Source organism: Nannobrachium achirus (assembly GCF_963921795.1).
Source record: "Nannobrachium achirus genome assembly, chromosome: 12".
Taxonomy (NCBI): Eukaryota; Metazoa; Chordata; class Actinopteri; order Myctophiformes; family Myctophidae; genus Nannobrachium; species Nannobrachium achirus.
Genome location: NC_137832.1, coordinates 18249671 through 18321759, shown reverse-complemented (window position 1 = coordinate 18321759; position 72089 = coordinate 18249671). Strand labels below are relative to the sequence as shown.

The 72089-nt window shown below is 41.9% G+C and overlaps 1 protein-coding gene across 2 annotated transcripts; it reads left to right on the top strand.

Moving 5' to 3' along the window:
- Positions 1 to 37994: 37994 nt before the first annotated feature.
- Positions 37995 to 68953, top strand: specc1la (sperm antigen with calponin homology and coiled-coil domains 1-like a). 2 transcript variants are annotated; one of them, XM_080738183.1, is made up of 16 exons: positions 37995 to 38145; positions 46612 to 46777; positions 48316 to 48451; positions 48878 to 50529; positions 51347 to 51554; positions 52849 to 52922; positions 53678 to 53853; positions 54610 to 54794; positions 55607 to 55731; positions 58306 to 58396; positions 61188 to 61277; positions 63164 to 63338; positions 63659 to 63761; positions 66387 to 66503; positions 66993 to 67052; positions 68268 to 68953. In XM_080738183.1, exons 2-16 carry the CDS (start codon positions 46649 to 46651, stop codon positions 68355 to 68357), a joined length of 3411 nt encoding a protein of 1136 aa, XP_080594309.1. In that variant the 5' UTR covers positions 37995 to 38145; positions 46612 to 46648; the 3' UTR covers positions 68358 to 68953. The 2 variants fall into 2 exon arrangements, with proteins under 2 accessions (XP_080594309.1, XP_080594310.1); XM_080738184.1 differs by lacking the exons at positions 37995 to 38145; positions 46612 to 46777; positions 48316 to 48451 and having other exon boundaries at positions 48947 to 50529; positions 55655 to 55731.
- The last annotated feature ends 3136 nt before the right edge of the window (positions 68954 to 72089 follow it).

The window sequence follows — 72089 nt, the reverse complement described above, 5'->3', positions numbered from 1 at the left end:
CAAACCACAACAGTGTACTCAAACCAAAATATGGTTGAAAATGACCCACAACTGTTGCAAACAGGCCTCTGTGTAAATTAACGACAAACAAGCCCCTGTGTGTGTGTGTGTGTGTGTGTGTGTGTGTGTGTGTGTGTGTGTGTGTGTCGTTAACAAGAGCAAACTTACTTACCTGAGTTCAGTTGGTCAAGCTGAAGACTAGGGATCCAAAAAGAAGTGTTATCAAATGTTTGAAAATATCAAATTAAAAGTTGAAATGACCGGTGAAACAACAGCAACAGATGGACGACAGGCGTCGATGTAAACAAGCAGTCAGCAGTAGTTCGTCAGTAACGTCTCTGGTGGAGCCGCTAAGATGCACGTCTGTTCTCAATGAAGTCCAGATGAGCACTGACGTTCTAACGTTATCATCCGAAGAACACCTGTTTGAAACAGGAAGGATGCTCGAGCGCTGTCCCTATTGGTCCGCTGCCGAGCGCAGCGGACCAATAGGAACGCTGCGCGACGCTGAGGCATTTTCATTTGTAAACAACTCATCCTCGCGAGAAAGCCTGGTATCGCGAGGTTATATCCAAACGTGCAAGAGCGTACTTATTATTATTGTTATTATTTGTTCACAAAATGTCCTAGTAGATCTATACTATTTTCCAAAAACGTAACAATTATAATTAATAATTAATAATGTATTTTTGTAGGATTCTGCGCCAATCATTTGCTTCTTCCAGAGTAGTGACCACCGGTCAACAGTAGAGGGCGCTAGAAGCTTGAATGGTGAATGCTTTGTATAAGGTATTTTCCCCCCTTCATAACAACAGGTAGGTCGCGAATAACTTTTGGCGGATAAGTTTGATAATATATAGGAATGGTCCTAGAATATTGGGCTTCTAGTCAGAAATGCATAAAAATGCATTATGTTGAGATGGTTATGTTAGTTTTATTAGGGTTAAGAGAGGATTTGTTTAAGCCAGGTCTTGTGTACTATGGGAAAAGAGCACCTTATGTCCACAGAACAGTCAGTCAGCCTCTGTGACTGGACTCGCAATGGACATAAGGTTGCCTACTGGAAAATAACCATGAATGTAAGCAATCTATGACTTTCTGAAGAAACTTTCAGTGAATTAATTGAGTTTGGAAGTCGTTTTTGCGTGCCATGCACATATTACACACAATCACCACCATCAAGAACAGGGACGTGTGTGTTTAGTAGCCTAGTGTTTGTGTCGCATCATGTTTCCATCATGTGTAGGCTACATCACCTGACAACATTTTTAGGTAAAAACACGTAGGACTGCAATGTTTTTTTATGCACGTGTATTTATCACTGTGCGAGGAAGTTGAATTTATTGTTATTTGTTCACCTCTCTCTCTCATCTGCAGTGCTGCAGAGTATTTTAGATGTATACTAGACATCTGTTGGATCAAACAAGATCAACAGCAGTAAGCTGGTCTTCAAAAGGAGGTAGACTATTATTTACTGTATAGTGTAGCCTATAGAAACCCTTTTACTGTTTTCCTTGGAGTAGCCTAATTCTAATTTAAGGATTTCTCCTACACATTTGGAAGCAGGACAAGCAGAACAAAAAATTACATCACATTTCAAATGGCTATAGTGGATTCACAACACAGCATATATGCAGCCATCATTCACATTCTTATATAGAGGCGACACAGGCTGATCTGATGACCTCTCTCTTTTGTACACACATACCCTCTCTAATTCTTGTTCTCAGGCAGAAACCTTGTATTCAACGTGCTATGTTTTCATAAATGAATGCCCTACTTCAGTGGTTCTCAATCTTTTTTGGCTGGAGTAATCCCTTATACTGATTTCTGAAGCCATGTACCCCCTTCCCCTGACTACTGCAAAATTGACATCAAAAGTCCAGTTCCGATGCCAATATGTTCAAAATAAAACAGCATAATGGCAAATAAATGGCAAATAAATACTGCTTTCTATTAAATAACTGTTACTACTAGTAAAGGTATTGATGTTATTTGGTTTAGAAATGTACAGATGAGCAGGTTCACACAAACTCTGTCAATGTTTTATCATTAACCATAATAGTAAAGTACTAATTCCCATTTTCTAGTTTTTCTGACGTACTCCCTGCGGGGGTCCAACCTATGTTCCCCAGGTTCTATGTTCCCCAGGTTCTATGTTCCCCACCTAACAGCATTAGTTTAGTGAGGTTAGGGTTAGGTGGTAAGAAAGTGGGGAACATAGAACCTGGGGAACATAGAACCTGGGGAACATAGGTACGGTCCCGCCCTGCGTACCCCTAGGGGTACACGTACCCCCATTTGAGAAACACTGCCCTACTTCATCATACAAGTGTTGCACAAAAGTAGTGAAAATAGCCTATCTACAAACTCACAATAAGGCACATTGTGAGCTTGTAGATAGGCTACTTTCTCTGTATTTTATATATATTTTTAAAGGTAATCAACAGACTGATTGCTCACTGCATTGTTCCCTGTCTCCCCCCACAGCCTTCCAGGGATGCACAGCGGCTGATGACAAGGCTGCAGCAGTGGAGGGTTTTCTGCACTACCTGTATGGTGCCATGGTCCGTGATGCCATCTGGCAGTATACTAGCAAGGACCAGTTGCAAGATGTCCAGATGCCTATCGAACGCAGCATTATGAACCACATCTTCAAACTGGCCTTTTACCCCAACCAGGATGGGGATATTCTCAGAGGTAAGTCTAGACCAGCAGTGCCATGCTGATTCAGTCTGTCTCAATTAACAGTGATTCAGTTCCCTCTGCAACTCTTCCTGGCAGAAATGTGTAAAGGTAGCCACTTAAACCCACTAGACCAGGGGTAGGCAACCTTAGGCACAACAATGGCACAGGGGAGGGTGATCACTGGCACACTGGCAGAAGTGTGAGAGAGAGGGTTTTTATTTTAAAATCACATGTTTTTTTTTATGTGGTCAATTAAATTAAGTCACATAATTTGCACAAATTACATCCTGCACATAATTCTACATTCACTAAAACCCTGAACTCTCGAGATAGATGGGTTATTGCTTGAGTCTATAATGATCATTATAACAATTTCCTGACACTCAAAATGTGTCTGAATTTTTGATGGCGTGTCATTAAACATGTTGACATGGCACACTGACTATCTAGAAAATAAAAACATGGCACTTCATTTCAAAAAGATTGCTGACCCCTGCTCTAGACTTCCCTACATGGGCCGCTTTCTTCCATCTACACCAACTTTCTTTGCCTAAAATAGCACATATAAGTTCTCAACTTGTTGCATTGCAGCTCACTGTGAGCTTGTAGATCTGCCATTTTTAGTAATGTTCCCCCCAGAATAGGTGTGTTCAAGTGGTTTAGGCCATGGCTACACAGAGCTGGATATTTCTGAAGCTAGACATTTTTTGTGCTGTTGGGGCTGCAGCCACATTAAGCTGGATATTTCGGCCACAAAGCTGGATATTCTCTGGATCTGTGTAGACACGGTACCCGGATATCTCTTAAGACTTAACTGTGTGTGTGCTTGTCCCCCAGTGGAGGTCTGGGGACTCAGATTATTTTAGACCTAGATATCTTTCTCGTGTGGACCTAGATATTTTTCTATCTGGATATCTGAAAAACCGGGATATATGAAAAATCCAGCTCCGTATAGCCATGGCCTAAATAGCAGGAGCTGTGTCCTGCATTATGTGCGAGAAAAAAAAATATTTTCAATACAGCTGCTTTTCTGTTTGAATGAATGGCTGTCAAGGGTTAGATATTAAAAATAGGATCTAAGAGTTGCACATTTACACATTTTATAGCTACACCTCTTTTAAGTTGAAATGTGAGAAAGATATTTTTTCCACGTTCATTAGAGGTATTGCCATTCTTTATTTTTGCATTAAATGTGTACTGATAATTCGATATATTATCACTGTAATAACTATTGAGTTTATTATATTATATTGTTGCTGTCGGGTGGAAGCATTTTAACTCCAGAATACTTACTTTTTAGGAAAGGAAAGAACCTGTGTTACAATGGATCCGGTGTACTTATTATTTAGTGTAGCGATGTTTTAAACTTGGAGATGTCAGTTAACAAGTATGCATGTCTTTTTTTAATGTCTTCAGACACACATGGAAAACCCCAGTGGTGACAGAGGAGAAGATCATCCATACTGTACGCCCCCAGAGAGCACACAGCCCTACAGATGATATGTCCCACTCCCAGAGACCTTACTAATTTCCTTCACAGGTCTTACCACGTACAGTACACTAATTAACCATTAAAACTGGTAAAGCATCTATGGGTGGAAACCTCATGTCCAAAACTTTTCAGGATTATAATTCTAAAGTAGCAGATCTAAAAGCTTGCAATCTGCTAATTTTATGGAAAACAAAACATAATATGGAGGTAAGGTTTCTGCCTAACAACGATACATAGCAACATAGGTTTTTTCTGAAAACCGTTTTATTAGGCTTTTGTAGAATCAACCTCACGTCTTAATAGAGTACTGACGTCACTGGTTCATCTCCTGGGTCACGGAAGTTCATTTTCTATGAGAATAACATTGGGTCATCTTAGAATCGTCTCATATAAGAATTGTGGTCCCATCGTTATTGTCAGGGAGGTGGCCCCACAAAACACCCACCAAACTGTGAAAAGATGATGACTCATCACTAAACCATCGTTTTGTGGGGCCATTTGTAGCCCAAGGAATGTTTTTTTTTGTGCAAAACAAAGGCTTGCAATGGATTCAGAATCATGACAAACCTCTAGTTAGAACCCTCACATCCTACTTAAAGCAGATTTTTTTTCTGGGTATTTTCCTCCTGTATAGAAAGTCGATAGGAGCCCAACTTGATTTGGCCACTGTGGTGACCCCAAAGGTTGCAAACTCGGGCGCCCTAGCTAAATCATGAGCATGTACTACTGGGCTACATCTGTGCAAAATTGGGCACTTTTAGACTGATTTGCAGGAAATGTATATTTTCTCCCCTTAAGGCCCCCGACTATCTCAGGTTCTGTTCCATTTAGTGGTTCTCAAACATTTTAATTTCAAGGACCCCCATAACTCTTGAGTGTACCAATGGAACCAATTGTACCTGAGTTACACACCCGTAAGGGTAAGGGCCATATTTGAAACCTCCTAAAGGAACCATTAGTGTCCCTGAACTGAAGCCCTTTTCTTTCCAATATGGCTGCTGTGCATAGAGAATATTGTATTGTGCTTAAACAGCTGTTGCCTTGCGTGTTGATGGTTTGGAGAGAGACTGTCGTTTAAGCACACTTTCACTCTGCAAAGGTTTTTCCATTAGATTTTCTGTAGTACTTTCTTTCTATTTTTATCAACATTATTACATCATTTGGTTATCACATTTTAGTCCATGTCAGACATTTGTGGTGTCATTCTGTTGGGTTTTATATTCAGTCCATTTCTCCCTTTTCTCAAGGAACAGTTCTTGTATCCTGAGTTTGTGTGTAAATCTCTCCATCACATATATTTCCTCCACAATGCACAGCCACTGCTCACAAGTTGGAGGGTCACTTTTATACCACAATCTTGTTGCTTTTTTGCTGGCTACCAGCAGCACTTTGGAAGGAAGTGTATCTGACTGTAGAACTATATCTTTACAGTATTAGCCCATATACATTTATACCAATACACACACATTATGAATGTCATGTCAATGTATATGGAACTGGAACTTTAACTTTACATTACAGGGTAAAAAAAGGTAAAAAAATAATCAGTATTATCCCCTGGTCTACATGGGGTTACTATAGCCCCTATGGAATCCTCAAGACTGAAATCAGTCCCCAGGACTGAGAACTTTAACCCCTGTACTATACAGCAAGGGGCAACTGTTGACTTCAGTTAAGGTCCAGAGCTGTTGCATCATTTTGGATATGTCAATCCATTTATTTAACATATTACCTCTATGGAGGGCACACATTCTTAGGAGATACATCAAAGAGAGCATGTTGTAACAAACTCTTACCTTTGTCTCCTGCTGTGATTTAAAATAAAAAGTTGAACCGTTTCATAAACAAAGAATGTGTCAAGATGATTAGAGTGTAATAATGACAGCATACTTTCTGTACAAAACATGACTATACTGTTGAAATGCATTTAAAACAAAAGAGGAAAGCATTACTTACATTACTGTAAAATAAAGGGTGACTGGTTGTCTAAGACTAAGACCCATCTCGCAGTGGTGTCCGATAAGAACTTAACAAAAATATCTAAACCTTGTAGTGAAGTAAATAGGCTACTAATATTCTACTAAGTACCGGTATTCAAAAGTACAAATTACAAAGTACATTATCTTTTAAGACCAATGCATACCAAAACATTTAAAGAATCAAACTATATAAATAGTACATTTTCAGTCCCTTCCTAGAACTGTAAAAGTAAAACATTTCAGTTTAAATAGTGGAGTGAAAGAAGAGTGCAGGCAAAAAAAAATAATAATACTTGAGTACACAAGTAAGCATCCTTGGTTACTGTTCATCAATGCCAGTGTGGCTCAAAACAAAAGTATCGAAGTCCCGAGGTAGTTGGAGATTCTGGAGAGGCTGAGCGATGATTGAAGGAAGGCGCTTGGCAGACGACCTTCATCGTTGGCAGGGTCAAGGTCTCTTGGTGGCGAATGCGATGCAGGCAGAAGGTGGTCTCTGTGCCTGGAGAAGAAACACAGGTGTTAGTATCAATGTCCAGCCCTGTCTACACTACAATACATACATATCTTGCTAATTAAAAAAAACACATGAATAAAGCATACATAGAGTAAGTTATGTCTCGCCACAACTAAGATAGTTACATACTACGTATTCAAACAAAATAATTATTCATTTTATAACTACAACTCAACATTTAAGCTATTGTATACTTATTACATTATTATTTATTTTAATTTGATCAAGATGTGCAGATACAATACATAACAATAATACTTATGGCTATCACATCATGTTTTTTCTGGTGCCTGTATACTTCGGTAAGCTCTCTCCTTAATGAAATAAAAACAGAAAAAAATATCAAGGATAATATTTAATTTTGAATTGTAGTTATAAAATGAATAACAAATTAGACTATTTGGTGGTTTACACATTGTTGGAATACACCATTTGAGTACAATGTAACTATTAACTATGTTACTTATAGTGAACCCACATATCGTCACTGTCAAGCAGAAACCTCGTATCTCGAAGTTTAAAATGTGTTCATTTTTTCGCAAAGTAAAGCCCTACTTCATCATACAAGGCCGTCGCACAAAAGTAGTGAAAACAGTGAACTGTGAACAACAGTGAACTGTGAACAACGCCTCACACCGTGAGGCTGTGTGCTTGTAGATCTGCTATTTTCACTAGTTTAGTTCATTTTTAAAACGATAAATACAAAACAAAAGGTCTTGGACATACTGTACAAGGTTTCCACTCGACAACGATATGCACATGGAGGTTGGTGGTGGTAAATGTAGGCTACACACATATACCATATCACTGGTCAATCAGTTCACTTCAACAGACAACACCATTTTTGTGCGGTACTAACCGCTCCTATGTCTGGCTTTGTGTGGATGAATGAGGGTCCGTATTGAGTGTCCTGATGAGCACGGGGCAAGCTTTCGGGAAAAATAGAAATTATGCATGCTCACAACGCGTCACGTTGGGAACTTGTAGATTGGCTAATTTTGATGAAGAGATTTAATGCAGAGGGGGGAAAAAAAGAGATCTGGACCTGTAATAAATGTGTACTTACCAGAAAGTGGTGTTTGGCTGTTGGTGGCCTTTCCTGTTGGCAGGCATTCTCCTTTGCAGGTTTTTAGTTTTGGCCTCCCGTGCTCGCCCAACGCCGTACTTTGGCAGATGTATTGGAGGAAGCCTTGCATACTCCTGCAAGAAAGTGTGAGATGGGAATAAGCAAACTAAAGTTAAATAGTCACATAAATACAGTACAGAGAGAACAATGTAGTGCCTCAAAGAAATTCCAGGTAAAAACAACGAACCTAGGTTTGTTGTTTTGTCATCTATTTATACAACATGCTATCATATCTAATAAAACATTCTTAAACATTTGTGGTCAACAAAAATGTACTATGTATTAAAATAACAAACCCATGAGAACCATGAGAACAAGTGACAAGTGAGATGTATGTACATACTTCCACCACTCCATCATGGGTCCTCGCTCCTTCTTGGTGACGGTAACCTTCTTCTTGGTGGTGACCTGCACTGGGGAAGGCGAAAGAGAGGAGTCAGTTTGAATCGTCGGTCAAACACGGAAACCAACTCACCTGTGGCTGTTGGGATGCTTCTCCCGGTGAGGCATCCTTCACTGGCAGTCTGGCACCCTCCCCATGTCCCCAGTATCACCCAGGGATTCTGGGGGTCGTCGACCACGGTGCACGTCCAGTTTTCTTGAGTGTCCTGTGTAAGGAAATGTAGATTTCTAACTTGAGCTAATTTCCTTCAATAAATGAAACTGCAGGAAATTGAAGAATCACAGCAGTCACATTATTATTATACTCATTGATTAATTGATGCTGATTGATATTTTGATTTGTTGTTTGTTTAATAATAAAACTATTTTGTCAAAATTACACCGTAGCCGAAATATATCACAAAGTATTAGTATTGTGACCAACAAGTTTCAAATAATAAGTTTGAGTGAATTCAATAAGTGAATGAGAAATAATCTAATAAGTGGAAGATACTGTACCATCAAATATGGTACCTATTACACCACTACAATTACTTGACAGACAGCTTTACTAGTTGCTCTGCAGATTTAAATTATAATTAAAAAACATACCCAATTAAGGCCTATATTATACTTTGGCTATTCAAAAATAGCTGATCTACAAGCTCACAGCGCCTTGCATTGTGATGTTGTGAGCTTGATTACAGGACTTTTACTTGTAATAAGTATAATTGTACCTCCACATTATGGTATTACTACTTTTACTCCAGTAAAGAATCAGAGTACTTCTTCCACTACTGCACTACAGAAATTATAATCCATGTGCTTTAGCTATACATGTACTGTACAGGACCCTCTGGGTCGTACAGGTGCAAATGTACCCCTATGGGTGGAGTTCAATTAAGATTCAGGGTTTTAATGTGTAGTCTGGCAAGTTCACTGAACTTGGTTTATTTACTGCCATCACCACAACTATATACAACAATAATTACTATAAATAATGACATTAATAAACAATAATACAATGAAAACAATATTAATCACTGGTAATAAGACAACAAAGAATGCATAATACAATACAACAATCAAATGTAATTATATACAGTATATACAAGTGTTTCAGTCAATTATTTGCTAATTCCGCCTGCTACTGCGGCTGGTCAGCCATTTCCACAGTGATCCATACAATCTCTGACCTGGTTGGCTGGAGTGTCGGGAGAAGAGCCAGGCCTGAGGCTGTAGATTGGCTATCTGTCCTGTCCTGTTCCTGGGAGGTTTGGACAGTGCTGGTGTGTCGTCCAGGTGAAGAGGTGACTTCATTCTGTCCTGGCTCACCTCCCAGATGTTACTCATCCACTTCTGTTTCTCTTTCACACTGGAGGCTTTAAGTAGAGTCTTGTGAAAGGGTGGAGTCCTTCCTGATCCTGCCCACAGAATGAACGTACCGGGGTCCCCTTCATTGTGCTCAGTCACCCATAAGTCACCAGTCAGTACTTTATTGCTGTACTGGTATCTGGTTCTGTCAGTGGAGTCTTTGATCTCCTTGCAGAAGATCAGTGACCTCTCAAAGAGGAACAGGTGGCGGTAGTGACTATTCCGCTTGAGAGACTTGCGGACGTTATGGAGGACAGAGTTGGGGTTCCACACCTGAAAACGGCCATGAAGCATCAAGTCCCCCTGGACATCCACATCATCACAACCCTCCAGCAAGGCGATGGTCATGGCATCATTTGCTTTCTTGAGAAAGCGCAACATCACCTCCAGGCCAGCCTTAATGTCTCCTCCCTCTCCCTCATCACAGCAACACAGTAGGTCCTTTAGGAGGAGCTGGTACTTGGTGAGCCTCTGTACTGGCTTGATGAGGAAGGTGTCAATAGAACTGGCCCGGCCCAGACCATGTTTCTGCTGGATGAGGTCAAAGTAGCTTCCAGCGTGTTCCCGAATAAGTTCACTGGAGTGAGGTTTGTTCATGAAGTAACTCACATACATGTTGAACTTGTCAGCCCAGGTCACAAAGCACTGTCCCACATCTTCCGGTAGCTGACAGTTGACCAACTCCTCCATGAAAATGTTGCTGTGGAAGTAACAGATATCCTGGATGTTGCCAAAGACAACCTGTTCCTTGTTGAGGATGCCAACAGGTATGTCCTCCAGCACTCCACTGGTCATCTCCCAAAAGTATGTATCCAGGCACTCCTGCAGGTCTCGGGTGTAGGCTTTCTCAGTTTCTAACAGTTCAGCCATGATGCTGTTCCATTCCAAGACAGACAGAATCGCCAGAGTTCATAACATACTCCAACGCCTACTAATCTTTAGGATCATTTTACACTTGACTGCCCCTTTCTTCTCTGCAACCCAGTCAGTTAAATCTACAGTGCTAAAAGCCATAGGCGGCTGCCCACTCTCACCTGGTCTGCAGTGCGGTTGTAGGCTACAGCTTTTGCTGGGTGGAGGTCAGCTCAGTGAGACGTTTTCTTTTTGTCTCCTCCAGTTGGTCTCCTCCTGTGGTGTGAACAGAAAACCAGGACATTTACTCATTTTAGTTACCAATGAAAGTCTGAGCCTGATCTACATTTTGGACTGTAAGGTAGTGCAGACAATAAAGTGGTTTTCAAAGTGTTCTCCGGGGACCCCCAGGAATCCTTGAAAGGGCTCCCCAGCTACATTAGTTGATATTAGCATCACAAACAGTTTAAATAGCTTTAACCCTAAATACATTGGCTGTTTGAAAATAACCGATCTACAAGCTCACACCACAACGTATTGTGAGCATAGATCTGCCGTTTTGAGAAAAGGTTATTTTTTTTAATAAATAAGTAAGTAAATGTATGGGGGTCCTTGGCAGAAATCTTTTCAGATGAGAGTTCGCAGCCAAATGCATACCAATTTGGAGGTCCTTGAAATGAAAAATACAATGTGCTGTTCCACTAAGCTTATACGTTGTTATGCATAATTGTAAACATTTATAACCAGTTATTTAAATGAGTGCATTATAGACCTTTAAGTAAAGTGTTACCTCAGTTTCCTTCACAGCAGAGCCCTGGTGGTCTGCACACCATCAACAATACTAAGGGAATATTGGTATAATGAGTCATATAACAGTTTATATAATAGTCCTTACATACCAGGCTCCATCTCTAATGGATTCTTTTGGAGGGGATACAACCTTGCACAACAGTTGTTGTGGCTGGCATCTCCTTGGACGTCTGCTGGAGTGCTTTGGTTTCTTGTGGTGATTTCTGTAACATGTTAGTTTTATCAATGGATTGCTCTTGGTCTGATCCCTAATACCCTTTGAGCTGTCCGGCATGATGGTAGCACCTGCCAGAAGCTTGGGTCATTGGGTCATTAGCTTCTCCGCCACTACACGGCGGCAATCCATCGGAGAAGTCCCAATTTAGTCGTTGTCAATTCCCAACTGTCCCCAAGTGTCCTTTCAGTCCTTGTTGCTGCACTAACACCTCCACAGCTGGGGATGTATAAACTACTGTGTGCATCCTCCCATATACACTTGCCAGTAGCTTCTGCAGTGCAGCAAAAAGAACGGTCACTTGATCCAGCCAGCTTTCCACCCCAATTTTAAGTTGCTCTGGGTTAAGAGCGTCTGCTAAATGCTCAATTGTAAATTGTCTAAACACGGCCAATTGTGTTTAGATTGATGGTGCGCCAGGCCAAGCTGGAGGCATCGCAGTTACTGCTGCGGTGGTGGGAAGAGTGCTTTTATCTCTACCACACCCAGGTGCTCCATAGACAGACAGACAGGCTCAGGTGCAAGACGCTACCTAAAGCCTGGCCCCGCAAGACGCCAAGGCCAGTCACCATCACAGGGTTGAAGGGTGGCTCGAGCAAGCCCGCCAGGCCAACAGAGTGGTGATGACACATACTGCACGCAGGACAGACTCCCCAAAGGGAGAGGATGAAGCCACGTCAGTAGAAACCTGTGAAAATACATTAGATAGACAGACACTTTTTTTTGGTTAGTTTTAGTTTTGTGTTTTTTTAGTTTTAGTTTTGTACAACAACAACTAGTATACATATATTTCTAATACCTACAATTATTACTTGGAAGTTAAAAATCTAAACCCTATAAAGTGGTGAAATTCAGTGCTATAAAAATGATAATGAGATCCTAAACAATTATTTCTAATACCAAGTAGGCCTAGTCAGCCAACACAAAACATATTGTTAATATGACCATTACTACTTCATGTAAAACAAAACTATATAAGGTAACAGAAAACAGTAAATGTTCTTACCTCAGCTCAGGTTACACAAATAGCCTAGTGTTTTCTTGCAGCCACAGTACAGCCCATCTATGCCAACAGTCGTTCCCTTTCTGGATGCAAGTCCACACGCACCAGGAGCGATCAGGAGGGAGGCTCGACTGACCAACTTCAACTGGGGGGGACCTCCACCTCAAGTCCAGGGAAACTCCAGCACAGTCCACAACAAACAGACAGATTTTTGTTGATTTTTTCCCCTTATCTTCACAAAAACTATTTCTAATATATATGACAATTACTACTTCATGTTAAACTTTAAAAACCATATAAGGTAACATAAAAAAGTAAATGTTCTTACCTCAGCTAAGGTTACACAAATAGCCTGTGTTAGTCGTTCCCCTTCCTGGAAGCGCGTCCACACGCAACAGTAGCGATCAGGAGATAGGCTCGACTGACCAACTTTGACTGGGGGGACCCGACCTCCAGTCCGGGGAACCTCCTGTGTGGTACACGACTGACAAGACAGACAGATGCATTTATGTATGTGGTTTCTTACCCGTTCGCCACACACCGACCTCTGACCCTACATGGACATCAAGGAGGAAACTCCAGCAAGCCTCAACTCCACTAACCCGGTCTCAGCAGCTCCCGCTATCCAGACTCGGCTCCCCGCCGAGTCCTACACTCTTCAAAGACTTTGTATTTAAGCTCTGCCTTCACCCACATCCTGAGGGATCTTTCCCACAAACTAGCTGCATATTAAGAAATAGGATCTCCCTGGCGAGCCCAGAGCTGTCACCGGCTGGGTCTGCGTACGCAGCTGGTCAGCCATTTCCACAGCATCGGACGTGGACCTGGACGGCTGGACTGCAGCGAGGCCTGAGGCTGCAGGTGAAGAGGCTCCTTCAGGGGTGTCATTCTCTCCTGGATGTTCTTAACCCACTCCTGTTTGGCCTTCAAGCTGGATGCCGTAAGTACAGTATGGTTGTGAGAGGCGGGGGTCCTTCCTGCCCACAGAGCAAACTTACAGGGGTCCCCTCGAATGTGCTCTGTCACCCCCAACTCGGATGTCAGTACTTTATTCACATACCTGTACTTAGTTCTGCCAGCTGAGTCCCTGATCTCCTTGCTGAAGACCAGCGAGTTCTGGAACAGGAACACGTGGTGGTTGCGAACCTTCCGGATTAGAGTCTTGGGGTTCCACACCTGGAAACTGCCATGAACAATCAAGTCCCCCTGGACATCCATGTTGTCATCAAAACCGTCCAACATGGCGATGTTCATGGCATCATTCGCCTTCTTAGGCACACTCAGCATCAACTCAAGAGCATCCGCAAGCTCTCCTCCCTCTCCATCCTCACAGCAAGACAGCAAGTCCTTGAGCAGTAGCTGGTACTTGGTGATTCTCTGCACAGGCTTGATGAGGTAGGAGTCGATGGAACTAGCGAAGCCCAGGCCATGTTTCTGCCGGATGTCATCAAAGAAGGTTCCAGCGTGTTCCAGTAAGAGTTGACTGGAGTCAACTTTGTTCTTACAGTAGTTCACATACATGTGGAACCCATCAGCCCAGGTAGCAAAGCAGTGTCCCACATCCTCTGGTAGCTCACAGTTGGTCAACTCACTCAGGAAAATATTGCTATGAAAGTCATATATCTCCTGGATGTTACCAAAGATGATGTGTTGCTTGTTGCGGATGCCTGCAGGTACCTCCTCCTCAAGCCCACTGGCCATCTCCCACCAGTATGTCTCCAGACCACGCAGATCTCTCACGTAGGCCTTCTCTGACTGCAACAACTCGGCCATGATGAACTTCATCTTCCGGGCTGCCTTCCCCTTCCTCTCGTTGACCTCCATGTTGCAGTTGCGGTTGCGCAGCTCGACTTTCTGGTCGTCTGTCAGAAGAGGCTGGCATGGATGTTGTTCATGGAGCCTTGAGTAGGCGGCGACTGCGTCCTGTGGCTGGGTGTTCTTCATTGTCAAGTACTTCTTCAAAGTGCTTCTTCAAACCACAACAGTGTACTCAAACCAAAATATGGTTGAAAATGACCCACAACTGTTGCAAACAGGCCTCTGTGTAAATTAACGACAAACAAGCCCCTGTGTGTGTGTGTGTGTGTGTGTGTGTGTGTGTGTGTGTGTGTGTGTGTGTGTGTGTGTGTGTCGTTAACAAGAGCAAACTTACTTACCTGAGTTCAGTTGGTCAAGCTGAAGACTAGGGATCCAAAAAGAAGTGTTATCAAATGTTTGAAAATATCAAATTAAAAGTTGAAATGACCGGTGAAACAACAGCAACAGATGGACGACAGGCGTCGATGTAAACAAGCAGTCAGCAGTTCGTCAGTAACGTCTCTGGTGGAGCCGCTAAGATGCACGTCTGTTCTCAATGAAGTCCAGATGAGCACTGACGTTCTAACGTTATCATCCGAAGAACACCTGTTTGAAACAGGAAGGATGCTCGAGCGCTGTCCCTATTGGTCCGCTGCCGAGCGCAGCGGACCAATAGGAACGCTGCGCGACGCTGAGGCATTTTCATTTGTAAACAACTCATCCTCGCGAGAAAGCCTGGTATCGCGAGGTTATATCCAAACGTGCAAGAGCGTACTTATTATTATTGTTATTATTTGTTCACAAAATGTCCTAGTAGATCTATACTATTTTCCAAAAACGTAACAATTATAATTAATAATTAATAATGTATTTTTGTAGGATTCTGCGCCAATCATTTGCTTCTTCCAGAGTAGTGACCACCGGTCAACAGTAGAGGGCGCTAGAAGCTTGAATGGTGAATGCTTTGTATAAGGTATTTTCCCCCCTTCATAACAACAGGTAGGTCGCGAATAACTTTTGGCGGATAAGTTTGATAATATATAGGAATGGTCCTAGAATATTGGGCTTCTAGTCAGAAATGCATAAAAATGCATTATGTTGAGATGGTTATGTTAGTTTTATTAGGGTTAGGGTTAAGAGAGGATTTGTTTAAGCCAGGTCTTGTGTACTATGGGAAAAGAGCACCTTATGTCCACAGAACAGTCAGTCAGCCTCTGTGACTGGACTCGCAATGGACATAAGGTTGCCTACTGGAAAATAACCATGAATGTAAGCAATCTATGACTTTCTGAAGAAACTTTCAGTGAATTAATTGAGTTTGGAAGTCGTTTTTGCGTGCCATGCACATATTACACACAATCACCACCATCAAGAACAGGGACGTGTGTGTTTAGTAGCCTAGTGTTTGTGTCGCATCATGTTTCCATCATGTGTAGGCTACATCACCTGACAACATTTTTAGGTAAAAACACGTAGGACTGCAATGTTTTTTTATGCACGTGTATTTATCACTGTGCGAGGAAGTTGAATTTATTGTTATTTGTTCACCTCTCTCTCTCATCTGCAGTGCTGCAGAGTATTTTAGATGTATACTAGACATCTGTTGGATCAAACAAGATCAACAGCAGTAAGCTGGTCTTCAAAAGGAGGTAGACTATTATTTACTGTATAGTGTAGCCTATAGAAACCCTTTTACTGTTTTCCTTGGAGTAGCCTAATTCTAATTTAAGGATTTCTCCTACACATTTGGAAGCAGGACAAGCAGAACAAAAAATTACATCACATTTCAAATGGCTATAGTGGATTCACAACACAGCATATATGCAGCCATCATTCACATTCTTATATAGAGGCGACACAGGCTGATCTGATGACCTCTCTCTTTTGTACACACATACCCTCTCTAATTCTTGTTCTCAGGCAGAAACCTTGTATTCAACGTGCTATGTTTTCATAAATGAATGCCCTACTTCAGTGGTTCTCAATCTTTTTTGGCTGGAGTAATCCCTTATACTGATTTCTGAAGCCATGTACCCCCTTCCCCTGACTACTGCAAAATTGACATCAAAAGTCCAGTTCCGATGCCAATATGTTCAAAATAAAACAGCATAATGGCAAATAAATGGCAAATAAATACTGCTTTCTATTAAATAACTGTTACTACTAGTAAAGGTATTGATGTTATTTGGTTTAGAAATGTACAGATGAGCAGGTTCACACAAACTCTGTCAATGTTTTATCATTAACCATAATAGTAAAGTACTAATTCCCATTTTCTAGTTTTTCTGACGTACTCCCTGCGGGGGTCCAACCTATGTTCCCCAGGTTCTATGTTCCCCAGGTTCTATGTTCCCCACCTAACAGCATTAGTTTAGTGAGGTTAGGGTTAGGTGGTAAGAAAGTGGGGAACATAGAACCTGGGGAACATAGAACCTGGGGAACATAGGTACGGTCCCGCCCTGCGTACCCCTAGGGGTACACGTACCCCCATTTGAGAAACACTGCCCTACTTCATCATACAAGTGTTGCACAAAAGTAGTGAAAATAGCCTATCTACAAACTCACAATAAGGCACATTGTGAGCTTGTAGATAGGCTACTTTCTCTGTATTTTATATATATTTTTAAAGGTAATCAACAGACTGATTGCTCACTGCATTGTTCCCTGTCTCCCCCCACAGCCTTCCAGGGATGCACAGCGGCTGATGACAAGACTGCAGCAGTGGAGGGTTTTCTGCACTACCTGTATGGTGCCATGGTCCGTGATGCCATCTGGCAGTATACTAGCAAGGACCAGTTGCATGATGTCCAGATGCCTATCGAACGCAGCATTATGAACCACATCTTCAAACTGGCCTTTTACCCCAACCAGGATGGGGATATTCTCAGAGGTAAGTCTAGACCAGCAGTGCCATGCTGATTCAGTCTGTCTCAATTAACAGTGATTCAGTTCCCTCTGCAACTCTTCCTGGCAGAAATGTGTAAAGGTAGCCACTTAAACCCACTAGACCAGGGGTAGGCAACCTTAGGCACAACAATGGCACAGGGGAGGGTGATCACTGGCACACTGGCAGAAGTGTGAGAGAGAGGGTTTTTATTTTAAAATCACATGTTTTTTTTTATGTGGTCAATTAAATTAAGTCACATAATTTGCACAAATTACATCCTGCACATAATTCTACATTCACTAAAACCCTGAACTCTCGAGATAGATGGGTTATTGCTTGAGTCTATAATGATCATTATAACAATTTCCTGACACTCAAAATGTGTCTGAATTTTTGATGGCGTGTCATTAAACATGTTGACATGGCACACTGACTATCTAGAAAATAAAAACATGGCACTTCATTTCAAAAAGATTGCTGACCCCTGCTCTAGACTTCCCTACATGGGCCGCTTTCTTCCATCTACACCAACTTTCTTTGCCTAAAATAGCACATATAAGTTCTCAACTTGTTGCATTGCAGCTCACTGTGAGCTTGTAGATCTGCCATTTTTAGTAATGTTCCCCCCAGAATAGGTGTGTTCAAGTGGTTTAGGCCATGGCTACACAGAGCTGGATATTTCTGAAGCTAGACATTTTTTGTGCTGTTGGGGCTGCAGCCACATTAAGCTGGATATTTCGGCCGCAAAGCTGGATATTCTCTGGATCTGTGTAGACACGGTACCCGGATATCTCTTAAGACTTAACTGTGTGTGTGCTTGTCCCCCAGTGGAGGTCTGGGGACTCAGATTATTTTAGACCTAGATATCTTTCTCGTGTGGACCTAGATATTTTTCTATCTGGATATCTGAAAAACCGGGATATATGAAAAATCCAGCTCCGTATAGCCATGGCCTAAATAGCAGGAGCTGTGTCCTGCATTATGTGCGAGAAAAAAAAATATTTTCAATACAGCTGCTTTTCTGTTTGAATGAATGGCTGTCAAGGGTTAGATATTAAAAATAGGATCTAAGAGTTGCACATTTACACATTTTATAGCTACACCTCTTTTAAGTTGAAATGTGAGAAAGATATTTTTTCCACGTTCATTAGAGGTATTGCCATTCTTTATTTTTGCATTAAATGTGTACTGATAATTCGATATATTATCACTGTAATAACTATTGAGTTTATTATATTATATTGTTGCTGTCGGGTGGAAGCATTTTAACTCCAGAATACTTACTTTTTAGGAAAGGAAAGAACCTGTGTTACAATGGATCCGGTGTACTTATTATTTAGTGTAGCGATGTTTTAAACTTGGAGATGTCAGTTAACAAGTATGCATGTCTTTTTTTAATGTCTTCAGACACACATGGAAAACCCCAGTGGTGACAGAGGAGAAGATCATCCATACTGTACGCCCCCAGAGAGCACACAGCCCTACAGATGATATGTCCCACTCCCAGAGACCTTACTAATTTCCTTCACAGGTCTTACCACGTACAGTACACTAATTAACCATTAAAACTGGTAAAGCATCTATGGGTGGAAACCTCATGTCCAAAACTTTTCAGGATTATAATTCTAAAGTAGCAGATCTAAAAGCTTGCAATCTGCTAATTTTATGGAAAACAAAACATAATATGGAGGTAAGGTTTCTGCCTAACAACGATACATAGCAACATAGGTTTTTTTCTGAAAACCGTTTTATTAGGCTTTTGTAGAATCAACCTCACGTCTTAATAGAGTACTGACGTCACTGGTTCATCTCCTGGGTCACGGAAGTTCATTTTCTATGAGAATAACATTGGGTCATCTTAGAATCGTCTCATATAAGAATTGTGGTCCCATCGTTATTGTCAGGGAGGTGGCCCCACAAAACACCCACCAAACTGTGAAAAGATGATGACTCATCACTAAACCATCGTTTTGTGGGGCCATTTGTAGCCCAAGGAATGTTTTTTTTTGTGCAAAACAAAGGCTTGCAATGGATTCAGAATCATGACAAACCTCTAGTTAGAACCCTCACATCCTACTTAAAGCAGATTTTTTTCTGGGTATTTTCCTCCTGTATAGAAAGTCGATAGGAGCCCAACTTGATTTGGCCACTGTGGTGACCCCAAAGGTTGCAAACTCGGGCGCCCTAGCTAAATCATGAGCATGTACTACTGGGCTACATCTGTGCAAAATTGGGCACTTTTAGACTGATTTGCAGGAAATGTATATTTTCTCCCCTTAAGGCCCCCGACTATCTCAGGTTCTGTTCCATTTAGTGGTTCTCAAACATTTTAATTTCAAGGACCCCCATAACTCTTGAGTGTACCAATGGAACCAATTGTACCTGAGTTACACACCCGTAAGGGTAAGGGCCATATTTGAAACCTCCTAAAGGAACCATTAGTGTCCCTGAACTGAAGCCCTTTTCTTTCCAATATGGCTGCTGTGCATAGAGAATATTGTATTGTGCTTAAACAGCTGTTGCCTTGCGTGTTGATGGTTTGGAGAGAGACTGTCGTTTAAGCACACTTTCACTCTGCAAAGGTTTTTCCATTAGATTTTCTGTAGTACTTTCTATTTTTATCAACATTATTACATCATTTGGTTATCACATTTTAGTCCATGTCAGACATTTGTGGTGTCATTCTGTTGGGGTTTATATTCAGTCCATTTCTCCCTTTTCTCAAGGAACAGTTCTTCTTGTATCCTGAGTTTGTGTGTAAATCTCTCCATCACATATATTTCCTCCACAATGCACAGCCACTGCTCACAAGTTGGAGGGTCACTTTTATACCACAATCTTGTTGCTTTTTTGCTGGCTACCAGCAGCACTTTGGAAGGAAGTGTATCTGACTGTAGAACTATATCTTTACAGTATTAGCCCATATACATTTATACCAATACACACACATTATGAATGTCATGTCAATGTATATGGAACTGGAACTTTAACTTTACATTACAGGGTAAAAAAAGGTAAAAAAATAATCAGTATTATCCCCTGGTCTACATGGGGTTACTATAGCCCCTATGGAATCCTCAAGACTGAAATCAGTCCCCAGGACTGAGAACTTTAACCCCTGTACTATACAGCAAGGGGCAACTGTTGACTTCAGTCAAGACACGTGCATGATGAATTTAAGGTCCAGAGCTGTTGCATCATTTTGGATATGTCAATCCATTTATTTAACATATTACCTCTATGGAGGGCACACATTCTTAGGAGATACATCAAAGAGAGCATGTTGTAACAAACTCTTACCTTTGTCTCCTGCTGTGATTTAAAATAAAAAGTTGAACCGTTTCATAAACAAAGAATGTGTCAAGATGATTAGAGTGTAATAATGACAGCATACTTTCTGTACAAAACATGACTATACTGTTGAAATGCATTTAAAACAAAAGAGGAAAGCATTACTTACATTACTGTAAAATAAAGGGTGACTGGTTGTCTAAGACCCATCTCGCAGTGGTGTCCGATAAGAACTTAACAAAAATATCTAAACCTTGTAGTGAAGTAAATAGGCTACTAATATTCTACTAAGTACCGGTATTCAAAAGTACAAATTACAAAGTACATTATCTTTTAAGACCAATGCATACCAAAACATTTAAAGAATCAAACTATATAAATAGTACATTTTCAGTTCCTTCCTAGAACTGTAAAAGTAAAACATTTCAGTTTAAATAGTGGAGTGAAAGAAGAGTGCAGGCAAAAAAAAATAATAATACTTGAGTACACAAGTAAGCATCCTTGGTTACTGTTCATCAATGCCAGTGTGGCTCAAAACAAAAGTATCGAAGTCCCGAGGTAGTTGGAGATTCTGGAGAGGCTGAGCGATGATTGAAGGAAGGCGCTTGGCAGGCGACCTTCATCGTTGGCAGGGTCAAGGTCTCTTGGTGGCGAATGCGATGCAGGCAGAAGGTGGTCTCTGTGCCTGGAGAAGAAACACAGGTGTTAGTATCAATGTCCAGCCCTGTCTACACTACAATACATACATATCTTGCTAATTAAAAAAAACACATGAATAAAGCATACATAGAGTAAGTTATGTCTCGCCACAACTAAGATAGTTACATACTACGTATTCAAACAAAATAATTATTCATTTTATAACTACAACTCAACATTTAAGCTATTGTATACTTATTACATTATTATTTATTTTAATTTGATCAAGATGTGCAGATACAATACATAACAATAATACTTATGGCTATCACATCATGTTTTTTCTGGTGCCTGTATACTTCGGTAAGCTCTCTCCTTAATGAAATAAAAACAGAAAAAAATATCAAGGATAATATTTAATTTTGAATTGTAGTTATAAAATGAATAACAAATTAGACTATTTGGTGGTTTACACATTGTTGGAATACACCATTTGAGTACAATGTAACTATTAACTATGTTACTTATAGTGAACCCACATATCGTCACTGTCAAGCAGAAACCTCGTATCTCGAAGTTTAAAATGTGTTCATTTTTTCGCAAAGTAAAGCCCTACTTCATCATACAAGGCCGTCGCACAAAAGTAGTGAAAACAGTGAACTGTGAACAACAGTGAACTGTGAACAACGCCTCACACCGTGAGGCTGTGTGCTTGTAGATCTGCTATTTTCACTAGTTTAGTTCATTTTTAAAACGATAAATACAAAACAAAAGGTCTTGGACATACTGTACAAGGTTTCCACTCGACAACGATATGCACATGGAGGTTGGTGGTGGTAAATGTAGGCTACACACATATACCATATCACTGGTCAATCAGTTCACTTCAACAGACAACACCATTTTTGTGCGGTACTAACCGCTCCTATGTCTGGCTTTGTGTGGATGAATGAGTGTCCGTATTGAGTGTCCTGATGAGCACGGGGCAAGCTTTCGGGAAAAATAGAAATTATGCATGCTCACAACGCGTCACGTTGGGAACTTGTAGATTGGCTAATTTTGATGAAGAGATTTAATGCAGAGGGGGGAAAAAAAGAGATCTGGACCTGTAATAAATGTGTACTTACCAGAAAGTGGTGTTTGGCTGTTGGTGGCCTTTCCTGTTGGCAGGCATTCTCCTTTGCAGGTTTTTAGTTTTGGCCTCCCGTGCTCGCCCAACGCCGTACTTTGGCAGATGTATTGGAGGAAGCCTTGCATACTCCTGCAAGAAAGTGTGAGATGGGAATAAGCAAACTAAAGTTAAATAGTCACATAAATACAGTACAGAGAGAACAATGTAGTGCCTCAAAGAAATTCCAGGTAAAAACAACGAACCTAGGTTTGTTGTTTTGTCATCTATTTATACAACATGCTATCATATCTAATAAAACATTCTTAAACATTTGTGGTCAACAAAAATGTACTATGTATTAAAATAACAAACCCATGAGAACCATGAGAACAAGTGACAAGTGAGATGTATGTACATACTTCCACCACTCCATCATGGGTCCTCGCTCCTTCTTGGTGACGGTAACCTTCTTCTTGGTGGTGACCTGCACTGGGGAAGGCGAAAGAGAGGAGTCAGTTTGAATCGTCGGTCAAACACGGAAACCAACTCACCTGTGGCTGTTGGGATGCTTCTCCCGGTGAGGCATCCTTCACTGGCAGTCTGGCACCCTCCCCATGTCCCCAGTATCACCCAGGGATTCTGGGGGTCGTCGACCACGGTGCACGTCCAGTTTTCTTGAGTGTCCTGTGTAAGGAAATGTAGATTTCTAACTTGAGCTAATTTCCTTCAATAAATGAAACTGCAGGAAATTGAAGAATCACAGCAGTCACATTATTATTATACTCATTGATTAATTGATGCTGATTGATATTTTGATTTGTTGTTTGTTTAATAATAAAACTATTTTGTCAAAATTACACCGTAGCCGAAATATATCACAAAGTATTAGTATTGTGACCAACAAGTTTCAAATAATAAGTTTGAGTGAATTCAATAAGTGAATGAGAAATAATCTAATAAGTGGAAGATACTGTACCATCAAATATGGTACCTATTACACCACTACAATTACTTGACAGACAGCTTTACTAGTTGCTCTGCAGATTTAAATTATAATTAAAAAACATACCCAATTAAGGCCTATATTATACTTTGGCTATTCAAAAATAGCTGATCTACAAGCTCACAGCGCCTTGCATTGTGATGTTGTGAGCTTGATTACAGGACTTTTACTTGTAATAAGTATAATTGTACCTCCACATTATGGTATTACTACTTTTACTCCAGTAAAGAATCAGAGTACTTCTTCCACTACTGCACTACAGAAATTATAATCCATGTGCTTTAGCTATACATGTACTGTACAGGACCCTCTGGGTCGTACAGGTGCAAATGTACCCCTATGGGTGGAGTTCAATTAAGATTCAGGGTTTTAATGTGTAGTCTGGCAAGTTCACTGAACTTGGTTTATTTACTGCCATCACCACAACTATATACAACAATAATTACTATAAATAATGACATTAATAAACAATAATACAATGAAAACAATATTAATCACTGGTAATAAGACAACAAAGAATGCATAATACAATACAACAATCAAATGTAATTATATACAGTATATACAAGTGTTTCAGTCAATTATTTGCTAATTCCGCCTGCTACTGCGGCTGGTCAGCCATTTCCACAGTGATCCATACAATCTCTGACCTGGTTGGCTGGAGTGTCGGGAGAAGAGCCAGGCCTGAGGCTGTAGATTGGCTATCTGTCCTGTCCTGTTCCTGGGAGGTTTGGACAGTGCTGGTGTGTCGTCCAGGTGAAGAGGTGACTTCATTGTGTCCTGGCTCACCTCCCAGATGTTACTCATCCACTTCTGTTTCTCTTTCACACTGGAGGCTTTAAGTAGAGTCTTGTGAAAGGGTGGAGTCCTTCCTGATCCTGCCCACAGAATGAACGTACCGGGGTCCCCTTCATTGTGCTCAGTCACCCATAAGTCACCAGTCAGTACTTTATTGCTGTACTGGTATCTGGTTCTGTCAGTGGAGTCTTTGATCTCCTTGCAGAAGATCAGTGACCTCTCAAAGAGGAACAGGTGGCGGTAGTGACTATTCCGCTTGAGAGACTTGCGGACGTTATGGAGGACAGAGTTGGGGTTCCACACCTGAAAACGGCCATGAAGCATCAAGTCCCCCTGGACATCCACATCATCACAACCCTCCAGCAAGGCGATGGTCATGGCATCATTTGCTTTCTTGAGAAAGCGCAACATCACCTCCAGGCCAGCCTTAATGTCTCCTCCCTCTCCCTCATCACAGCAACACAGTAGGTCCTTTAGGAGGAGCTGGTACTTGGTGAGCCGCTGTACTGGCTTGATGAGGAAGGTGTCAATAGAACTGGCCCGGCCCAGACCATGTTTCTGCTGGATGAGGTCAAAGTAGCTTCCAGCGTGTTCCCGAATAAGTTCACTGGAGTGAGGTTTGTTCATGAAGTAACTCACATACATGTTGAACTTGTCAGCCCAGGTCACAAAGCACTGTCCCACATCTTCCGGTAGCTGACAGTTGACCAACTCCTCCATGAAAATGTTGCTGTGGAAGTAACAGATATCCTGGATGTTGCCAAAGACAACCTGTTCCTTGTTGAGGATGCCAACAGGTATGTCCTCCAGCACTCCACTGGTCATCTCCCAAAAGTATGTATCCAGGCACTCCTGCAGGTCTCGGGTGTAGGCTTTCTCAGTTTCTAACAGTTCAGCCATGATGAACTGCATCTTCTTGGCTGACTTGACTGACTTCCTCTTCTTCTCCATCTCCATCTTTTGGTCGTCTGTCAAAGGGTGCACCTGAGGCAGCAACTCCTTGTGAAGCACACAACTGACCTCTTCAGCATAGGCAACGCCTGATTCCTCTGATTCCTCAGGCTGCTGGAAGTTCTCAACCTCCAACTTGAAAGAATCCGGAACGCCAAACTTGTAGTTATCCAACTCCTGCATCTGCATCTGCTTGTCTAACTGGAAGATTTGATCCATGTTGAAGAATGTCTCAACGTCTCCCGAGTCGAGCTGCTTCCGTGTGTTGACTGTGTTCTCCATCATCACCATCATTAGCAACTAAACAACTGGCAGCGGGCAGCCGGATTTATACTCGCCAACGTGTTTATTTTTAAAATGTAAGCTCGTGGAGAAAAACAACGTCTGTGATTGGCTACTGCCAAGTCACGATCACGTTCAAGATCACGTTCAAGTCGCGTGAATGTGATCATGTACGCCCCCATCAAGGCGCTGATAAACGTTCAAGTTTAAAGTTTAAAACAACAACAACAACAGAGTAAAAGGTCCTCTCAAGGATATATTGTGTATTAAATAAACTAAATCAGGTTAGCTAGCTAAGGTTAGCTTCTGTAGACATGCAGCAGTAGGCTAACTGCTTTTGTTTACCACTTTAGCAAAGCGAAAATGGCATATCTACAACATGTGAGCTTGTCTGCTGTTTTCTCTTTTTACCAGTGGATTAAAGTAACTAAGTACATTTACTTAAAGGAGCAATAGTCACAAAATTGAGCTCTTCTATTTTTTATATTCAATATTTACATTTTATGTAATGAGGAAAGCGCGCCCCTAGTGGCCGAAGGCTGCATAGCATCTCAGCGTGTTGCCAGGTTGGAGTTTCAAGGAAGAAAAACGCCGCCTGGTGTTATTTATTAAAGTGGAACGTGTCTGACGTGAGTTGGGAAGCATTGAGCACAGTGAGCAGACACACAGGCCATGCAGAGAGGTAATTTTGTATTTTGATTAATGTATTGGTTCATGTAGATTTAGGTTACTTTGTTAGGTTGTTTTCAAGATTTATAATGTAATATTACAGTAGCTTAGCATTAGCTTTAGCCTTTAGCTAATGTTTTGCCAAGCATTTCTATCTGATACCTTTTTGGCAAACTACTTCTTTGCTTTACAGCTTGTTGGTTACTGTGTGCCAGTGGTGTAAAGTAAATAAGTACATGTATTTAATTACTGTACTTAAGTACAGTTTTGAGGTATTTTTTACTTTGCTTGATTTCCAATTTCCAATTATTTTTTGCACTACAATTATTTGAAACCTTTAGTTACTAGCTACTTTGCAGGTATTCATTATAAGATTATAAAGCACATTTTGAAGCTCTCGTACTTTTACTCAAGTACATTTTGAAATCCAGACTTTTACTTGTAATGGCGTACTTCTACTTTGCAGTATTGATAGTTTTACTTTGAATACTTTTTACACCACTGCTGTGTGTGTATGTCCAAATATATCCTATTTGAAACTTCACAATGAGGTTCCAAACAGAGCTAGCCCTACGTATAGCCTACTATATTATACATTTGAGTCTATATGATGTACTGTATACTATGGAATACTTATTTATGTTGTACCTGTATACTGCATGATTTATCATAATTATACTGTACTGTACTTTACTGTGTTGTTTGTACTATACTCTGCTGTACTGTGATGCACATGCAATACAAACAACTACAGTAATAGTACTCTGTATTAATATATAATTCTACTCAACACAATGTGTCTCTCTCTCTCTTTCTCTCTCTCTCTCTCTCTCTCTCTCTCTCTCTCTCTCTCTCTCTCTCTCTCTTTCACACCCACAAAGACATCAAGCTGATGAAGTTGGAGGTTGGTTGAGAACTTTCAGCAGCTTGAGGAATCAGAGCAATCAGTCGTTGCCTACGCCGAAGAGGTCAGTCGTGTACTTCACAACGAACAGTTGATGCCCCGGGTGCCCCCTTTGACAGACGACCAAAAGATCAAGCTGCTTGACCACAACCAGAAGGTGGAGGAGAAGAGGAAGTCGGTCAAGTCAGCCAAGAAGATGCAGTTCATCATGGCTGAACTGTTAAAAACTGAGAAAGCCTACACCCGAGACCTGCAGGAGTGCCTGGATACATACTCGTGGGAGATGACCAGTGGAGTGGAGGACATACCTGTTGGCATCCTCAACAAGGAACACGTTGTCTTTGGCAACATCCAGGATATGTTACTTCCACAGCAACATTTCCATGGAAGAGTTGGTGAACTGTCAGCTACCGGATGATGTGGGACAGTGCTTTGTGACCTGGGCTGACAAGTTCAACATGTATGTGAGTTACTTCATGAACAAACCTCACTCCAGTCAACTTATTCAGGAACATGCTGGAAGCTACTTTGACCACATCCAGCAGAAACATGGTCTCGGCCGGGCCAGTTCTATTGACACCTTCCTCATCAAGCCAGTACAGAGGCTCACCAAGTACCAGCTCCTCCTAAAGGACCTGCTGTCTTGCTGTGATGAGGGAGAGGGAGGAGATATTAAGGCTGGTCTGGAGGTGATGTTGCGTTTTCTCGAGAAAACAAATGATGCCATGACCATCGCCTTGCTGGAGGGTTGTGCTGATGTGGATGTCCAGGCCAGGGGGACTTGATGCTTCACGGCCGTTTTCAGGTGTGGAACCCCAACTCTGTCCTCCATAACGTCCGCAAGTCTCTCAAGTGGAATAGTCACAACCACCACCTGTTCCTCTTTGAGAGGTCACTGATCTTCTGCAAGGAGATCAAAGACTCCGCTGACAGATCCAGATTCCAGTTCAGCAATAAAGTACTGACTGGTGACTTATGGGTGACTGAACACAATGAAGGGGACCCCACCCTTTCACAAGACTCTACTTAAAGCGTCCAGTGTGAAAGAAAAACAGAAGTGGATGAGTAACATCTGGGAGGTGAGCCAGGACAGAATGAAGTCACCTCTTCACCTGGACAACACACCAGCACTGTCCAAACCCCCCAGGAACAGGACAGGACAGATCTGCAGCCCCAGGCCTGGCTCTTCTCCCGACACTCAAGCCAACCAGGTCAGATATTTTATGGATCACTGTGGAAATGGCTGACCAGCCGCAGTAGCATGCGAAATTAGCAATTAATTGCAATGACTGAAACACTTGTATATAATATATACAAGTGTTTCAGTCATTGCAATTAATTACTTATTAATATTATTACTGTATATAATTTATTAACTCCATCCATAGGGGTACATTTGCACCTGTATGACCCAGAGGGTCCTGTACATGTATAGCTAAAGTACATGTGTATTATAATTTCTGTAGTGCAGTAGTGGAAGAAGTACTCTGATTATTTACTAGAATAAAAGTAGTAATACCATAATGTGGAGGTACTAGTATACCTATTACAAGTTTTTTGCGCTTCAATTATTTGAAACCTTTAGTTACTAGCTACTTTGCAGGTATTCATTATAAGATTATAAAGCACACTTTGAAGCTCTCGTACCTTTACTCAAGTACATTTTGAAATCGTACTTTTTACACCACTGCTGTGTGTGTATGTCCAAATATATCCTATTTGAAACCTCACAATGGTGAGGTTCCAAACAGAGCTAGCCCTATGTATAGCCTACTATATTATACATTTTGGCAACGTCAGTTTGAGTCTATATAATGTACTGTATACTATGGAATATGTATCTATGTTGTACCTGTATACTGCATCATTTATCATAATTATACTGTACTTTACTGTGTTGTTTGTACTATACTCTGCTGTACTGTGATGCACATGCAATACAATCAACTACAGTAATAGTACTCTGTATTACTACAATATATTCTACTCAACACAATGTTCTCTCTCTCTCTCTCTCTCTCTCTCTCTCTCTCTCTCTCTCTCTCTCTCTCTCTCTCTCTCTCTCTCTCTCTCACCCACACACAGACATCAAGAGGTCCTCATACCAGAGGAAGAGTAGGAGGAGGAGGAGGAGGAAGATGAGGCAGAGGTGGAAGAGGCTGGCATAGAGATGGAGATGAGAGTTAAGAGGGGAGGAGAGTCGAGACTGAGGTAAATTTACAGACTCAGGAGTAGCCTTTATACAGTATAGCTGTATATACCAGGTATAGTGTAAACAATATACCTTATTTGCCCCAGCTTAGCATCAGAAGATGTTTCAATACAACTATATACCAGGTATAGTGTAAACAATATACCTTATTTCTTTTTTTTTCCCTCATAATTTTTATCCCACGATTTTGTTGCCCATTTTTTCACCCAGTGCCAATTATTGCCTATGTAATCCTGGACTCTGCTCTCCCTCTGCCGCGCCTGGGGAGACAACGGACTGACCTCATGCTTCCTTCTATGCATGAGTAGTCCAAGTTGCTTCTTTTCACCTGGGTTAGGGTCAGGTGCCCCAGCTGGCTAGGGGGAGGCATTATAGAGAACAGGATTACTGCATGTTTTTGTGAGGGTATCTACCCTAGGAGACACGGGGAGAACATGCAAACTCCACACAGAAAGGCCCTATCGCCAACCCCACCTAGTATAGGGTGTGGGCACTGATGACGCGGAGGAGGGAACACGCCCTCAGTGCCCAAAATATACCTTATTTCTATAGGCAATTAGAGTGTTCCTAGCAGTGGTTCTCAAAGTGGGGTCAGGGGTCCCCAGGGGTCCTTGAGGAGGCTCCATGGGTTTCCCTAGAAAAACTAAGAGGAACAACTTAAACACATTTAAAAGTATTTTATATTTGGTTCATTGGAAAGCAGCTGATCTACAAGCTGAGCTAAACATTTTGAAAAAATCTTGTGCAATTGCTCACAATGGTGAGGTTCCAAACAGAGCTAGCCCTGTGTGTAGCCTAGATAGATAGATAGATACCTTTATTATCCCAAGGGGGAAATTCAGTTGTCCAGTAGAAGCACAGCAGTATACAGTTATTTACAAAGTTACAGAGACGTAAGAAAAGATAGATAAGAGGGGGAAAAAAACAAAGACAAGAGCAACAGTACCAATAAAGAGAAGGTGCATCAATAGAGGGGTCGAATAATATATAAGTATATATACATAAAGTGTCTTGCAAAAGAGACCATAGCAGTCAATGCTAGTTAGTGCAAACAAGTATCTCACTGTCATTGTTAAATAAAGCAAAAATACTCAGAAACTACCAACACAACCTAATAGTGCAATGTCAAAAATCAGTGCGAAAAAAGAAGAAACTAGGAAGCGTGTCACAGCAAGACGCACATGAGCACTCTTCCTGGACGGTCCTTAGAGGTCAAAGTCAATACAGCAATAGTTCCTTAGAGGTCAAAGTCAATACAGCAATGGTTCCGTCAGCCTACTATATTATACATTTAGGCAACATCAGTTTGAGTCTATATAATGTACTGTATAATACTTATCTATGTTGTACCTGTATACTGCATCATTTATCATAATTATGCTGTACTTTACCGTGTTGTTTGTACTATACTCTGCTGTACTGATGCCTGGGCGAAAGTGAGGAGTCATTTATTTTTGTGTTCACCATCATCTGTATAAACTCTAAACCCTACAGACTGGAAAAACATGTGCCAAATATGGAGTAATACTTCATAGATATGTCACAGATGCTATAGACGGGTCACACTCCCTGGCAGAGATGTGCGCTCCACTCTAGTGGTTTCTAGTCATGGCTGCCAGTTCCCACCTGATGTCGTGAGGGAGTTCCTTCTGCTCCACACCGTACTGAATAACTGCTTGCTTGCATGACGTCTTCAGTGTTGGATTTAAATCTAAGATGAACAGGTCACCAGCGAGTGTGTTGTTAACTTTGTATCCTCCAAAGAGGATGATACAATCTCCCACCATGCAACAGGACATCCATAACCTCTGATAAGGGCCGTTTCGCTTGAGTTTAACCACCTTCCAGGTGAAGTTCACCAGGTTGAATTTCCACATATCATATAAGTGGTTCCAGTTGTAGCCACCATATATGTACAGCTCTCCGTTGTAGGCAAAGGCTGAATGATCCCAGCGTTGTTCTGGGAGAGGCTGTGCAAAAGGCGTGCTCAGCCAGCAGTTGGTCTCTGTGTCAAACACTGTGAGGCTGTTGGAGGCGACCCACTGGTCCCCCCTGCCCCCAAATACAAACATCTTTGTTCCGATGATGGTGGCAGACTGACATGAAGAATCAGGTGGCGGAGTTCCTCTGGTGTTAATTAAAGACCACACCATTGTTGTGGTGTCCAACTTGTACATGTCATTAGTGCGCATGTGCCATCGGATGTATCCTCCACAGACATACATGACCTTCCCCAACACACAGGCTGAGTGGTACCTCCTCCCCTCCGGAACAGTTCCAGAAACCTTGGGTTTGAACCATCTGTGGGTGTTGACATCAAAGGCATGGAGCTGGTTGCGCTGAGGCTCCCCTCCCCAGATGTAGATGCAATCTGCTATAAGTACAGCTGCGTGGCCCCCGGCGCTTGGAGGGAACCTCTCCTCTTCCAGTCGTCAATGCATGGGGCCACTTCATCCAGAGTAAAGACACTGTGTTGAAGATTTCCACTTCAATCTTATCACTGTCATACTTTTTCCCTCCAAAGCAGTAAAGCTTGTGTTCTACTGCGACAGCAACATGGTCATCCTTTGGTTCTCCTCTCAGGTGTACCGTCCAGCGTAACATTACACACACCAGCAGCACCGTCAAACAGTGTCACCAACTGCAGTAATTATACAAGATATAAGCTGTCTCGCTAAACGTTTCTGAAGGATATTTTCTTTATTGGACAAGTCATTTTAAAGGACAGTTACACAGTGACAGTATGATGTCATTGCATTATGACGTAAACAATGACTTTGATTGATATACAAAAACACGACACATGTGCATATCTCCTTGTATGGGCTGTTCTGTCCGCAACATCAGCTGTGGTGATGTCTGTCTATGCATACTTTCTATAATGTTAGTCTTGTGTGACCGCAGCTGTTGGTGCATACGGACATAGGGACATACTGTGGGGACATAGGGACCTACAGACAAAGCCAGACATAGGTGTGGTTAGCACCACTCAACAGCATGTCCATAACACCATTAATTACATGCTTAGTTTGTACAAAATGACAGGTGAAGCAGCTTTCCCTTAGCAGCTTAGCCTTACTCTCAGTCCTTGTCCCCTTTTATGAGCATAAAAGGGATTCTATTATTAGTGTGGTTGCCTTAACAGGGCATCATCTGGGAATCAGATGTAGAGGTCAGCTCCATATATGGAGATCTTTGTCGATTCCCTTATTGATTCCTGATACATTTTCATTGTGGAAAAAGGTTAGGCCTGCACTAGCCTAGTAAACGACCAACTTCCGTAATGCAAATGCAATGGTTTCCGGAAGAGGGCGGTTTACGAGGCTAGGCCTGCACTGGTTTTCAACAGTTTTATTAGTTATCTCTGACAGACACACACACACACACACACACACACACACACACACACACACACACACACACACACACACACACACACACACACACACACACACACACACACACACACACACACACACACACACACACACACACACACACACACACACACACACAAACAAACAAACACACCCTCTTGTAGACAGCTCAGATTCTTTCTCAATAATTTTGTATTCATAATGTTCCAATGTTCAATGACAGAAACACAGTTATTTGAGTGATAATTCATCGTCAAGTACAATTTCTTAATTGTGACAGCCCTAGTTTACTCCTCTTATTTAATGATTCATTCTGCTGCTTCTGATCACTCATGTTTGCATTTTCCTCACAGGACAAAGATATGTGCTGGGAGTCGATGCTGTGAGGATGATGATGATAACGACGGTGTAGTGCAGGGTGATCACACTGTGAGGCTGTGCTCCTCGAGGAGGTCCCTGCGTTGGACAGGTCAGCTGACACACACCTCCTCCCCCTGCGAGGTGGTCGTCTTTGGGATTATTCGGGACGGAGTGTGGCACCACTTCTTGAGAGGCCAGATAGTTCTGTTCTGACCCGGTGAGTTCATTTCTCACCACCAGTCTTCTGTACACTCTCAGAGTTACAGTCCTGTAAGGCAGGGGTTCCCAAACTCTTTTGGCTCAGGGCACCTCTATACACAATGTTTTTCATCCGAGGCACCCCAACATTATACTCATAATTTTCACTCCCAGCACCTCATATTTATAGCACATTTTAGCAAGTATGTTGTGAGGAAAACTTTGCGATAAAAGCCATTTTGGTTGGAACTGACTGAAAATAGCATTACTTCAAGTTTAAATTGATACAAACTATAATTTTAAGTGTCCAAATAAGTTCCAAATATTATCAAATTATCTCACGGCACCCCTGGACTGCCGTCACGGCACCCCAGGGTGCCACATCACCCACTTTGAAAAACCCCTGCTGTAAAGGGACCATTATATCACTTAGCATGAACTCATAGATGTCAGAAGTATTCTTCTCTACACTGTCACATACGTTAAAAAGGGGACTCGTTGTTAAGTGGCCTATATTCTCCAGATACAAAACATTGTGGGTAATTGGTAAACAGCTAGACATGTCATGTTTTGATTGGACCCTCGGGATATCTAGGGATATATTCACTTTGAGAAACATTCTCTAAAGCCCCTCATGTCTAACTAACTCCAGCCCATTACATAATGCAAACATTCTTTTTTGATACAAATTGTTTTTGATTTGAATTAAGAGCAACCTGATTTATTGATGACCAATTCACCATTTAAACAGTAAGCTATATAACTGTCTGGTGAATCTAGTAGAGAGTGTTTCAGTTTGGTGTCTGTATTGACCGCAAACAATCAGAACTTTCTCTGTATGAATAGGAATCCACCACAGTAAGACAGTAGCATCTAGTGTTTAAATCAGTGTGCCATATCTCAGCATCTCATGGGTTGAGAAGGGGTAAGGGTATCTGCAGGAATGTAATACAGGCTCACATGGAAATGGTTAGAATGTTACAACTATCATTATTCAAACACATGCATGCAAAAGATTTTCCTGCATGTAGTTGATGAAGATGAGTAGCAGCTTCTCCGTAACATTGAGAGAATTCTCACAAAACTATTACTATGTTGTATACTGTACCTATTGAGAAGGACTTTATTATGTACAGATACTGGGACATGGGGCATATATAATGACAAGATGTGTTAGGCCACATTCAATGCAATTTCTTTGCAGATTAATGTATTCTTCAGTGATCTTAACCTACTTCATACTGTATATACAACTCTGATCCTAGATCATAGCCCAGAGTATGTTTTCATCCATTGAAGAGCTCCTGCTAAATGATCACATGAAAGCAAATATATTTTTTACATAAATACTAATGCTAAACACTAAAATAAGGCATCGTTTTTGTTGTAGTAGAGTATAGTAAAACCACAGTGTGCAATTGATAGAAAATAAATGAAATTACTCCTTTAATGACAGTTTAACTAATATGTCCTAAAACCACAGAACATCTGTTTTTGACGATTGACAAGCACCTTTTTGAGGCTGGAGAACATGGAGCTCAATTATTAGTGCAAAACTGTAAATGGCCACTAGATGGAGACAGATTCTTTTGTTCCAACAGTGATGAAGGAAAGACAGGGCACCTCAATGTGAATGAAATTGAGGTGTTGAATTTCAAAATGTAAAAAAATATTTGGAAAATGGTCTGAAGTAATGTGATTAAACTGTTAAAGAGCAACTTTCAACAGAGCTGTAGCAGAAACTGCATAACTAGTCATGATAGATGTGGAGCAGCGTGCAAATAAAGATGTTGCCGTTACATTCTGAGCTGGTTTAATTAAGCAATAAGTATAAGTAAGTTAAAGGGATATTTCACTTTCAAAAAAACTTTTGGTAATTTTATCATCTAATCAGGCTTTTATGAATACCCTGAACAGTTTTTAATTAGCTTGATTGAATATTTAGATATTTGATGTAAATGTTACCAGGCCCTCCAGGCCCAGGGCCTCTCCCCATACACACCCATTGTAACTTCAAACTTCATTTTAACCATGATAAATTCATTAAAAACACCCGTTATTTTTTCTGGTGACTCATACTACCCTCCTAATATGTGAGCAGGCCGTGGTTTTTCGATCACCTTTTTCATTTATTTTTAACAATTATTTGTTTGTATTTCATTTTTTCCATTTTCCCAAATAATTATTAAAAATAAATGAAAAAAGTTATCGAAAAAACACGGCCTGCTCACGTATTAGGAGGGTAGGTATGAGTCACCAGAAAAAAACTAATGGGTGTTTTTAATGAATCTATCATGGTTAAAATGGAGTTTGAAGTTACAATGGGTGTGTATGTGGAGAGAGGCCCTTCCACTGCTCCCTGTTGAAAGTGGAATATCCCTTTAAGTATAACGGCTCTTCCTTTGTATATAGTGTACCGGTGTAAAAGGTGAATGTTTATTTGAAATCCCATGCTGAAGTTTTTTATCTTAACACATCTGGTGCCAACCCCGAGTTTCCCGAGTTTGTATTTATACCAACGCTGTGCCAACCCCGAGTTTCCCGAGTTTGGGCCGTTTTTGAAAAAAAAAAAAAAAAATTTTTTCAATTTTTTTTTTTTCAAATTTTTTTTTTGGGACCTCCAGAAATGTATTAGGCATGATCGCGATCGCGAAATTGCATGTTTAACCCCCATACCAACCCATTCTTTCAAACATGGCAGCCATGTTTGTTTACATCTGAAGAAAACATAATGGCCCATAAATCATGAATGCCTGAACGGATTTCCAAGCGGATTTTTTGTTTGAAAGCTGTGAACAGCATCTACACACGTGGTGCATCATCTAGGCACGGGCGTGCACTTTTTACACAATTGCACAATTACATGGAAGTCTATGGTAACCATGGCAACGCGAGACATTGAAGAGAAAAAATCATTGCAACATAAGTGTTAACAGAGAGGCCGTTCTGCATTCTCCACTGTAGGTAAAGTACATTATTGTACCTAGTAGGCCTACTCCACTGCTCTTTTGTGTATCTGCTCATTTGTTCAAAACAAACAGTTTTGGTGCAGTTGTGTAGAAATGTATTTAGGCCTGACCTATATTTTCAGAAAAACATCAAATACTATTCCAAAATTACAAAAACAAATATGGTGACTTGCTACATACTATACATGTACTGCAATACACAAAATTGTGTTTCTGGCCTGAATGGGTGTTTGTCCAACGTTAACAGTGCATTCACTTGACAAGTAGATTTTAAATGTAGGTTCAGTCATAGCCTTGGATCAATGTTTTTTTTTATTTTTTATCAAGTCTGACTTTTATTTTCATAGCTATATCTTTACAAATGTCAAAATCAATCAAATACATCTAGTCTTGATCCAAGGCTAGCTACTGTATAAACCATTGGTTCTCAAACGTTTTAATTTCAAGGAGCCCCATAACACTGAGAGTGTACAAATGGAACGAATGGACCCTTAATGGCCATTACTTAACAGGCCTATATGCTTTTGCAGTTAATTGTGTGCACTGTTGATCCTGTTGGCCAATGGTTCTCAAAGAACCCCCAATGCTGATGCCACCTCTTTCTCTCATTTATTCAGAAACAGTCCTTTACACACAAAGAACCCCCAATGCTGATGCCACCTCTTTCTCTCATTTATTCAGAAACAATCCTTTGCACACAGCTCCAACGTTGTCATCAAGTATGCTGACAATACAACAGTGATGGGCTTGATCGACAGCGATGATGCTGGTGCTCTCTCACACGCTGGTGTGAGGAGAATAACCTCTCTCTCAATGTCGCTATAGTCGATTTTAGGAGGCCGAAGAGAGAGCATGCCCCAATCCAGTTGGCGTCAGTTCAGAAAAAGCTAAGGTATGGCAGCATGACTGGTGTCTTGCACGCGCGCCTTCGCGCGCGTGCAAGACACCAGTCATGTTGCCATACCTTAAGAAGTACATTCTATTGCCCCCTGTTTCTACGGTTTTTTGGGCTGGATATGGCAGCCTGGAATGGTTCAAGTGCAGCTAAACTTGGCATGTTAGTAAACGTGCCACAATACCTTGTTAAAGTGACCATTTTGTTACATTTTGTAGTTATTTTACTGTAATTTAACAACATAATACAGATAGTCAAAGAGACATTCATGGATTTATATTTAAAGGTAACTTTTATTTTCCCCCCTGGACCCAGGGTATGGCAGCTGCATACCCCTGCCATACCCAATTGACACCCCTGCCCCAATCCACATCAGTGGCGCTGAGAAGGCATACTCACTGCCGGGGCATATTGCTGATGCTCATGATGATAGGTCAGTGGTTCCCAAACCTTTTTAGGCCAGGGGCCAATTCTGATATCTTCACAAATTGGTACCACCCAAGGTGACTGTACGTTTTTTTTTACATTTTTTACTTCGTACATGTCTCTAGTTTACATTTTGGTAATGATACCCTTTCTGAGACCCAGCTTAATTGATGTTATCAGCCGCTAGATGTCGGTGTCCCATTAACTTTACATTACAGGGGGAAAAAAGCAAAAAATAAACTGCTTTAAGTAGCATATGAGGGGTCAAACTAGGGGGTTTTCATGATTCTGAATCCATTTCAAGCATTTGTTTTGCACGAAAAACATTCCTTGGGCTAAAATAGTCCCCACAAAAGTTTGAAAAGTGATGAGCTATTTTCACTACTTCTTTTCTAATTGATTTGCTTTTTAATTAAAATGTTTACGTATGAAATTCTTTTGAAAAACACATTGAATTTCTCTCTAATTCATGTTTTTTTTTCTTCTTTTTTTTTAACAAAAGAAAACTAAAAACAAACAAAAAAAAAAAAACATATAGGAAACAGAAAACCCCAAAAATGGATAAAAGGATAGGCTAGATATTTCAATTTGTGACCCATATAAATTGGTCCGTGACCCGGCCCGGCCACAAATGGGCCCCGACCCACTGTATGGCAACCAGAGTGTACTAGGTGATGCTGTTTTACTCGCAGGATGAGGTCATGATGCAACCAGCCTGAAGAGAGGCAGAGAGAAATCAGCCTCTGACTGGACTCAGTGGACTGCTGCTGCCAAGAAGAGACACTAAACGTTGGGACTTCTTGGAACCCTAACTGCTGCTGCCGATGAAGTTGTGGGATTAAACTGGCGAGCCGTTACGCCGCCGTTAACCGACACACACAGTCGGATGAATCCGTTTCGCGTCTCCATCTTCTCGCCAAACTTGGGGAATAGAATCAACTAGGTACGTTGGCCTTGTTTGCTATCAATAATCTCAAAACTGGCTAACTCTTGAGAGCGTAAAATGAAACAAAATGTTCATTTTACGCTCTCAAGAGTTAAATCAATGATCTCTGATTGAGCGTTGTCTTTCTTTTATGGGGGGCTAGGCTAAACATAGCATTGTCGGCTAACATTAGCGTTAGCAAATCGACATTAGTTTTTGCCTTGCTAGTTTAGTTTCTGACTTCACCTGAAAATGGAAATGAAAGGAACACACACAGTCAATCCGAGGACATGTTAGAGTAGCATTGTACAGTGCGCGTGCTTTGTTTTAACGACGTTTGAGCTTTATAACACACACTTTTAGCACGACTGTCAAGAAGCAGCAGGAGGGACCTCACATTATTTGCTTTTCACAATAAAAGTCGTGTTGGAAACGATAATGACCTAAGGTTATGGAATATGATATACATTAGAAAAGAAATGGGCAGTGTCATGGCTGTAGTTGTGCTGTATTTTTTGCTTAGATAAAAAAGTAATATAAGTACTTATATTAAATAATACTATAGTATTTTGACCTTGTTTCAGAGATTTATGAATTTGTCTTAAAGAGAGATGCGTTTGTGATTTACGATGTAGTGTGCCTTTTTTAAGCGTCTCTCTCTACAAACAAATATTACAAAAATAAAACGTCACGTTCCAAACAGATTTGTGGTTGGATATTTGCCCCACAAAAATGTCCTGCTTGCCTCAGCATTGGCTTTTTTCCCTTCCTTATCCTGCAAATTTGTTCCATTGTGGTTTAATACAGCATGAGGGCTTGAGTCCCCTTGCATTCATGTGATTGTGTTTGGAAAATAGCTGTGTTGTAATAATGTGTAATAACAGTAGGCCAGTCTGTTTTGGTTTGGCTGCATACATATGTAAGCTGAAGCTCCATAAAGATAACTGCCAGCCTCTTCCTCTTCCATAGGAAAATTATTCCCAGAGTCTCTTAAGTGTGGATTTTGATTCTAGGTTCAAACTTCAAATTCCCTCTGGGAGCCTTCATAGTTATTCTCTTTCTACAAAGTGCTGTAATAATGTATGCAGTTGTGGAAAAATACTTCATATGCTTTTATTTTGAATGTACAATAGCCAACATGGAAGTGAAATCCCTTCAAGCTTTGGTGTACTTGATAGTAAGTGCTGCTAACTAGTTAGCTAGGGGTTAAATAAACGACACGTTTATTTGTTCAGATGGCCAATGATGTCTAAACTATCCGGCTAACTTGACAGTTTGTTGCTAAAGATATTTGGTTTTGACTGTGAGTTTGGACTGGCCTTGTGTATGTGTTGCATGTCATTGAAACTACTAACATTAGTAGTGATGCTGTTATTCATGTCAAAAGCCAGCCAGTCTCAACAGGAAAATCAACATTGTAATAAAGTTACACATAACTACTACAATAATGATACTAAATTAATTTTATGACATTGGTATAAATAAATAGTCTTTTAGTTATGAATTCTCTCTCTCTATCCATTCCGTCTCAGACATTGAGATTTCTTTTTTCTTTTTTCCTTCTTTTTCCCCCCAAACTTTTCCCGGAATAGTTGTAAAAACAGCAAACTTTGAAAGGCCGTTCTTCAAGTTGATGTCTGGGGAATGTGACTTATGCAACACTCCTTCTTTTCTCTGTCTCATCTTTGGGATGGCTTTTGGAAAAATATTCCAGGGTGATAAATCTCCACCTCTTGGAAACTTTTGTCTAAATGTGAGAAGGAAACAAATGGGAGGAAAGAGAATATTTTCATTTACATTTTTAAACATAAGACAAATAAGATGACTATGTATATTCTAATATATTACCTGTGGCGGCTCAGTGTGAATTTAATTAACAACAGTGTCAGATTTAGCACATATGTATTATGTTGTGGGCAAATGAAGCTAATTAAGCACACAGACGTTTGCCTAAAACCCGCTGAGTCTGACTGAAGTGAGAGTTGAAACTACAAGCCCTCTTTTCCTAGAATGTGGAACATTCCTCAAATAACTTAACTTGCTAAAAGGAGTCTACTCATGGCCGACGATTACCAACATTTTGCAGCCCATCTGTTTTTGTTTTGATTGGTGCCGGGCTGCAGGCCACTGTGACCCCTTTTACATCTGTAGTGGTCACACCCTCTCTGTCTGTTTAATAATGTAAACAGTGTGCACACATTTAGGCTGTTCTTTTTTTCCTTTTTGGGGGGGGGAGATTGGGAATGCCAGGGGAAGCTGATGTTATGTCAAGGAAGTGCCTCCCTGCAGTTAAAGAGTACTGAATGAGCTACAGGAAGGGGCATTTATGAGGAGACCCTTAACCCAACCCCCACCTGGTCTCCTCCCAGGCCTAACTAAGGCTATTTCTTCGCCTGTCTCTTTCGTGCACTCGCTCGTGCCTTTTCTTCACTTGACAGCGGAGGAACACTCTGCACACTTGTTCCCGTTGTGGTCGGCATTGGATCACATCCACCACGCATTCATTAACATTGAAATCACACACTATGCACTAGCACGCAGCATTTGATTTGAAGCAGGACAAGTGGTGTTGCCTCCGTCCAGACCAGAGCATGTGCAGTACAGTGGTTGGGTTGGGGGTTACACAAAGTTTAGTCACGTTTAGCGGGTGCTTGTGTGTTTTTTACCCCCTCCCCCAGTGCGTACAGCAATGTCTTGATCTCTTGATTTAAAAAAATACAAAGGTAAGCATCCGCCTGCTTGTGTGGTTACTGCAGTTGCGTACAATGGTGCAATGATCAAAGATAGTGTCAGGGATTATTGGATTCAGATCAACTGGTATTGAGTTACTAAACACAGAAAATGTATTTATTACGGTTACATTTAAGAGTGACCTCACTGTCACCCCTAAATAGTGATTCGCCATTAGCCTCTTAAAGGGCAACTTTGCAGATTCTTAACCTGAATCTGACTGCTGTTCTATAATGTGGAGCACATGTGGAAACAAGACATAACACTTCCCGATGTGTTCTGTGTGTCCTAGCCAGCATATATAAAACACATCAAAACGTGAAGGCTAGCGGAGATTCTCCAGCCCCTTTCTGAGAGCAAGCTGTCGACGCGTGGAACACATTGGGAATTGTTGTGCCTGTTTGTTCATGTTAAAAATGCAACAATAAATAAAGCAATGTTGCCCTTTTAAGGCTTTAACCTCTTAAGCCCCTAGAGTTTAAACTTCATTGACTACCAGAGTCCCCCAGGGGCCTATAGTAGGCGCCAGGGCCACTCCTTCTTCCCTTCCACACCAAATCTCTACACCAAACGTAGCAGATCGACAAGCTCACAATGCATCACGTTGAGTTGTGAGCTTGCCCCAGAATAGGGATGCTAGGGTTCAAAATTACACTATTGATGGATAGATAATAGATATGCACAGTCTTTGAGAGGAAATTGAGGAATACAGACTGTATACTGTGTGTAAAGCTGGTCTGTGTCTTGTTCACATTGCTGGTCCCTAGACTCTCCCATGCCTATTTAGAGCCAATGAAAAGGCTTGCCCCCTAGCTAACTGTGCCGTGTTTGGAGAGATCTGCTTTGTCCTACATTCAGCTGTTCTGAAAGCTGGACTGAGGCCATGTGTTGATGTCAGCACCTGGCAACCTGCCCCACTCAATTTAAACATATGTTTGAGGAGTGAGTGCATGCATGCTCAAACACATATGGAGCGACATGCAGTCAGCAAAGTACATAGCCTCCTAGGCTATTAGCACTGTATTTAATTTAGGTAATTTTACTTGCTGATCTTTCACTTTGTTTTTGGCCCTAAGCTAATGATGGTTTACTCTCATGTACTGTACACAAGATGTACATAAGATGTAACAATAGAGAAACTTTGAACCTCAGTACAGCGGCTATAACAAATAACAATGCCGGGAACAGCCACTAACAAACCTCCACCCACTGCTTTGAAAACGAACCTGACAACGTCCCAATATGACGGCCCGCCCTAAGGGTTTTGCATTGGTTCTGCAATGGAGTTTGTTTTTACATTTCGGAATTGTTTCCACCCAATTCTAGCTAGACCATATATTTGATATAGATCCTCCCCCAGATGCTGCGCTTGGCGGAGATCTCTGGTTGTCGAGCTACGGTAGACTAGCCCATGTAGTCCAATACCAAATAGCCTACTTTCATTTTGGTGGATCAGTGAGCATTTACGAGCCATGTGGCCTACTTAGCGCAGGAGCCTATCTCCTGTTTCTTTAGCGTGAGGTGGCTTGATGTACTACAATTACATCCCCCACCCCAGCTATGATGTTCAAGTCGTCGTGGCTAGGGCTGGCCTTGACATGACAACCTGACCTCCCAATCTCAGACACTCTAACCAGACCACTGGGCTGTTTTTTTTAAAAGAATTCAGGCCATTTATTAGGGGTGCAATGATTAACCGATTAATCGTAATTGAATCGATTATTCAATTAGTTGCCAACTAATTTAGTAATCGCTCGAATTTGTATTAATACCGTGCAGGAATATAGGGTCAAGAACAACAAATATGACTTGAATATTTATTTTAAAATGAAATAATTTTTTTGAAAAGAGTACCGTAAACTTTTAGCCTGACAAATGTGTAGCTATTCTTTAATCAAATGTATGCCGTCAGAAAAAGGTATTTATTTTGCAACCTAATTGGCAGCTGAGAAAAATCTAAATTATGTAATTTTGAATGAATTATTCATCTTTAATGTCTTTTTGTTTATTTAGAACATGTCTAAAAGTACCTCAAATTGAATTAATAAGGTAATAGCTAAATAAGTGCCATTATCCGATTAATCGTTTAAACAATCGACCGATTAATCGTTTGTGAAAATAATCATTAGTTGCAGCCCTACCATTTATATATCTTTTAATTACATTTTATGTGGGTTTATTATACTACACTTTAAGCTAATTCAGCAATTGCAATGCTGCTGTTGCACATTTTCAACATGCTTCATTTTGGCTATTACTGCATTGAAAGAATAGCACTGACTGTAGGCATATTTCAGTGGGGCGTCTAAATAAACAAGTCCCTCCTCACCATAGAAGCCTCTGGGTTGCAGCGCACAGCAGAACCGTGCCATCTGAAACACATTAGGTGCTGTTTCCTCCTCATGAGCCCGAGGAAAGATGCTAGAGAAAATATTTTCACAGGCAGTTAGAATTGGATGTACGACACGTGCAGTAATATTCCACTATGAGTGGTGTGACGTGTAACATGAACTGGAGATCATCATGGTCATCAGCGTGTAAGTCTTTGAAACGTCTGGATGAATGAGGCACATTCTTCCTATGTGGTTACCCTTTATCAACCTGGCATGACATTAAGGCAAAACAATTCTAATCAGTAAATACAAATAAATAATGTTTTAAAATGTTGCACAACGCCTTGCGATGCAAAGCGGTGTGCGTTTGTTGTAGGTCGATTTGTTTTGCTGTTTGTCGTACATAAAGGGCTTAATAAAGTGGATAAAGTATTAACCACCTCCTACTTCAATGAGAAGTATAGTGCCTGCAATTCCAAGACTGTTGTACTGTGCTGCTCCAGGTGGGAGTGCGTATGCATGGGAGAGTGTTTTCTGCTGGTGATTCAGTCCGAGTGTATCAAGGGCGCGTTCGGAAATGCGCACCGGGTGTGGTTAGGGTGAGGGGTTAGGGTTAGGTTTAGGCATAGTTTTACTGAGGTTAAGGTTAGGTTTAGCCAGGCATAGTTTTACTGAGGTTAGGTTTAGGCACTCACTTCACTGAGCACGCACTCGGTGCGCATTTCCGAACGCACCCTTGTCACTCGGACTGAAACACCAGCAGAAAACACTATCCCGCATATGCATGCACTAGCAACTCCTCCGTCCCTCTCCTGTAACTTGGAACGGAACGTCCAGTGGATTTGTCTGTTTAACTAAGACAGGATTATTGATTGTTAATATCATCATTCATGCCTTATGTACGTTTTCACGGCTGCTGCTGAGCCACAAAAGATTAGCAAAAAGACAACAATGACACGTCTCAGAAACTTAACAGGAGGTCATAATAATAGTATAAGAATCCTACTGTTGTACTGTTAGTCCATGGGCCAATTGGCCATACGAGATGTCTGTATCGGAAAGGTGCCAAAGGTTATCATGCATTTTTGAAAAGCTCTATATCTGTAGATTATAATTTGGTATGAGACACCGCTAAATTGGTGTTATCAGCCGCTAGAGTTGGTGTCCCATTAACTTAACATTACAGAAAAAATCACACCCGTGTGAACTGAGCGTGTGTGTGTGTGTGTGTGTGTGTGTGTGTGTGTGTGTGTGTGTGTGTGTGTGTGTGTGTGTGTGTGTGTGTGTGTGTGTGTGTGTGTGTGTGGGTGTGGGTGTGTGTGTGAGAGGGTGTGTGTGTGAGAGAGAGAGTATTGCAGTTGATGCTCAGACTAGACTCAAGAGCACCCTCTCTGGTCACTGAGTGGTAGTTCAGGCTACATACACACATACATACATACACGGATACATACATACACGGATACACACACGGCCATGCTATGGAGCGGTCTACCACCGCTCAAAAAAGCAAAAAAAGAATCTGCTTTAAGTAACATATGAGGGGTCAAACTAGGGGGTTTTCATGATTCTGAATCCATTGCCAGCATATGTTTTGCACAAAAAACATTCCTTGGGCTAAAAAACGGCCCCACAAGACAATGGTTTAGTGATGAAAAGTGATGAGTCATCACTTTTCACACTTTTGTGGGGGCCGTTTTAGCCCAATGAATGTTTTTTTATGCAAAACAGATGTTTGCAATGGATTTAGAATCATGAAAAGCCCCTAGTTTGACCCCTCATATGTTACTTAAAAGCAGATTAATTTTTTGCATTTTTTTCCCTGTAATGTAAAGTTAATGGGACACCAACTCTAGCGGCTGCTAACACCAATTTAGCTGTGTCTCAGATAGGGCTATCATACCAAAATATAATCTACAGATATAGAGCTTTTCAAAAATGCATGATAACCTTTGCCACCTTTCCGATACAGACATCTCGTATGGCCCATGGACTATGTAGGTCAGATAAAACCTTGTTCCCAGTTCTATCTACAACATCTCACAATGAACCCTGGAGTAGAACTACTTCCGACAGTGTCTAACTGGAAGTACAGGGCTTGCCTACTGGAACTTCCTGTGGCCCTGTACTTCCTGAACTTCCGGTTAGACGCTTATGGCAGTTGTTCTTCTCCAGCTTAGGTCAGGTAAGACTGACATGGCCTTTCTGAAGTTTAGGTGGCTAACTGAGTGCCACCCCCAATCCAGCGTTGAAAAAGTATATGGATGAGACGATGAGTTTTAACGTTTTCAGCCTGTGAATTGTGAGTTTTTGTTCCAATTGAATTACTACAAGGCTTCTTGAGTGTCTGTCTGATTTTGGGGTCTAATTCAAGCGAACTGGTGACAGTTTGCATTGCAATTATATTTACTACCATACCCAGGGGTTGACACTAAGGTCTCAGAGGCACTTCCCCGTCGGGCAAGTACAGGTCATTTTCTACTTGCCCAAAGGTCACACCTACTTGCCCGAAAAGTAAATTGTTCCTTATAAAATGATAGGTTTTATAACCCTAACCCTATTTTAATTACAGCTCAATTTAACACTTACCATATTTATTTCCTTTCTGGGGCTGTGTGATAAAAATGTCATACTGTACCTCAATACTTACTGATCCAAAAACCTACATAGCTATGATTGAATATGTCTATGGTTTCACACTTGCTATTTTACATTTTTAAGTGTAGCAACAGTAAAAACAGCACATTATAGTTAATCCGTGCTCGCCTCTTATTTTACATTCCACAGGCCAGAAGACAGAGCACGCTGGCCACGTTCAGGTGTTTAGACTGATATCTCTTGAGTTTATAGACGATTGCGTCCCCTCTCAAATGAGCACTTGCCCGGTCGGGCAACCTGAAAGCAAACATCACCTGCCTGAAGGTTTTATTTACCTGCTGGGGGCAGGTGGGCAAGCCTTAGTGTCAATGCCTGCATACCAAAACAAATGGCTTATAACTAAGAACACAACGAGATACCTCAACGTTAGTAGTTGAGCCATAAAGCACTCCAGCGAACCTTTTTCCTCTTCAGGGCCTTAGTGCAAAATAACAATGCCAAGACATGCAAGTTTGTGCTAAAGCGCTTAGTCTTTCTCTCCAGCTTTGTCAGTAGTCACAAATCACTTTTCCTGCTGTCATGGCAACAAGTCAGGTTCTCGTCAGTCCAGGGCGAAACACGTGACCCCCATTAAACAACGATTCCTTTAGTTTTTTTCCTTTCTTTAAAAAAGAAAATCACTCTACTACTCTAGTGTTTTATAATGTTATGGAAATGGACACTTGTGGAAAGAATTCCTCTTCCATGGAAAGCTGGAGGTATCAGTCGGTGCACTGACACTTGTCTACCTTTCCTCTCCCGCCCTCCCCTCTCTCCCTGTGTGCAGATTCAGTTGTAAATGCATCGACCACAGAGCTCCCAGTATGAAGAAGACGGTGCGGCCAGCGGCGAGTAAAGCTCCGGGCGGAGAGCGAGGAAAGACTGAGGTCTCGGCTGCGTCAGGCACTGGGAAGTCTTCAGGCAGGAACACCACATCGGCTCCTCTGTCTAAGGTAAAAATTACCTAATGTACTATCAGGGCTTGACATTAACCCATTTAGAATGGGTACACAATCACATTATTGTGTATCATTATTTTATGCTTTAACTATTGAAAAATAGCAGATATACAAGCTCACAGCGCGGCACCGAGTGCCACGCTGCAAGCTTGTAGATCTGCTATTTTTGAAAAATCGTGAAAATTAGAATTTTGGCCCGATTCTATAAGTGTCTTTTGAATCCTTCTAAGGTTTTTTGAAAAACCCATGTTTCTATGTCAGCAATCTGGCCAGCCATCATCAAAGAAAAGGTCCTTTTCACTTAACTGGTTCTCAGTTAGTCTGTTCTTGAGAGACCACTATGTCAGTGGTGCTCAAACCTTTTCATGTGAAGGACCCCCAAAATTATATTTATTTGGCCACGGACCCCCATCTCAAAATATTTAGTTCCAGGGACCCCCCAGAAGCAAAATTTGAGTTACAAACATTTGCTTTGAAAATACATGTATTCAAAGATTTGCACACATTTTCACGACTTTTTCAAAAATACCAGATCTACAAGCTTGCAGCGCGGCACTCAGTGCCGCACTGTGAGCTTGTATATCTGCTATTTTTCACTGGTTAAAGCATTCAATAATTCTAGGCCTTAAATGGGTTAAGCCTTGTCCTGACAAGTAATAAATCCTTCCGGACAAGCTCATTAAAAATGTACTTGTCCATTGGACAAGTGGCTCTTGGTTTCACTTTTTCTGTAACGCTCCTAGCAGCTTTGTGCTGTATGCAGACTATGGACTGGCGATACTATGGAGTGGAGGCAACTAAGGGGGGTCGTTAGCAGTCCTTGTTATTTATTTTATTTCAATGTCTGACTCCTATGCATGCATTTAAGAAAGAAATTACTTGTGAAATTTCTCATTTTTATATTAAGTGACTTTTGTGCCCGGACAAGTAAATGGGAAATGTACTCGTTTAAAGGACAAGTGCCTCAAAAGGTTAATGTCAAGCCCTGTACTTCATTACTGTCATTTACTGTTGTTATTATCTCTTACTTACTGTTATTATGTGTCACCTTTTTAAACAACTCATACACGGCCATTTAAAAATACCTTCCAAGTTCCAGGTGCCTCCCTCTCCATAGACTTCCATGTAATTCATAGTGCACTGATCATGTCATGTCCATGCCTAGATCATGCACCACGTGTGTCCACATTGCTCACAGCTTTCAAACAAAAAAATCCGAATGGAAATCCGTTCAGGCATTCATGAACTAGCAGCCATTATGTTTTCTTAAAATGTAAACAAACATGGCTGCCATGTTTGAAAGATGGGGTTGCTATGGGGGTTAAACATGCAATTTCGCGATTGCTATCATGCCTAGTACATTTTTTGGGGTCCAATTTTATTTTTATTTTTTCCAAAAACTGGAAATTCTCGGGATTATCGGGCCAGGCAGAGAGGGACATTAGCATATTCTCGGGACTATCGGGCCTAGCAGTGAATGAGTTAATACCCTTTGTCTCTAATGATTTGGTTTTGTTGTGGTTTTGTTTCAGGTTAAAAGCAATGACGATCTGTTAGCAGCCATGGCTGGAGGGAACCCTGCCCCTAGTAATGCTGTCACCAAGAGCAAGAGAACAGCCGCCACCGGGGCCACTGCTAACACAGAGAGCAGACCAAAGACTACATCAGGTATCTCTATTCATAATAATGAATTGCATTTTTTATAGCACTTTAAAGTGCTCAAAGCGCTTTACAATGGTTCATTCATTCATACATTGTGAAGTGAAGCAAACGTTTTTATTTTTTCACATCTCAACATGTTTTTGAGTGGTGGTTACACCGTCTCCTATACGTGGCCGTGTGTGAGGGTATGTATGCGTGCGTGTCTGTATGTAGCCTGTGTCTGTATGTAGCCTGCAGTACCTTTTCTGACCACACATGTTAAGGGAGGGGCGCTGTTGTTCAGGCCAGGCACACTCACATTCATGCACGCACACACACACACACACACACACAGCCTCCACCGCTCAGTTCACACGAGTGTGATTTTTAAGTCTATGTTCTGTTGTTTTTTTGTGAGAACTTATTTAATTTTATTTCCTGATCCCCTGCTAGGTACATTAACTAAGCGGACAACGTCCTCAACGTCCAAGGAGACAAATTCGTACAGAGACCGGTTGCGGACGTCCAAAACCTCGGTCGGCAAGAAGCAGTCGGTGTCTGGGGCCGCGTCGGGAGACGCCGCCGCCGCGGGGAAGCGATCTCGCAGCCAGGTCCTCGCCGAGTCCGAGAGCCGCATGAGCAAGTCCAAGTCGGATGGCCAAATCAGTGACAAGGTGGCTCTGGAGGTCAAGGTGAAAGACCTGCTGGGTCTGGCCAAGAGCAAGGACGTGGAGATCTTGCACCTCCGCAGCGAGCTGAGGGACATGAGGGCCCAGCTGGGCCTGGGAGGGGAGGAGGAGGCGCCCCCTGACGAGGGAGCGCAGGAGGAGGTGGAGGAGGAGAAGCAGCCGGTGCATGTGTCGGCCATCACGGCTGCCGACGTGGAGTCGACACTGCTGCTCCTGCAGGAGCAGAACCAGGCCATCCGGGTGGAGCTCAATCTGCTGAAGAGCGAGAACCGCATGCTGAAGGACCGCCTCAACGCCCTGGGTTTCTCCTTGGAGCAGAGACTGGACGCGTCGGATAAGCTGTTCAACTACCCCTCCCTGAGCCCCGACCTGGCAGCCGGCAGTGGGCAAAGTGACGGAGGAGGCACGGGCACCCTGACCTCCTCGGTGGAGGGCTCCACCCCGGGTTCTTTGGAGGACCTGCTGACCGGCCAGGAACACGGAGGCTCGGCCGACAACCTGGACAGCGAATCCAGCGAGGTCTACCAAGCCGTCACGTCCAGCGACGACGCCCTGGACGCGCCCTCCGGAGCCTCGTCTTCCTCCGAGTCGGAGAGCGCGCCCAGCAGGGAGCGCTCGCGACGGGGCAGCAGCGGCAACAACAGCGAGGTGTCGGTGGCCTGTCTGACGGAGCGCATCCACCAGATGGAGGAGAACCAGCACAGCACCGCGGAGGAGCTCCAAGCTACCCTGCAGGAGTTAGCCGACCTGCAGCAGATCACCCAGGAGCTGAACGGAGAGAACGAACGGCTGGGCGAGGAGAAGGTCATCCTCATGGACTCGCTGTGCCAGCAGAGTGACAAGCTGGAGTTGTACGGCAGGCAAATCGAGTACCTGCGCTCGCTGCTGGACGACCACCACGTGTCCTACTCGCTGGAGGAGGACATCAAGAGCGGCCGCTACATGGAGCTGGAGCAGCGCTACGTGGACCTGGCCGACAACGCCCGCTTCGAGAGGGAGCAGCTCCTGGGGGTCCAGCAGCACCTCTCCAACACGCTGAAGATGGCCGAGCAGGACAACGCCGAGGCCCAGGAGGTGATCGGCGCGCTGAAGGAGAGAAACCACCACATGGAGCGCATCGTGGACTCCGAGAGGCAGGACCGGGCGGCCATGGAGGCGGCCCTCGACGAGTACAAAGCCGCCGTGAGCAACGACCAGGCGGAGCTGAGCCGCTGCCGGTCCCACCTGGACCAGGAGAGGCAGAAGGTGGCCGAGCTCTACTCCATGCACAACGCCGGCAACAAGAACGACATCCGCCAGCTGCTAGAGGGAGTGCGCCTCGACAAGGAGGAGGCGGAAGCCAAAGCCGCCAAGCTGGAAGAAGAGCTGGGACACACCCACAACGATGTCACCAGACTACAGGACACGCTCAGTAAGGTTAGTTTTGCCAGTGACCGCGTGTCATAGATTGTATTAGTCTTTTTTTTATACTAGTCAAGTACTAGTGCACAAGAAGCAAGTTGGCACCTCGACAGAGTGCAGTCCAGTTAGTTCTGCAAATGCGATGCATCAGTGTTAAATCACAACCGTGAAGACTGGTTGTACATATGGCACATTAGTCATTTAAGTAAGACATATTAGCCCTATTTTTGACAATGTTTGACACATCTTTTATTAATTATTAAAACTAGCCCTTACCCGTTCAAAGATATGAGCTCCAAAATGATGTGCAGTGTGTGGGTTATGGGATGTGCACTGTGCATACAGTATATGAGGGATGTAAAGTAACTTTAACTGGTGCTTGCATGATAATATGTAGGAGCATCAATGTAAGAAATACTTGTTTCGTTTAATGGCTACCCCCCCCCACCCCACCCCCCAGCCCCCCACTCACTCACTCACTCACTCAGACATTCGCAAAATTATAGTATAGATAAATAATGGCATGCTCAAAAATGGACACTAGATTGAAACACCTACCAGGCTCCTACTGTATTTTCGATTATCTGCGGACTTGCACGGGGCTACCGTGTGTTATACGATGTCCAAAAAACTGCATTGACTGTGTACGGGAGCATCTCTTGTAATGCTGGGTGAAAAACAGAGTGACAGCGATAATCCATTCTATTGCTAGGCTTGGGGACCTTATAAAATAATCTGTCAGATCTCGTCAATGGTAGGGAATGAGTTAAGCGTGTTAACATTTAACACTTGGATGAGTGATCCCCTTCTTCCTGTGTGTTCCTGTGCACAGCTGGACGCGGAGTACAGAGACTTCCAGCAGCAGGTGCAGCGGCAGATGGCTGAGCAGGAGCGGCTGCTGGAGAAGCAGCGTCTGGACATCCAGGAGAAGGACACCGAGATAGCAGACATGAAGGAGACCATCTTTGAGCTGGAAGATGAGGTGGAGCAGCACCGAGCCGTCAAACTGCACGACAACCTCATCATCACAGACCTAGAGAGTAGGTGTTGCATTTACGGCGGCAAAATGATGCCGCTTGTGTGTGATCAGGCATCAATCACGATGGCTGCTGCTAAGAGGGTCTGGTCTTCTCTAAAAATCATATATCTATGGCTGGTAAAATGGTTTAGGTCTAATAAAAAAGGGCCATTGTGGGCAGTGGATGAAAACCTTTGTTCCCCGTCCTCTTCTATATCAGGGGTTTTCAAAGTGGGTGACGGGGCACCCTGGGGTGCTGCGACGGCAGTCCAGTGGTGTCGCGAGATAATTTGATAATATTTTGAATTTATTTGGACAAATATTTAGTATAATTTTAAACTTCAGTTCTAACCAAAATGGCTATTATCTCAACGTTTTCCTCGCAACATAATCACAAAAATATTGTCACTGTCGGGCAGAAACCTCGTATCTCCAAGTTTCAAATGTGTGTGTCTTTTGGTAAAGCAAAGCCCTGCTTCATCATACAAGACTGTCGCACAAAACTAGTGAAAACAGACGATCTACAAGCACACTTGTGTGCTTGTAGATCTGCTGTTTTCACTAGTTTATTACATTTTATAGATGATAAATACAAAACAAACGGTTTTGGACATACAAGGTTTCCACCCGACAACGACGATATGCTATAAATATAAGGTGCTGGGAGTGAAAATTATAATGTAGGGGTGCCTCGAATTAAAAAAATATTTATGGGGTGCCCTGAGACAAAAACGTTTGGGAACCCCTGCTCTATATAAGTTCATTAACCCCCTCCTCCACCATCTGACTTTGTCTCCCTGAATTGTAAACTATAAACATTCTTTTATGTAAGTTATATAAGTTGTACATGAAAGTTTATATGACATGATATAATATACATCTTATTTAGACTAGGTCAATAAATCTACCCTTGTTTGCACAGAAGCACTCTTGTTTCTGTGTACAAAAAGCTACAGTAGCTGCTTTTGTTTGTAATAACATTTATTTAAGCTGTCATTTTGTAACTGTGCCTTGTTCTGGGTCTTTTGTCAATTTTACAAACTCGTTGAATACAAACCTTGCTAGCGATCAATTCAAGCCAAGTTGGCAATTGATGAAAAACGGAGGCTTCCATTTTTACAGCCTATAATGTAATCAAATATCTGTCAAATCAATTTCTCTCATTAGCCAGTAGGTGCTCTAGTTAATTGAAATGCAACCAGTAGTTTGAGTATACAATTTACAATCCTGCTGCACTCTTCCTGAAGTTGTGTGTGAGAATCTACCCTGTGGCCCGTTCACATGAACTCCAACATTTTATCTGCTTCCTCTGTCAGACTCTGTAAAGAAGCTGCAAGACCAGAAACACGACATGGAGAGAGAGATCAAGATTCTCCACCGGAGACTGAGGGTAAGTAAAGTAAGTGGAGAAGTGTCATGCCACAGGGTGCTATAGGAAAATGGTAAATGGTGCATTTATATAGCACCTATATATCCAATGCCATCATTAGAACACAGAGTGTTCCCGAAAAGGTTCCCAGTTCGATTCCGGGCTGCCCCAGAGTTAGTGTCGAAGAGTCCTTGAGCAAGACTCTGAACCCCTAGTTGCTCCCGGTGAGCAGGTTGGTGCCTTGCATGGTTTCCTCTGCCATCGGTGTATGAATTTGTGTGTGAATTGGTGAATGTAATGAAAGGGTGTGTGAATGGGTGAATGTAATGCACAATCTTTTGTAAAGTGCCTTGGATAAAGGCGCTATATAAATGCACCATTTACCATGATGATGATTTGCATTACATTCACCCATTCTCACACACACATTCATACACCGATAGCGGAGGAAACCATGCAAGGCGCCAACCTGCTCATCGGGAGCTATTAGGGGTTCAGTGTCTTGCTCAAGGACACTTCGACAATAACTCTGGGGGAGGCCGGGATTGAACTGAGAACCTACCTTGAATGCTTTAGCTCGGTGCTGCGCTGCGAGCTTGTAGAGCTGCTATTTTTTTAATATATCTATTTAAAAGCGAACATTTGTAACTCGTGTGTGTGTGTGTGTGTGTGTGTGTGTGTGTGTGTGTGTGTGTGTGTGTGTGTGTGTGTGTGTGTGTGTGTGTGTGTGTGTGTGTGTGTGTGTGTGTGTGTGTGTGTGTGTGTGTGTCATGCAGGAGGAGTCTTTAGAGTGGCGTCAGTTCCAGGCTGATCTGCAGACAGCCGTGGTCATCGCTAATGACATCAAATCGGAGGCCCAAGAGGAGATTGGAGACCTGCGGCGCCGGCTGCAGGAAGCACAGGAGAAGAGTGAAAAGCTAAGCAAGGAACTCGACGAGGTCAAGAACCGCAAGTAAGATATATAAACACTGAGAGGTCAATCTCAACTGTCTTGTTTGTTTCCAGAAACGTATCGACCCACCCTGCTTACGTACAGGGTGGGAAACAGCCTAGCTTATTTGTTTTAGTACTGATTGTGTTTACAATCTACCAGCTACTATCAGCATGGTTCCAGTGATTCCTTGGAGGTCCTTTCTTGTTGTAAGATTAAAATCAGTGGGTAAAGTCAAAATCTGTGATATTAATTTTTAATATAAAACATAACGTCTGCTAAGCAAAAGTGAGTTGCCCTGCTTATTTGCCATATTCGACAGCTTTGGGGATGATGTCTGCTGATGTCTTTACATATCTCTGCTGTTGGGCCGAAACATCCTAACGTCAAAATGTAAATTTTCTGGAAAATGAGCTCAAGTGGAGTTAGGAGGATTTGACCGAAGGGCTTTTTACTACTTTTCATTGGTTCAATATTATTTTAACCAACACACAGACGTAAAGGGTGATCAATAGCACATATTTATGAAAAAAAGAGAGGGCCAATCGGGTGGAGTTAGCTGGTTTGGCAGAAAGTGTGGAGTTAGGAGGTTTTGTCCCAAGCACTACTTTACTACTTTCCATTGGTTGAATATTATTTTAACCAACACTCAGATGTAAAGGGTGTTCAATAGCTCTGATTTATGCCCAGAAAAATGGAGTTAAGAGGTTTTGGCCAGACAGTGACGATATAATAAAAATAAAGATGACATTCTGAATGTTCTGTGTTCCCCACCAGGCAAGAAGAGGAGCGGGGCAGGGTGTACAACTACATGAACGCTGTGGAGAGGGACCTGGCGGCCCTTAGACAAGGCATGGGGCTTAGCAGACGCTCCTCCACGTCGTCTGAGCCCTCTCCTACAGTCAAAACACTCATCAAGAGCTTTGACAGCGCCTCCAAGGATCCCCCGCCACAGTGCGAATGTAAGCCGACCCACTTATCTCGCTGTTTGATCCATGATATTAAGAGCATTAGTCACTGTGCTAACTGTTGCTGCCCGAATATGTAAGGGGAACATAAGAAAATCTGCAAAGTAAATCGTTACCAAGAAATCTCTTCACCAATGTGTTTCTAAAGGTGTGTACTAAAAGGTTGAAATTCAACTCCCGGGGGAAACCTCATAAAAAAGATTATTCGTGTTTGTGTCCCATTAACTTTACTCTACAGGAAAAAAATACAAAAAAATAAATATTGTGTCCCATTAACTTTACTCTACAGGAAAAAAATAAAACAAATAAATATGCTTTAAGTAGCATGTGAGGGGTCAAACTAGGGGTTTTTCATGATGCTGAATCCATTGCAAGCATTTGTTTTACACGAAAAACATTCCGTGGGCTACAAATGGCCCCTACAAAATGGTGAAAAGTGATGATTCATCACTAAACCATCATTTTGTGGTTCTGTTTTTAGCCCAAGGAATATTCTTCATGCAAAACAAATGGATTCAAAAAAACTAGTTTTATCCCCTCACATGCTACTTAAAGCATATTTATTTTATTGTGTGTTTTCCCTGTATAGTAAATTAATGGGACACAAACACAAATCCGTTTTTTTAAGAGGTTTCCCCCGGGAGTTGAACTTCAACCTTTTAGTACATATTATTACACACCTTTAGAAACACTTTGGTGAAGACATTTCTTGGTAACGATTTACTTGGCAGATTGGTCAAATATCTTATACAATCCCCTTACTATAGTGTTGCATGACGGACTGCTCCACTGTTGCGCCGCCACAGGCCCCGGCTCCAACGGCACCGCTGTTCCAGCAGTTCCAACAGTCCCAGCGGCCACGCTACCACGCACGCCCCTCAGCCCCAGTCCTCTGAAGACGCCACCGGCTGCTGCCGTTTCACCCATACAGGTACGGAAGAGGGCTCTCATGAATGTTTTGAAAATGTATCGTTTTTTAGGCCGGTGGTTCTCAATCTTATCAGGCCGCGACCCCCAAAAATAATCATATTTTAACAGGGGACCCCCTCACCCTGACGAGCACTGAGAGTTGAGGCATTACATTTTGTATAACACGGTTCTATTGTGAAAATAGCAGATCTACATGCTCACAACGCCTTGCGTTGCGAGGATGTAGATCGGCTATTTTCACAATTTCTGTCTCTGATATTTGACAATTTGACCAATTTTTTATTTTAGAGGTATTAAAAAGAAATGTGAAGATACCCTCTATACACTTAAACGTTATGTTGGTTTGTTTACAGTTGAGTGAGAAAACAATGTTTCACATTAACACATCGGGTGCCCACGTGGTGTCTACAAGCCAATCTCTTTGATGTCGCTGGAGGCCCACGACGCGTTTGACGCGTTGTACAGTAAACTATACTGTACTGTAGCTACTGCACTTGGCTGCCGCGGTGATGAAACAAACTCCATTTCCCAACATGCAGCGCGCAATTACGTCACCCGGACGTGCTGTGTGGCTCGTTGACTTCCTGTTTACCGGCTGCACAAAAGTGATGTTTTCTCCTAATCTAGCTTTTAAATCACTTTCATTTCAAAACGGCAGCCTCTTCTACCTGCCGTAACACAAACACTGTGGCTTAGAAATGATAAAAAACGGTCCTGACTGAAAGAAAAGATTTTCGCGAAATAAACAGGACATACTCCGATTACATTTACTCGGATTACTTTTCTCGCCAGTACTCTCGCCTGTAGGTAGAATGACGCGTTGCCATGGGCACCAGCAACACACACACGTCATACATCCGGGCACTCGATGTGTTAAGTTAATCATCTGGGGACCCCCCAAAATAATTCACCGTTTGTCAGCCTTCTGATTGGTCCCTGAGACTCCCTGACTGGCCAACCAGAAAAAAACATTCACTTTTTGCTATCGGGGGTGGAGTTTGTGCAGTGGAGAAAGTTGCTTCAGGCTTTCAAAAACTGTCCGCTCTGCGCGACACGGCATTCGTCCAGTACGGCCGCGGGCGGTGATAGCGATCTCGCTCATCATAATGAATAAGCTTCAACAAACTAGTTCACATGGACCTTATCAATGGTCTAACTAGTTACGATTGGGTACATCTATACTATAATTTTGCGAATGTCTGTCTGTCTGTCTGTCTGTCTGTCTGTCTGTCTGTCTGTCTGAAACAGCGTTTCTCCTCAGTGGCTGGAGCAATTGATCTGAAATCGCATCACAATTAGCATATGAACACACCTGACATAACTGTGAAGCCCGTTTGTCACTTTCACAAATCGTATGCTGTATATTAGCATTTTTATGGTGTATCTATATTCTGCATCTAGCCATTAAACGAAACGGGTATTTCTTACATTGATGCTCCTACATATTATCATGCAAGCACCAGTTAAAGTTACTTTCCATCCCTCATATACTGTATGCACAGTGCACATCCCATAACCCACACACTGCACATCATTTTGGAGCTCATATCTTTGAACGGGTAAGGGCTAGTATATTTTAAATGGGCAGAATTACGAAAAGCCAGCCTATTATGTGAGGAGAACTATAATCTGGCTCTCCTCTTCCTACCCAAGATGCAATGTGCTTTCTGTTTCTATTTCTATTCTCTCTCTGATCCAGAGGATTAAACTAATTAAAACATATATTTTCGGGGGGAAACTACTGTTTTGCTATATAATTACTGTACCTTTTTCTTCCCTTTTTATTAATATCACGTAGATGTGTTTTTTTTGGTACTTTATATAGCTGTAATGAGGCTATGAAAAAATAAAAAAAATCCCATCCACTTCCACTATAAAAGAATCTGCAATGGATGATTCTGTCCCACTGGGATTAAACAAATTAAAACATGTATTTTCGGGGAAACCCCCTGTTTTGCAATGTAACTACTGTACCTTTGTCTTCCCTTTTTATTAATATCACCTAGATGTTTTTCCTTTGGTACTTTATATAGCTGTAATGAGGCTATGAAAAAATAAAAAAAATCCCATTCACTGCCACTATAAAGACAATCTGCCCAGGGTCAAATGTCCCACCATAGTAACAGGGCAGAATGGGGCGGGATTTGCAAAAGCCTGAATTGGGGGGTTGTGTGTGATGTGATGACGTCATCAAACGATAAAGTCGACTTCAACTCAACTTTTTACTGGTCGACTTGAAAAAATCACAAGTCGTTAATGCCCTATTAAGAACTCTACTCTAACCAATGGGCCTCCCAAACAAGAGTACCCTTTTTGACTAGGCCCAAGAGGAAGGGTGAGAGTTGGGGTTGGGGGTTAACCGCTGACTGGTTGAACTGTGGCGTCCATAAAGTATCCATCAAACGGCAGGACATCATGTAATTATAAAAATGTGGTGCTTATTTGTTTCACCATAGTATTTACACTTAGACATGTTTTAGTAGATCCGTGTTGTATTCTTCTCTGGTCATAGTTTCCATAGACAGATTTTGAGAAGTTAAATACTTTTTTTTTTTTTTTTTGTGGCCTATTTCAGAGACACTCCATAAGTGGGTCCATGACAGCAGCCAAGCCTCTCTCCTCTTTGAGTGACAAGAGGCCCAGCTACACAGACATAACCATGCCAGGTAAGACACAAATCTAAATAATACACTTAAACCTGAAAAGAAACCAGTAAGACTCCCTAATCGGGAGATAAGCGACCGTCAGGTTGCATTCACACAAACTTTAGAAGGCAATCGTAGCCAATCAGGAGGGAATATGGGAAATGGGAACAGATCCATGTTGATGACATGACTTCAGAGATACTGTGTACCGCTTTGCGTGATTCTAGGGCAAAATCTGTAGGATCGGTGTCCAAAGGAGTGTGTGTGCAAAGTTTGGCATGGATAGGGGCAACGGTGCCAGAAATAAGAGTAGGGCCAAAAGTGTGTCATGACGTGATGGACAGACAGAGGGACGGACTGACCGACTGACTGACTGACGGACAGCCGGTGGAGGTTTTCATAGTAACTAAAATGTAAGACTTATCAATAGTTGAAGATGTCTAAAACAGTGTTTCTCAAATTGGGTTAAGTGTACCCCTAGGGGTATGCAGATGACTACAGGGGATACTTGATAGAAAATGGAAACTGGAAACATTTATTTTACTGTTATGTTTAATGATAAAATATTGACACATGTATGTGAACGTGCTGCTCTCCGTAAAGCTTTAAAACAAATGAAGTGAGAATTTGTACTGTTACTGAGCAGAAAATAGGCTACTTACTTTTATTTTCAACATATTCACATAAAAGCTGGACTTTTAAGGAAAAGGTGGTACTGAAGCCCAAAAAGTTTGAAAACCGTTGGTCTAAAATTAGAATTTTCCACTGTATTGGGAAAGCACAGTACTGATAAAGTCAATAAAAAGCTCATGTAAAAAATATATAACTTTTTGTATTGTTTTATATGACGCAATAATAATGTGTTGTCACACAAATTCCCACCAGACACACCAGTGTGTCTTGGCACATTGTTTGGGATAGCCTCCTCCTGACGCTTATTCTTTATTTTTTGTATAAATGTGTGCAAAGAGCGGCACATTAAACTATTTGAGGTTGTTGGCCGTCCATCCTCCCTTTGTATTTTTTGCTGAATGAGTCCCAGCAGCTGGGAAGTTACGCGTTTCCCCAGAGAGTCTTATAAAACACCATCTGATGGTCTCGTTTGTGCATTTTGTTGTTGTCGATAAGCTCCGTCTAAACCTCGCGGCAGCACGGGGGCGGCGTACCGGTTAAGAGCTCAGCCTCCAGAGCCGCTCGCGCACCGCCGCGCACGCTAGTCTGGAATCAATTCAAACGAGAGCGTGTATCTTCCTTGTTCTCCTGCTCTCCCTCTTTCTCCATAAATAAGAGGGAATAAGGGGAGTGGACGGCCAGCGCACTTGGAGACACGGCGTAGGGGCGTGGGGTGTTTCCCCAAAGGACTTGTGGAATCAGCGAGTCACTGAGTGTTGACCTCATTTAAGGCGTGCCACTTTATTAAACCCATTCAGAACGGGTACACATTATTGTGTATCATTATTTTATGCTTTAACTGTTGAAAAATAGCAGATATACGCGAGCTTGTAGATCTGCTATTTTTGAAAAATCGTGAAAATTAGAATTTTTGAACCGATTCTATAAGTGTCTTTTGAATCCTTCTAAGATTTTTTTTTTAAAAACAATGTTTCTATGTCAGCAATCTGGCCAGCCATCGTCAAAGAAAAGGTCCTTTTCACTTAACTGGAGCTCAGTTAGTCTGTTCTTGAGAGACTACTATGTCAGTGGTTCTCAAACTTTTTCATGTGAAGGACCCACAAAATGATATGTATTTGGCCACGGACCCCCATCTCAAAATATTTAGTTCCAGGGACCCCCCAGAAGCAAAATTTGAGTTACAAACGTTCGCTTTGAAAATACACATATTCAAAGATTTGCACACATTTTCACGACTTTTTCAAAAATAGCAGATCTACAAGCTCGCAGCGCGGCACTCGGTGCCGCGCTGTGAGCTTGTATATCTGCTATTTTTCCACTGGTTAAAAGCATTCAATCATTCTAGGCCTAAATGGGTTAAAATGCTAGGTGGGTGAGTGAGTTTTGGCTAGAGGGGGTACGGTAAGCAAATATCGAACCACCGTGTAAGAATCTCCCCGCGTTCCTTTCTCACCATTAATGAGTTCAAGTGCCTGATGCGAACGTGCTTAGCCGGCCATAGCCCTTCCAGTGTTTCGTTTATTTTCCCCTCAGATTTATTGTTTTCTTGTGCGGAGGGTCTGCCTCATTCCTCAGTTATTCCCCGGGGTGGAGGCACTGGAATGTGCCTTTTCCTGCACACACACACACACACAAACACACAAGCCCACCCACCCCCCCGGTTAATGTCCAGTTTCTGATGGATAGCATCACAGACACACTCGTCGTAACATAGACGTGTACAGTATGTGACTAGGGATGGGACGATGTGAAAATGTCATATCACGATTAATCGTGAACAAAGAAATCGCGATTTATGATATTATCGGGATGATCAAAATGTCCCCAACATGTATTATCCTGGGGCGGCCGCGGAACATTTCCCCAAAAATAGCGGATTTACAAGCTCACAGCGCGTTGTGAGCTTGTAGATCGCCAAAGAGATTTGGTAGAGTGAAAAAAAGACTATCAAGTACATATATTATAAGTATGTTTTAATGATAGAGGGTTTAAATGTTACCGGATGTGCAGCTCTGCAAATAAAAGGTGAATTGATCCCGGTGCATGACGGAGGACGATTTCACGATAAATGAAATCTCCACGATACGATTATTGTGAGTGTTTTTTTGTCACGATAAACGATAATATGGCTTATCGTCCCATCCCTTGACGTGACATAAATGTCCTCTTGTGTCCACAGCTGAGCACCTTCTCAGGGGAACCTCGGTCAGCCGTCCTTCCTCTGCACTCCAGAGGGTCACCAGCATGGACTCTGCCAAGGCAATCTCAGGTCAGCCACAGATCATGGAAATTCTAAAATCATAAGCTCAAAGACCAGTCCAAACAATTTCTCTTATGGATCACTAGTTGGATACTTAAGCCCCTATCAGAGTCGGTACCGCAGTGAAGAGCTATCCACCGCGGTGTAGTCTTTTTGAGTCATAAAACTACAACGTTACATCATTCCTCGCGGTGAAGAGCTTTCCACCGCGAGTCCCGACACATCTCTCTGTTTTTACTTTCAGACAGATAGGCTCTTTGCCCCGTTCACTGATTGGTCGATCTAGACCAGTCAGTCACGGTGAATAGGACTTCACTGTGACTGACTATGATGGCCTTCACTTATTTTCTGACTTGAGGTGGAAAGCTTTCCACCTAAAATTTGCGGTGGATAGCTCTTCACCTTGGACTCTGATAGGGGCTTTAGTGGACCAGAGACCCCCCTTTACATAAGACTTTAAAATGTTTTGTGTGTGTGTGTGTGTGTGTGTGTGTGTGTGTGTGTGTGTGTGTGTGTGTGTGTGTGTGTGTGTGTGTGTGTGTGTGTGTGTGTGTGTGTGTGTGTGTGTGTGTGTGTGTGTGTGTGTGTGTGTGTGTGTGTACACAATAGTGCGTGCATATGATTCTATGGGGTACCCCCTTGGATCTTACAAAAGAAAAATAGCTTGCACACTTTTGGGCTCCAGTTGAAAAACGTCTGTGTGATATTTGCGAGCTGATTCATTGAATTACTGGCAAGCTGGCAATTCAAATTATGCCAGAGTTCGTTTTTATTTTTTGCCAAATATAGGCAATATCTTTCTGAAAACATTATTCTATTTGTCTCCAAAATAAACGGGCATTGTATGGATTACCAACCTGCCCCTTGAATGAGGAGAATTAATTGACTAATTAACAATAATATTTACAACCACCCTTCATTTGTGGTCCAAATCATCTAAAAATAAGGCAACAAAACTAAATTCCCCTTTAATGTACTACTTGGCTGCTGCCTGATCTAAATGACGACAACGGCAATACGATCTGGTTTCACTGACGACAACGCTTTTTAGTGTACGTTTACCAAGCATGGGAACTACGCTAGCCCTGGAGTACATCACAGGTCCCACGTCACTTTGAGCTGTGTTTATACTCCCAGTGAAGGATATTAATCTTTGTGATTCACTGTGCTTAAGTCAGGGATGTAATTCTTTTCTTTGGCCTGTTCAGTTTGTGTTGTGATAGGAGCAGTGACCAATCATAATGTGTTATGATAGGAGTAATCGCAGCTCATAATGTACTTGTGGGGTGTCGCACCAAATTCTGGGCCCTGGGTACAAGGATTCGCTGCGGGCCCCCCATGAGTGTTCTTCATACTGTAGGTGGAGGAGGGGTTTAACCCGTTTAGACTGGAAACGCATTATTTTGTGCTTTAACTATTTAAAAAATAGCAGATCTACAAGCTCACAGTGCCGCGCCGCGAGCTTGTAGATTTGTTATTTTTGAAAAATCTGGAAAAAGTCTTTGAATATTTTAAATCCTTCTAAGGTTTTTTGAAAAACCTAGGTTTCTACGTCAGTGGTGCTCAAACCTTTTCATATGAAGGACCCCCAAAATTATATGTATTTGTCCACGGACCCCCATCTCAAAATATGTAGTTCCAGGGACCACCCAGAAGCAAAATTTGAGTTACAAACGTTCGATTTGAAAATAAATATATTCAAAGATTTGCACACATTTTCACGACTTTTTCAAAAATAGCAGATCTACAAGCTCGCAGCGCGGCACTCGGTGCCGCGCTGTGAGCTTGTATATCTGCTATTTTTCACTGGTTAAAGCATTCAATAATTCTAGGCCTAAATGGTCCCAGTCCCACTTTTCCTCCCCTTGTGACGCCCCTGCTCGTGTCCCCACCAGTGTCTCGCAGGAGCAGTGAGGAGATAAAGAGGGACATGTCGGCGTCCGAGGGGGCCTCCTCCTCCTCCTCCCTAATGGCCATGGGCTCTGCCTCCTCCCAGCTGTCCTCTCTGCCGTCCATGGCCTCCTCCTCCCCCACCGCCTCCGTCACCCCCACAACACGCAGCCGCCTCAGGTACCAGACGGACACTATATTTACTGTAAACAACTGCCAGTAGCTTTATGGTTGGAATGCCTGGTATTTTAGCAATACCTTTTGAATGTTTCTCTCTGAATGTTGCATTTGAAAAGTATGTTTTTTTTTGCATTTACCTTGAGTTTTTACTTGGAAAAAAAGAAGGGGGGGAAAAGCATAAAATAAAAGCTTCATTAGTGGCCCAGGCTCAGTCTGATAACTAACTGTGTGTGTGTGTGTGTGTGTGTGTGTGTGTGTGTGTGTGTGTGTGTGTGTGTGTGTGTGTGTGCGTGTGCGTGCGTGTGCGTGCGTGCACGAAGAGAGGAGAGGAAGGACCCTCTGGCAGCTCTAGCCAGGGAGTATGGAGGTTCCAAGAGAAATGCCCTGCTTAAGTGGTGTCAGAAGAAGACTGAAGGTTATCAGGTAGGCCTCTCTGCTCATTATGAACATACGCACACGCACACACACACACACACACACACACACACACACACACACACCAGGGCATTCACCAAATATTCGAATATTCGAACATTCGAATATCAAAGTCACTATTCGACGTTGTTCACCGATTTTTTTATTATTATTTTTTTTTTATTGTTTTCTCTTAAAAAAAATATAGTTTATAAAGCTTGGCTAGATAGTAAGTCATAAGAATGAGTTGTCAATGCCCCTGGTGGATGAATTTGTTAATGCTCTATACCAGGGGTTCTCAAACCTTTTTAGGCCGTGACCCCCAAAATAAACATATTTGAACTGAGGACCCCCACCCGGACAAGCACTTAGAATTGTAGGTATTACATTTAATGTGACTCGGTTCCGCAGATAAATATTGTGAAAATAGCCGATCTGCATGCTCGCAACGCCTCGCAACGCGAGACGTTGTGAGCATGTAGATCATGTAGTGAGCATGTAGATCACAATGTTCGCCTCTTGCTTACTTAATATTTGACAGTTTGGCCAGTCCTGTCGAATATTTGACTATTCGAATACTTTGAGGTCGAATAAAAACTAAAAATCACTATTTGTGAATGCCCTAACACACACACACACACACACAGATTTAGATTTGACCACTTAAAGAAATCATGGAAATACCTAGCTCACTTTGACTTCTTGTGAGCCTGTAGATATGTTAATGTTGCTATTTTTGTTGTTGTCAGATTTTGAACTTGTTAACATTTCTTAAAAGATTTGCCTATAATGACAAGGCCAAAATAGGAACGCCAGGTTGAAGGCTTTCATTTCTACTAGCAGGGAGTGCCTGGTATGTGTTGACCACGCTCCAACTGGAAGACCCCGGGTTCATTCCTCAAGCCTCCAGATGTTGGCCCTGCTAAAGTATGTGCTACATTGTAGCACATACTTGTTTTCTTAGCACTCAATTACTCCCCCACTTACCCCGTTGTTGGTTAAATATAGGGAATAGGGCTCATGCCGGGGTTACTCTGTCCTTGCACTTTGTTAGTCTCTCTGGATAAGAGTGTCTGCCAAACGCCTAAATTGTTCTCACAAACTGTTCTCTTCTGGTGCCTGAAATCATCAATAACAATGTCACGAGAGAAGGGCTTTCTGTTGAATATTAACCCATTTAGGGCCTAGACTTATTGAATGCTTTAACCAGTGAAAAATAGCAGATATACAAGCTCACAGAAAAAGTCGTGAAAATGTGTGCAAATCTTTGACTATATGTATTTTCAAAGCGAACGTTTGTAACTCAAATTTTGCTTCTGGGGGGGGTCCCTGGAAATAAATATTTTGAGATGCGGGTCCGTGGCCAAATAAATATAATTTTTGGGGTCCTTCACATGAAAAGGTTTGAGACCCACTGACATAGTAGTCTCTCAAGAACAGACTAACTGAGCTCCAGTTAAGCGAAAAGGACCTTTTCTTTGACGATGGCTGGCCAGATTGCTGACATAGAAACATACGTCTTTCAAAAGCTCTTAGAAGGATTCAAAAGACACTTAGAATCGGGTCAAAATTCTAATTTTCACGATTTCTCAAAAATAGCAGATCTACAAGCTCGCAGCGTGGCACTCGGTGCCGTGCTGTGAGCTTGTATATCTGCTATTTTTCAATAGTTAAAGCATAAAATAATGATACACAATAATGTGTACCCGTTCTAAATGGTTTTTAACACCGTTTTTCCAGGGGTTTGTGTCTCACTGTTCACTTATCTATGATGGTTTACATGTACTGTAGTTTGGCACCGCGTTCCACGTCCAAGTCACAGACGCTATATGTTGTCATGAAGACTGATCTTGATTACGTTAGGTTTGCAAAGGGAACATGCTGTACATTATGATGCTGCTGACCCAGTAATGTGTTGTTTGACATGGATGTCACAAGCCTTGTATGTTTACAGTTACTTACCTTTTTAGTAAGGGGATGTTTTTCCTCTTTTGATTACATAGAAGGAACGGTTGCCATAGTTCCCACGTGTCTAGATGCTTTCCAGGAAGTGTGGAACATTTAACAGCAATCAGCAATCCTGACCCATTCATTCAAACCTTTATTTATACTCGAGAGACATTGAGGTTGCCCTCATTTGCAGTGTCGTCGAGATGTGTCACAGTACAATCAATATTCACAAAACATTTACAGAACATTTACAAAAACAAGTTTAGAAACAATTGCAGACATCTGCTAATTTTAATTGTCATCCCTACAAACTTATGTCCTGTTTGTGGTAGCTCAATTTATTATCTCCATAATGTTGCTGACAATGTTCTGTACCTTGGATATATGACTCTGCACTCTATATTGAGTTAATTTTCAAAATAAGTATGCATAATTTAAAAAATGTCTAAGTTCAGTCTAAATTTTTCATAACATAAGACGTGAACCCCTATCTGTTAAAAAGATTCTGTCTGTGGTGGAGTGGAGTGTCTATTCATTACCTGACTTTGTTTGGTTAATAATGGCTGAAAAATACAGTATGTCAAGTGTATGCATTTGCTTGCATTATGGGTTTCTGTTCAGTAATTGAAAGCCGATACACAGACTTTGGCTCTTGAAAAGATACTGTGTTCCTCTCTGTTTCAGAATATTGATATCACTAACTTCAGCAGCAGCTGGAATGATGGTCTGGCCTTCTGCGCTGTTCTTCACACCTACCTGCCTGCACATATCCCTTACCAGGAGCTCACCAGCCAAGAGAAGGCAAGTATAGGGCTGTCACAATTATTACATGATCGTCTAATCACAAATATTTTTCATAATCGACATAATCGTTTCCATGTTGAAAACATTTCTTTTTTTTTTCTTTTTAAGTAAAGATTAGTGGAAATAGCAAATCTACAAGCTTGTAAGTCGGCTGTTTCCACTATCAGTGTTCTTTTTTTAAGTATAAAGTTGTAAAATATGTCAGTAATTTCTTTGCATATTTAGGTTATGTGTCATATCTACCATGTGCAACTTCAAAGTCTAAAAGCCAAACAGAAATATAATTGTCAACGACAAAAACACAATTAAATCGTTAATCGCAATTATTTGAGAGAAAATGAATCGTCATGTAAAATGTCATAATCGTGAGAGTCCTAGGCAAGGGCAATGACCCATGGACAATTAAGACTCTCTTATTGGTTATGCCAAAGAGACCATTATTAATGTGTGACTTTGGGTTTTTCCTCCTTTTTTTTTGTTCCTCAGAGGCGAAACTTTACCTTAGCATTCCAAGCTGCAGAAAGTGTGGGGATCAAGTCTACTTTGGTAAGCCACTGAACCAGTGATGCCATTATTCAGTACTTTGTTGCACGTCAAATCATGAAAATGGCCACCTACAAGTTCACAACACGACGCCCCACTATTTTCAGTTAATGTCTGCTCATTTTCGCCAGAATAGGGATGTCAGGGTTCATGTGATTAACAACAGTTTACTCTGCTCTTTTCCCGATATATTAAGCCACTGGTTCCCAAGCACTGGGTCGGGACCCATTTGTTGGTCGTGGATACATTTTTGTAGGTTCCTTAATTTTTTAGTTTCCTACATTTTGTTTTTTAATTATAATTATTTCAACATTGTCATGTCGATGCCTCCCAAAATTATATTTTGGCCGCGGAAACCCATTCAAAATATTTTGTTCTAGAGACCCCTCAGAAGCAGAGCATAGAGTTAAAAATGTTCACTTTAGAAAGCAATGAACTTGTGTATCTGCTGTTTTTTAATAGCCATTATGAAATGATGGGTAAAGTGGTTACAATCTAAAATGACACAGATGTTTTCTGGGTTTTAATGGGTTTAAACAGTAAATTATCAACTGTACATTATCTCTTGAAATATACAGTACGACAAATACATTATAGTTTATTATGGCATTTTGTCATGAAGATTGTTAAATGAATTTAACCCATTCCATGTGTACCCCTTGTACACATTATTGAGTATTATTATTTTATACTTTAACTATTAAAAAATAGCAGATATACAAGCTTGTAGATCTGCTATTTTTGAAGAATCGTGAAAATTTAGATTCTATAAGTGTCTTTTGAATGCTTCTAAGGTTTTTTGAAAAACCTATATGTTTCTATGTCAGCAATCTGGCTATAGCCATCGTCAAACAAAAGTTCCTTTTCACTTAACTGGAGCTCAGTTAGTCTGTTCTTGAGAGACTACCATGTCAGTGGTTCTCAAACCTTTTCATGTGAAGGACCCCCAAAATGATATGTATTTGTCCACGGACCCCCATCTCAAAATATTTAGTTCCAGGGACCACCCAGAAGCAAAATTTGAGTTAGAAACGTTCGCTTTGAAAATACATATATTCAAAGATTTGCACACATTTTCATGACTTTTTCAAAAATAGCAGATCTACAAGCTTGCAGCTGTGAGCTTGTATATCTGCTATTTTTCACTGGTTAAAGCATTCAATAATTTTTAGGCCTAAATGGGTTAATGAATGCACAACGTCTCATTCTCTCCTGCAGGACATCAATGAGATGGTGCACACAGAGAGGCCAGACTGGCAGAGCGTCATGACCTATGTCACAGCCATCTACAAGTACTTTGAGACCTGACATGAAGCCGTCACTGCTCCACTCCTTCAGTACAATCTTCAGTCAAGCTTGCCCTTCTGAGCTTTCTGCCCATCCAAACCAAACACTAAATCCAATCCACATTCAACTGTTATACCTCGCATCGCCTAGTCACACTCCAAACCTCCACAACAAAACCGCATACATTTCATGTCAGGCGCTTTGGCTCTGGGGGAGGAGGCTACTTATCTCAAGCCCGAGTTATACTGTACTTTAGTTACATACCAAAAATGTACAAGTTCATAATACTTCATATGTGTAGTGAGCTTGGAGATCGGCTACTTTCTGAGTGTGATGCGATGCGCCACAAAATATAACTCGAGCTTGAGTGTATCTCTAGTTACCCTAACCAGTGCAGTTCTTCACTGGACACACAAAGACACTCCACCCTCTAGTGCGGTAGAGAGTGTACTGTATGTAGTTCTCTTCAAGAGCCCGGTGTGGTAGCCGTAAAGCCTGTTTTATGCTCTGGTGACAAAGTGTTTCTTTGAGAAGAAGTTGCTTATTTTCTGCTTGAATTATTTTTATCTGGCAGTTAAAATACGTTTATTATTTGCAATCGCAATACACTTTGTTGCTGAAGCATAATCCAAGCTTAGATCTATGCTAATGACCCACACGAAGTGACACTATAGCCACTGTCTGATATCATCTGCAGATCATCTATGCCTTCAGGATCAACAAAGAGGAAGTAATGTTGAAGACTCGGTGCCTTCTACACTTCATTTTCCTTCCCTGTTCATCCTTCCCGATATTCTTCTCTCAAACATTGCCCAATATTCAGGGTGTATAGTCTGTTATGCGAGAGGAACCTTGAAGTTTAGTTTTAGGTTGTGCATTACCACCTATCAACTTTACCAGAATTCTCCTTCCAACGGTGGCAATAACGGAATTCCTTTGGAATGGAATTCAGACAAGACTTTTTGCTCCTAGTCTTCCTGACCTTATCTTGATTCAGATGCCTCTGATCTAATGGATAAAGTGCCTGCGTGAATTATGTTACAGGAGACTGGGGGGATGGGCTTTCTATGGGCCAAATCTGCTGAGAAAATGTGTGTCTTTTCACTACAGTTTGTGTGAGACTGAAGAATTTCTGGAGTTGCCAAATATGTTTTAGAGCCTTCTAATTGGGGGGACTTCGGGTTCCGTCATCAGGAACAGACTCTGGGTTGACCGTCCTCACGCGGTCACTCCTTCTGCCTCTGGCCATGACCGAGTGTCTGACAGAAGTGGATCTTGTTAAGCAACACTAATGTTATGTTAAAATAGCACCAAACACGTTATTTAAAGTTTTGCTGATTTTCTAAGCACAGATTAGTAAGGGGTGACAGTACTGTACATTTGTTTGCTGTGTTGGTACTGGTACTGTAATGGTTATAAACTCTAAGCTTGCAGCTACTACACTGAGCGTTTGCATTTGTGTAGGCCGGCATTTACCAACTTGCACTTAATGTAAAAGATTTGCATTCACAGGGCACATAGAAACGTGTCAGTCATTTATCATAGCCAATAGATTGAGTTTAGTATAACGTCGTTGTCGGGCGGAAACCTCGTATCTCCAAGTTTCAAATGTGTATGTTCTTTCACAAAGTAAAGCCCTGCTTCATCATACAAGGCGGTTGCACAAAAGTAGTGAAAACAGCCGAACTACAAGCACACAACGCCTCGCAGCGCGAGGCGTTGTGTGCTTGTAGTTCGGCTGTTTTCACTAGTTTAGTTCTTTTTTTAAATGATAAATACATAACGCTTTTGGACATAAAAGAATTTCACCCGACAACGACGATAAGATGCCTAAGTTAGAGTGTGGACCACATTGTGCTTTCATCTGGGATTTGTCTTTCGCTAGACCAGGTATTCCTTTTTTTCCAGCATAGGATGGAAAGGAGAAATGTACTCCGAACCATAAACACTGATCTAGATAAAAACATCAGATGTTACAGAACACCATAGTTACATTTTGCACAACACATTACACTATACAGTAAACTGTAAGAAATGCACAAGTGACTGGAGAATTCACTGTGCGGTAGAAATATTGTATTTTCTGTTAAATTCTATATTTGAAATTGTCATAATTCTTAGCATCACTAAATTAAATAGGGATGCGGTAGCACACTACAGTACAGCTCACTAGTTTAACCGTGTAAATTGAGTCTGCTGCATTACTATAATGCTAACTGACGGCTGCATTGTGCCTCTCTGCTTACTAAGTCCATTGTATTTATTTGCATGGTTTGTAGGGAGGTATTTTTTTCTTTTCTTTTAAATGGTATGACTCATTTAACTGCACTGACATAAGCTGTTTGTTCACCTCACTACATGTCCTGCCCTTTTCTTACAAAAGGATAACCTGACATTTCTTTGTTCGGTTCATGCTTCTTCACCAGGCACCATCTTTTGAATTTCCTCATAACCACAAGTTGGCACCGCTAGCTTCTGCTTACAGGAAGTGTACATTTCCTACAAAGAAACGAAAACGAAATTAACAAGCTGAAATGCAAATTGCTGACGTATCCCTTTAACGTGTACCACAGATTTCCGAAAGCATAAAATAAAGCTGCCACCATCACACGATGGAACCTGAAAGGGTAAACTATTCCGCTTAGATTTAGAAGCACATTCATGGTTTATTGTGTGCCCAGCTGGGTTCTCATTGTAGGCACACTTTGACCAAAGGTCAGTGGACACCCTTTGTAATTAGTGTTTCTAATTAGTGTTCTTTGTTCCAGTGAATGGAAATTTTAATGATACAGCTACACTGACATTCTTCTAAACAGCTGGTCTGAAATTCTGAAACGGAAAATGGCCTTCCTTTAACCTAAGCCACATAATTAGAAGCACACTCTCGGCACACAATTGATTAGCTGTCGTGTCCACTCACCGTAACACTAATTACAAAGGGTGTCCACTGGCTTTTGTTTACAGTGTGTGTATATAATGTGGCATTTGGTCAGGAAGATCAAGACCTTTTTGTTAAATATTTTTGTATTTAATTTTGTCACGTAACAATGCAGAGGGTGAGAGGGGGTTGTTAATGGGTTGATAGTTGCAAGTATTGATACTTTAAACCAGGGTTCCCCAATAGGCGGCCCGCGGGCCATTTGCGGCCCGCGGGGGGCTACTGTCTGGCCCCCACCAACCCCAGTAATAATGGTAGTATAAAGCCTCGATCAGAGTCGGCTCCGCGGTGGAAGGCTATCCACCGCGGTGTAGTCTTTTTGAGTCATGAAACTACAACGTTACGTCATTCCTCCAGACAGACAGGCTCTTCACCCCATTCACTGATTGGTCGATCTAGACCAGTCAGTCACGGTGAATAGGACTACACCGTGACTGACTATGATGGCCTTCACTTATTTTCTGACTTGAGGTGGAAAGCTTTCCACCTCAAATTTGCGGTGGATAGCTCTTCACCGCAGACACTGATCGAGGCTTAAGAGCAGCAACAACACTAGTATATCGTCATTGTCGGGTGGACAACCCGTATCTCAAAATGTGTACGTTCTTTCGCAAAGTAAAGCTCTGCTTGATCAAACAAGGCCGTCGCACAAAAGTAGTGAAAACAGCCGATCTACAAGCACACAACGCCTCGCACCGCGAGGCGTTGTGTGCTTGTAGATCTGCTGTTTTCACTCGTTTAAATAATTTTTAAAAAGATAAATGCAAAACGAATGGTTTTGGTCATACAAGTTTTTCACCCGACAACGACGATAT

Coding starts and splice junctions, on each gene's coding strand:
- specc1la (XM_080738183.1), top strand. CDS start 46,649: ATGAAGAAGACGGTGCGGCCAGCGGCGAGTAAAGCTCCGGGCGGAGAG. Junction 50,530..51,346: donor TACAGGACACGCTCAGTAAG/GTTAGTTTTGCC, acceptor TCCTGTGCACAG/CTGGACGCGGAGTACAGAGA. Junction 54,795..55,606: donor TCCCCCGCCACAGTGCGAAT/GTAAGCCGACCC, acceptor GCGCCGCCACAG/GCCCCGGCTCCAACGGCACC.